The sequence below is a fragment of the Chelonia mydas genome, chromosome 8 (assembly GCF_015237465.2).
Source record: "Chelonia mydas isolate rCheMyd1 chromosome 8, rCheMyd1.pri.v2, whole genome shotgun sequence".
Lineage (NCBI taxonomy): Eukaryota > Metazoa > Chordata > Testudines > Cheloniidae > Chelonia > Chelonia mydas.
Window position 1 is genome coordinate 58,641,405 of NC_057854.1, and position 72,089 is coordinate 58,713,493.

The window sequence follows — 72,089 nt, forward strand, 5'->3', positions numbered from 1 at the left end:
TGCATCCTAGAATACTCAGGGAGCTGACTGAGGAGATATCAGAGCCATTAATGATTATCTTTGTAAAGTCATGAAAGATGGAAGAGGTTCCAGAGGACTGGAAAAGGGCAAATAGCGTGTCCATCTATAAAAAGGGGAATAAGGACAACCTGGGAAATTACAGACCAGTCAGCTCAATGTCAGTATCCGAAAAGATAATGGAGCAAATAATTAAGCAATCAATTTGCAGACAACTATAAGATAATGTGATAAGTAACAGTCAGCATGGATTTGTCAAGAACAAATCATATCAAACCAACCTAATAGCTTTCTTTGACAGGGTAACAAGCCTTGTGGATGGGGACATGTGGTATATCTTGACTTTAGTAAGGCTTTTGGTTCATTCTCTCTCCCTCTCAAAATATATATACAAATATATAAAAGAATGGGTGAGGGAGAAAAAAATTTCTCCTTGACCTCCGAGGATAGGATAGAAAGCAATGGGCTTAAATTGCAGCAAGGGAGGTTTAGATTGGACATGAGGAAAAACTTCCTAACTGTCAGGGTAGGTAAGCACTGGAATAAATTGACTAGCGAGGTTGTGGAATCTCCATCATTGGGAATTTTAAAGAGCAGGTTGGACAAACACCTCTCAGGGATGGTCTAGCTAATACTTAGTCCTGCCATGAATGCAGGGGACTGAACTAGATGACCTCTCGAGGTCCCTTCCAGTTCTATGATTCTATTAAAGGAGGAGAAATACCAAAGGACAGAGGCTGAAACTGTTACAGTTCAGAGTGAGTGATGGTTATATATTTTTGGGTCCTTGGGGCAGTCAGTCAAGAGTCAGGGGTCATCAGGGTTGCTGGTTGTCATCAGGCCCTCTCCATTCCAGTCTGTATTCAAAGAAAATAGGAGCTTTTGGGTTTCTGGGCCAGGCTCACTTAGTGTCTCTCATTGGGCTTCTCTGCACTTCTTCCGTGCCTAGCCAATGCTGCTGCTCCAAAATCCCCAAACAGGCCTGCACTCAGCTGTGATGTATGGCAGTCACAGCCTGTTCTATACATGGCTGTGCATCTGTTTCTGCTTCCAGCTTCTCTCCAGCTTCCTGCTCACCTGGTCAGAGGAAAGCGGTGTGAAGTGGGGTGAGGGCTGATGAGAGTTGTAGTCCTCTGCTTAGCAGATCCAACACACTACTTTCTCATCACTAAATGAGAACCCAGAGTTCAAATTTTGTCAGTGCTCGCACATATTTTAATCTAGATACATTGCAGTAAAAATGTATAAATAAATCAAGTGTGGCTACACCTATGTGAACTTCAATAAAATCTACCCTGTGGACAATGCTTTAAACACATCAGAGTTGACATAGAGACCTACCAATAGTCATTTAAAATAAATTTATCAGTTAGCAGCCTTCTAATGACAAAGATGAAAGGCATAAAATAATATTTAAAAGATAACTTACAGCAACACATTAACAATAATAGCTCACTAATGCGAAGGAAACAAATTCATACTGTATTGCAGAAGACTTAGTAGCTACAACAAAGCATTGTATTCCTTATATATGTAAAAATAATCAAGAGCAAATACATCCCAGGGTGGCCTGAGAGAGCATCTGGGCTTCTATCAATCAAATGTGTCTACTTTCCTTAATATGGAATGTTTCCTATCTGAGAAAACTAAAGAAACAGTGAAGCCTCTGATAATGGGTAGCACAGCATTGCTATTATAGATGAAAAATGAATGCTGATTCATCTATTCATCATAAGAAACAGGTTCACAAATCAAGAAAGTGATCATAAAGATCATATGACCACTTTGACTTTGGAGGGTTTCATAATTGGTCACAGACTTTACAAAAAAAAAAGTATTCTATTCGCTATGCAGTCGTACAGCTAGTGAAAGATTATGAAACTAAACTGCAGAGTACAGAAATAAGAAAATTAAACTTTTTTATGGCTTTGGCAGCAAAGGCTTCTATCAACAATTAAATGAATTTGGATATTGTTCCCCGGTCACATTCATGATACCGTCTCCATACCACAACCATCGTCCACCCAATTGCTCTTGACCACACACTAGCACCTTTATAAGACTGGGATACAAGTGGGAATAATGGGGGTGTGTGGAAAATTGACACATCTTCTTTCATGCCCCATGAAGGTTATCTAGAACATATAATAAGTCTTAAGGTTCTGCGGAGCCCTCTCTGCATGGTGGTGCTGACTGTTAGAGGCCTGACATTGCGCCTCCAGTGTAGATGGCTCTAACCTACTAAGAATCTTCTAGAATCCGCAGAATACTGGATGGACCCTGCAGCCTGCTCTGAATGGGACTCAGGGGAACATTGTAGAATTTCTCTCTTAGAGCCCCTCTCATAGCTTTTCTTACCCTCTAGGTCAGTGTATGTCTTATCTCCCCCCAACCCCTGCTCAGTTCACAGGCTGTTACAATTGACTCCTTTTAGCTCTGCAGCTCCCTAGTTTAAATCCCCAATGTTGGCCAGGATGGAAATTGTCATGTTTTCATCCACATAAGAGTTAATCTGGCCCTAAGAAAATGAAAATGAGCTCTTTTCCATCCATGACAAAGTCTGTATTTGACATTCATCAGATTACTGGAATGGATATCCCCCAAATTGTTTACACAAAATCCAGTATTAAAGGATTCTTTTCCATTTTTTTTCTAGTTGAGAGGGAGAGAGAGTCTGCTGTAGGTGCTTTTCTTCCTTTTTTAGCTATAAAAGTTGCTAGAATCCAGTACGTTGTCTCAATGTAACATCCTTCATGTTTACATTTTGTTTGGTTTTCTTTTTTGTGAGTGTGCTCATGAAGATGTCTGATTAACAGTATTGTTGAAACTCAGGCACAGTATAAAATTCTCCATTCTCTGCTGCCTAAACACCTTGACTGTGACCTGCAACACACCAGTGAGTTCAGTCTTTGATTCTTATGGTTTTTTCCCCATAAACCAACAGGAAAATGTGTATTTTTTTCAGTCTTGATTACATATCTCAGATGAAGAAAAATGACAAAACAGCAACATAATTAGGCTTGGAGGGAGAACATAGTGACTCATTCTTTTAGCAATTCAGTCTGTGAACTGAAACACACAATGGCCGTGGCATCTCAAGCAGTCTACATTTAAAGGTATAGTACACAGAAAACAGAACATTTCCTCATAATTACATATGATTTTGGTTGGTAGGGAGTTCAGGAAGCTAAAGCTATTTGTAAACATCATTCAATTTGTATTATATTGATAACATATTCAAGCACGGTCTTCCAATAAACATAGTTATTCTATCATAGAGGAAAACATCCTAATTTTTTTGATAAACTTGCAAGAAGTATTAGATTTAATTTATCTTCTAAGAGTATATAAAACACAATAGACCTACTCTAAAAATCGTAGTCATTTTTTTTTCAAAATTATCATTGGTTATATTTATTACAATAGTGCCTACAGGCCAGCCAAGAATGGGGCCCCATTGCATTGATATCTGTAGATTTCATTTAAACAAGCTAGTAATACTGTTGTCCATTAGCTCGGCTGGCAGTAAGCTTGCCTCTGACACAGAAGACCATTAATTCAATTCCTCCTTAGGAAGTCTGCTTGTGCACATTTCTGAAAGTATTACCAAGCAATAGTGTGTGAGTGCTGCAATGCTAAAGGCATTGCTATGACTTAGATAAGCCAATAAATTGAGGCACCACCTTCGATGACTGTAAAAATATACATTTGAAATATTTCCTGGCATTTATCAAAAGACAGGCTAAATGAAATAGTCTCCTTGTCCTGCCACACATTTTCTCTTAATGGAACAGTCCAAGTCCATGTTTTTACCTTATTCTGAGCATAAGAGCTGCCACATTCATCTACAAGGCCAAGGTCTGACTCATTATTGCAAAGAACTTTGGGATGCCTTGTGTGTGAGAGCTACTGTATAAATCTTTCCTTTCTATTTGTTAAATCAACCAGAAGACTCCATCCCAATATTCTTGACTCTTGTCTAAGCAGAGGCAACATAAATGCTTGAAGTCTGGTCAAAATTTTCCACCCATTTGAAATGGTCTTTCAGAAAACAATTCATTGATAATGATGTGAATGTAATGTAAGGGCTGTCAATGGATATTGATGGCACTCGTCAAATACTACTATTTATCATTTGTATTACAGTATTTCCTAGAAATCTGAACCAAGTTGGGGCTAGATGTAATGCACACACACATACACATAATCAAACACAGGTCCCCACCTCAAGTAGCAACATGAATTTGAAAATCAGTCACATCCAGATTCAAAGAATGCTCTAACACAGTGCTTAAGTGCATACTATTTTTTTCTGGACATACTTTGCTTATCTTGTAATTTTTTTCATCCTTACTCATAATCCTAAACTCAAGAGTGCTTGGGATTCTATTTGAACAAGAAGTAATTTGATGACATTTGCTCTGAGAGAATTAAGTCTTTTATTACAAAAGCAGATTCTGAAAAATCAGTGGTGCAGGACAACTAGCTGTTTTGCAAGCTCTGTTATCTAAGTAATGAGCTTGTATTGATTTAAGTGACTTAAAATACCTTTTCACTGCAAACATAAACAATATCTTTTCTTAGAAACCTCTTAGATATAAAATCAAATGAACACATAGAGATGGCTTCTGATTTATATTAATATTTAAGATCCTCCCTTTAGCAGTCTCAAGACTACATGTGATACACCAATGCAATAGATACATCTTGTTAAGTGAACTCTGCTAAAACAGAATTTTTCTCGTAGTTTGACAGCAGAAAAGTCAAGCATCTGGGATTTTTCAGAAACAGGGTTTGCAGTTTTACCATGTTCTCATTTGTGCCTGAAAAGCCTCATGCTCCATTTTGGGGAAAAAGGACTGTTACTGTAAGATATAGCATTGGGAGTTTTCTACACATATTGACCCACAGGTAGACTAAATAGACCCACAGTCTATGAGAATAGTGGGATTCATATTATTGATTGGATCTACATAGTCTGTATATATTCCTGCATACATACGAGCTTATACATGTATTATGAAGTGTTTTGCAAGTGCGAGTGGTCAACATGCCCGTCTTTGTTTTGGTCCTGTTTTCATGCCTTTGTTTGTTTGTTTTGATTCTTCCATTTAGCAGGTGTTAGAACCATGCCTAAAGCTGTGGGAAGTCTTGTTGACTCATTGTGAAAAGTGCAGATCATTAACTCCACCCTTAATAAAAGTGTGTGTGTGTGGTGGCTTTCTAATAAGAAGGAGCTAGGTCAGAGGGATGTTAGAATCGGGAAAATATAGGGACAGCCAAGCTCCCTGAAGAGTAGGCTGAGGTTTGTGTGCATTTTTTTGTAGTAATGAAGTCAAACTGAATCTGACTGCAGAAATGAGGCCTAACTGTCTACAGAGGGAGAACTGTGAAGCTGACTATCTGCAAAGGACTGTAAAATGCATGAAGTACACAAATGGGGGAAAAAAGGAAGAGATTTTTTTCTCTTATCTTTCTGAAGTGTAGTAATTCTTTTTTGGTGGGTAATAATAATGGAGGGAAGCATGAAGTTGCCATTGAATCTAACAGAACACAATTTGCCACTGACAATTTAATATTCCAAGTTAATAAATTGGCTTCTCATTTGTGAATTTTTGAGGAGAGGGCTTGCGGGACGGTTCCTGGGTTTTGATGTTTTGTTTTTGTTCGTTCTTTGCCAAAAAATCTTGGTCCACAAAATGGAATAAACTGCACTTGATACTTCCAAATTTGCCAAAGGATGACCCATGGTCCTTCTATTTGTTTTTCTTGCCTTCCCCAAAATGGTACTCACTTCACAACTGTGTTTCCATATTTAAAAGCCTGATGGAGGTCCAGTCTGATCACAATGCCTTCTTAGAATGATCCCTTTTGCCTATGTTTTCCACAGTGATGGCCTTTTGCAAGAGAAATTGATGTTCTTACCCAGTATCTGCACAATTTCTATGCCTTTAGGTTCACAAAATTCTAACTGCTGTCTCTCTGTGGTGTATTTAGCTCTCAGCCTGTTTTTTGTTTTAGCCTTTATGTACCATTGCCATTATTTGCATATACACTTTGCACTCTATACCCCAGACACAGTTTGCAGCTGGTGTTTCGTTAATTAAATCTAGATATATCTATTGCTTTTTCCATGCATCTTCAAGGAAATATATCTTTCTGTGGTAACACCAGAAGAACTTGTTTCCAAGAATATATGGTCTCATGCTTTGCTCATTGTCTTCCCCTAACAGCTTTCATTGCATAGTTAATTGCACAAATGTTTCAAAGATTTCTTTAGTTTCTTTTCCCTGGCATATGTGTCTAGCAAAAACCAGGTCTGCTCTTAGCATAACATATGCTCTCTACTTATCAAAATATTTATTTTTTCATTACTTTTGCATTCTACTGGCTGATTTTTCATGTGCTATAGATGTCTCATAAATTCATACTATTAATTTAGCTGCACTTTCCTTCAGATTTTGCTTTGTATGGACCAGAAAATAGTGACATAAGCTTTGTCTGTACATCCTCTCCTTTCCTGTTCCTGGAGACATGACAGACTCTGGGTGAAGGGAAGCTATTAATAGCTGTATCGTGGTAGAGGACAGTAGATTCCATCTGTTTCTGAAACCATGGAATATTTTGTATCTTTGTTTAAGCATGTTAGAAAGACACCATTTGTTACTAGAACTCTAGCTTCCATCTGCTCATTCTTACTCCAAAACATAAGTATGGGTGATACAAAAAGCAAAGAATGTTTCAGGAGACCAGAAGGTAAACAATGAGTGAGATTAATGAAAATAACAGTAGCTCATTCTGTTACACCATTATAACAGATATTTTAAAGTTATTTGAGATCCTAATGTGTATACCTGTCATTCTATTCAATATTAAGAGTGCTCTCTGCATCAACCACTGCATATTAATGAGCGAATCAAACTAAATACCGTTAGTGGGACAGAAACATTTATGACTATCTCCCATAAAGGATGTCAATGAGTTAAAAGGATATATTTTACTGGATAAGCCGGAAAGGGTTAGGAACTCTACATTGATTGCACAGAGGAAATTACATCTGCTAAAAATGACCATTTAGAGAGTATAATGCCGAAAAGCCTAGTTTCAATCCCACTGAAGTTGTAGCACAAACTGACAAAATCAGAAAATCCAAAGGTAAGGTCACCACTCTGTCCTTAACTCAAACTACTTTGATAAAAAGAAAATTGCAGGAGTCTCATGACCTTAATGTGTTTCCTCTTAATTTAAGTGCATTTGGGGAGTTTGTATAAGTCAACATACTATGCATGAGCAATTGTACATCTACTCTAATATAAAAGCTAAACCATTTACAATGAAAATGACTGAGACGGCATCAGATGGAAGCATTCATATCAGAATTCTTGGGTCTGATTCTCCTCACACATGAATTGCACAACAGGGGGCACTTCAATGGAGTCACTCTAGATTTGCACCAGTGTAGGTGAAAAGAGAGTTAGGGTCTTAGATTTTCAGTACTACTTAACCACAAGCAGAAGGAAAGGGGCATAATGTACATATTTAATGCTTTAAGATAGTCATGGGGGATTGGTTCAAAGTTGCCATCAAAGTTCGTTAAAGTTGTGGTTTTGGTGACATCCGTGTGTCAGCTTGATGCTCCCCTGGGGTCTTGTATCAGGCTTCCCCTAAACCTGTTTTCTGAGGAGATTGAAAACCTGCATCTGGTCACCCTCAGAAGGAGTACCAGCCCTCGGTGCAGACTCACACATAAGCTCCAGCACCTTCTTCTAAGGCATGCAGCCTACCTTCCAAAGCAGCGCAGCAGCACAGAAGAGATGCCATAGATGTCACTTAACTCTCGAAGGCTGGGGGGCTGGCCAGTACAAATTCGAGTGGTGGTGTGACTATTACAACACCCGTCACTCAAATTTGGCCTGGCTATCTTTCCATAATTCAGTGGCCAGGCCAAATCTGAGTGACTGGTGTCTCAACCTGGTGCATAGCATCACAACACCAGCAACTATTAAAAAGTTGAAGTGTTTATTTAAAAGTTGCAGTTTCCACAACAAAAGAGTGGCCTGTGATTTCCTTACAGCCTTATGAATATTCCATTTATTCAGTTTTTATCAAGAAGTTGTTTAACTAATTATTTAATTAAAAGGCTTACCACAATAGTAGTTGAGTTCATCAATCATATAGGAGCACATGCTGATACACTTACTTAAATTTAACAGCACATTACTCTACAGGTAGTCCCATTGACTTCAATTAAACTACTCATAAAGGAAGGTTCTACTCAGTGAGCGTATAAGGGGATCAGAATCTGGTGCATAATCTGGAGTTTGTAGATTAATTGTTGCATAAGGGATAATGCTGCTCTAGGACCTGGGGGAGCTTATGTTTCTGTCTCCCAGGCCTCCACCCAACATTACCCCATATACTTGAGCAGAATTTTAGCTGTCTTTTAAAATTTAAAACAAAAAAAAAAACCCTTCTGGCTCTGAGGCCATGCAAAAGTGACCAATGGAAACCAATCCCACCTCAGCAGTACGAATGGGTTCATGTATTCATTGGAAATCTGGTAATGTGTCTAATCAGTGTTGGTGAATGAATGTCAGTGGGGCATGCACACTAGGGGGTATTGTGGAGGAAGCAGCAGGACCTAGACAAATTGGAGGATTGGGCCAAAAGAAATCTGATGAGGTTCAATAAGGATAAGTGCAGGGTCCTGCACTTAGGACGGAAGAATCCAATGCACCGCTACAGACTAGGGACCGAATGGCTAGGCAGCAGTTCTGCGGAAAAGGACCTAGGGGTGACAGTAGACGAGAAGCTGGATATGAGTCAGCAGTGTGCCCTTGTTGCCAAGAAGGCCAATGGCATTTTGGGATGTATAAGTAGGGGCATAGCGAGCAGATCGAGGGACGTGATCGTTCCCCTCTATTCGACACTGGTGAGGCCTCATCTGGAGTACTGTGTCCAGTTTTGGGCCCCACACTACAAGAAGGATGTGGATAAATTGGAAAGAGTCCAGCGAAGGGCAACAAAAATGATTAGGGGTCTAGAGCACATGACTTATGAGGAGAGGCTGAGGGAGCTGGGATTGTTTAGTCTGCAGAAGAGAAGAATGAGGGGGGATTTGATAGCTGCTTTCAACTACCTGAAAGGGGGTTCCAAAGAGGATGGCTCTAGACTGTTCTCAATGGTAGCAGATGACAGAACGAGGAGTAATGGTCTCAAGTTGCAATGGGGGAGGTTTAGATTGGATATTAGAAAAAACTTTTTCACTAAGAGGGTGGTGAAACACTGGAATGCATTACCTAGGGAGGTGGTAGAATCTCCTTCCTTAGAGGTTTTTAAGGTCAGGCTTGACAAAGCCCTGGCTGGGATGATTTAACTGGGACTTGGTCCTGCTTTGAGCAGGGGGTTGGACTAGATGACCTTCTGGGGTCCCTTCCAACCCTGATATTCTATGATTCTATGATTCTAAGCAAGGAAAGCCTCATGTTAACCAAAGTGTGTGGCACCGTAGAGCTCTGCCACTTGTACTATTCTTCCTCTGTGCCTGGGTTTGCCGTCCTCTGTGCTAGTTCTCTGCTAGGAGAGAGGATGGATCGGTTCCATCTCCGATTTGCTGTGAAATCAGAACGTTAGAAGTTGAAGGTCTCTCTAAAATAATTCAAAAAGATAACCTCCATAGACTTTCAATCATGTCTCTAGCTAGAGTAATGACTGTTGGGAGAAAGGGGTGTGATTAAGGGCTAGGAAGAACTGACCAAGGGCCAAAGTAGTCTGGCAGTCTGTGGCGGCTGCTGCCAGACCAAGCACTAATCAGTTTGTTTTAATAGTAGTGATAAGCATGCCCTGATAAAAATGCTGCCTGGGGAGATGGTCTGTTTTTCTTTATGGACACTTTTTATTTTTATTATTTTCCAGGAAATTGGTATTTTAATCAAGCTGCTGGTTTTTTGTTTTTTTTTCTGAAAGAAAAATCTCAGTGACACTTGGTTAGGGGAGGATCAGTTACATGTTAGGTGAGATTATGAATTTGGGATGCAGCTCTGAACACCTGTTACTGTGTTATCTGCATCACCCTGGAGTATTGCCTGGAGGCACTACAACATATCTGAGTTCCAATCCCTCCCCTGCTTCCTCCTTGCTTGGAGTGCAGTAGGATGGAAGAAGAGAGATTTAGTAATTTGCCACTTTCTTTACACTATCAGCAAACTAAGGCAGACTCATGCTGGCTCAGTAGGGGAGATGGAGCCAAGGCTTAATCCATTCCCTACCTGTCCCTGCCCACTTCTTCTGGGTTAGAGGAGTAAGTGGTTACATGGTATTTGCATTATGGTTTTTGTTTGCTTTCTGTACAAAGCTTTTACATGGCTCTGTTCTCTATAACCATGATTCCATTCCACAGAGGCTGCAAAATTGTGTACAAGTGAACTCCAGTGAAAAAAGGCCAGTTTGAAGCTCCAGGAAATGGCAATAAACTTGACATGAATGCAGAATTTCTGCCCAATTTCAGCGTGAATGTGAAGAATGCATGAACTGACTTGTATATAAGAACTACTATGGCAAGAATATGACACTTTTTTGTTTTGTTCTAGCATGATTTTAAAAAAAATCCTTGAATCTGCACAGTACATCTGGGCCTGGATTTCTATGCCAGATAAGGCAAGGGTATTAATGTCATTAGGGCTGATATCCATCATAAAAATATCTGCTAGATAATCTATTGAATTAAATAACATTGGCAGGTTTTTGCTAGCAGTTTCTTGCTCTTTGCTGAACGAAATCTCTAGGCAAGACACGAAAATTTGCCCTGTCTTTTTGGTAAAACGACTAAAGTCACTACCAAATTCTAAGAACATTGTAATGTTTTAAATATCTGTCTAATTACTATTTCTCTGAAGTTTTATAGAATTTCTTATCTGAACCTTATCAGATGATATGACAATACTTGACCTGAACTGGAAAAGAAAAAGCAACGTATGCACAGCAAAAGGGATAGTGTGCTCCAGTTTTGGTTTCCTTCCTATTTTTTCAACTGGCAGTAGTCAGAAGCATGGATACTCACCCACATCTACCTACCACCGTCTGAGTCCCGACCAGACATTTGCATCCCATTTATGAGCTAAGGTATTTTTGAAATTGTCAGGTATATCTGAATCTAAAAAATACTGGGATCTGTGCATATACCCTGCTATATTCTAGTGTGTTGGTGCCATTGTTTTGTCTTACGAATTTTCAGAAAATTCATTAAAACAAAGGTCAGGCAGAACAATAGGTCAAATGTATCAGATGGGATGATAGGTAGAATAGGCTCTTAATTGCTACATCATGAAAAAACAAATAGTAACTCCCCGTAAGAATGAAGAAAGAGCATTTACCATTCTGTTTCATTTAATTGGTCCAAGTCTAGTAGGCTTTCTCCTTACAGTGAGGAAAACTAATGCTTCTGAGGTATTAGGAAATAAAGCAATCTCATCATGCAGCTATCCAGTTGTGCAAAGCTATCCTTGCATGTGAAAAATTCCTTGAACCCTCCAATGATTATTTTATAAGCTGATGCATGGTTTAATTCAGACTCAGTTCTAAGGCTTGGGTGAAGGTTCACATACAGTCTCATTGTATACATTTATATAACATATTTAATTATAAAGCATAAATTTCCATTGCTGGGTTGTGTACAGGTGAGTCCTGGTGGCCTGTGATATGCAGGAAGTCAGTGAATCACTTTACCCACCACAAAAGTGCAGACACGTCTGAGATGACTGTAAATTACTCATAATGGCACTAAACAACATTTTAAGTCATGAAGTGAAGAAAAATATAGTAATTGGAGACTGTAGTAGAATTTAGGCAGGAAGAATGTAATTGTCAGAACTGAAATTTGGGCAGGCCCCACTGGCTTAATATTCCTGACCAAATAAAAAGGGATCTGTAATGACTGCAAGTGATGAGGGCTTCAGTTTTACACATGATCTGAAAGACAGTAGGAGAGTAAGGGCAGGTCTATACCGTGGTAGTGTAGACATAGCCTAACTCTTAACACCATGTTGGGACATGAGGTGATTCTGAGGGATGTACTGCCTATGGAATCATCAATACCGCTTCCTGCAGACACTGAGTGATCCTTGGAAGTTCCCTATCCAAGCACTGAACCAGCTTGACCCTGATGAGTGTGTGGCTGCAGAGTAAAATATGAACTGATTTTTCCCATTCCCAGTTTGAATCTAGCAGCCATTTACTACACCATTCTCCAGTGTGTTTAATTCTTTCTCCAGACAAATGAAATGTACTGAGCTCTTTTGCAAATCTGTCAGTATGTTTCTAGCCCAATATGACACGGGGAGTTTTTAGGTGAGCTGGAATTGAACCTAATCTCCTGAATTCCAGACCAATACTTTAAACACAAACCCATCTTTCTTGTTCTTTTGTTCTGCTCCTTTTTTCTTTTTTTCTTTTTGATGCAATTTTCAAAATTTAATTGCTTCTGTTTTTTTTGCAGGCACAGCTTGCACTTTCAGTTGAAGTACCAGTGCATAGCTCAGTGGTTGCATCTCTACCTTCTGAGTGTACAGATCAGGTAGATCCCAGACTTACCATAGCAGTTCACTTTTATGGACAAACAATCTTCAACTGCAAAACAGGAGTCTGGGCCTCATGGGGATAAATAGATTACTTTACTCTCTGACTGTCAATGCAGCATCATTATGGACTAATAAATTCATTAAACATATTAGGAATTACCAAATGGTGATATCAGAAATATTCAAGATATTTCTCCCCATTCTTTGGAAAGAAACAATTGTGGGAGATGTGTGGACTGTATTGTCAAATATTGACTTTCATATATTGCATGTAATTAATCTGATTTAGAATTTCAAAAGACTTGCAAGGATTTAGATACATATTCCGTTAAAAGGAATGGAAGTTCCTATCCTGCCAAACCCAAACATGAGTCTGCCCTCAGAATATTGAGATTTGCTTAAAACGCATGATATCTTAATACAAATGTTGATTCTTTTTATTCCTCTTCTGATTTTTGAGCTTTTAGCAGTCATATTTTCAAGTTTTTTCTCCAGGAACTGGAGGGTTAGAAATTCACTTTCTCTTCCTAGCCCCCTCTAACTCCCCGCCCCCAATGAAAGGTGAGATTTTTCACATAATCAAAAGATTCCAGTTGCTGGAGTTTTAAGAAAAGCAACAAATCACAAGACTGCATCTAGCTATTTGCTTTGGAAATAACCTAACACAACTTTTAAAAGGATACTGTTAAAAATCCTATTTACTTGCAGATGGTAATAAAACACTAGATTATTAAAATGAAATAATTTAAAAATATAATTTACCTTTCCTTAACATGATTACTTTTCACATTTCCATCAGCTTAGCCAACACTTGTCAGTTTTCCTTTCATTTGTAGTCCGTCTGTTTTGATTCACTAACAGAAGGCTACAGTCTTTGGTTTTGTTAATACTGAGGGGAAAAGGTTAGGGTTTTTTTTATATATTGTTTCCTTTTCAATTAAAAAAGTCATAGGAACATTTCTATCAGTCTTAGGTTTTGTTAAGGTTTGGTGGGTTAAGTTTAATATTTTATATTGCTTGTACTCTTTTTTTTTCCAAATAGAACTCTCTATAAACATTATATAAATAGTTATAAAATAGTTGTAAGTCCAGGCCCTGCACTGGTGTAAATTGGCATAGATCCATCAATGTCAGTTTCTCACAAGTACACCTTTTCAAATGAAAACAACATTCCTGTAGTCTAGGGGAAAAAAGCAACCACAAATAATGGGCTAATGCTGCATGAAGCTAGGATGAGGCAAAAGTTAGACTGGAAAGGTTGATGAGGGAGTTTCTATTACTTTATCCCAATTCAGCAATCAGGATTACTGTCCCTGTGCAGGGATGGAGGCACTGGGGTCAAAGGCACTTGTGGCTCAGGCACCTCCTACATTGGGTGCCATCAACCTGCCCTGCATGGCTCATCACCGAAAGGGCTGCTGACTACACTAAAGAGTAAGAAGGCAGAAGAAGTGTCCTACTGGCCTAGCCAGTGCAGGACAAGTTGATGGCAGCCAATGTAGCAGGTGCCTGAGACACAAAGTAGTGTGTGGGAAAGGGTGTACTGTAGGCATAGCATAACACCATGCTGACTTTGTCAGCACTCTTGTGCCTAAGTAGCAAATTTCTGCAGATTCACTAATCTGTTGCACCCCAATTGTACACATTAACTGGAGTGAGTGAGTGCTGAGTGGCTGATTATCTCTGATGTCAAAATGTTACTGGCAAGTTGTTTTTTAAATTGAGGGTGAGATGTAGCTAAAAGTAAAATCTTAAGTGCTGTGAACATATGTGGGCAACAATAGAGAAACTATAACTGAAAACATGAGACCTTTCAGTAAAAGTAGATGCCAGACATACTTGTTTCTGCTCCCCTAGATCTAAAAAAGCGTACTGCTAACATGCAATTAGTATTCCCTATAGGTAGTAAAAGAAATCTTCCCCTCTGCCCTCTACAATATGTGTACTGAAATTCATTTTGACTTTTAATCATTTTCTTGTTTAAAAAAAAAACAAATTAGGAAAAATAGAAGTTCCCTAGACCTTTTCAAGTGATTCATTAAAAACAAAAAAGCATGTTTGCCAAGATGCCTTAAAATTGTCAGATTCCCAAGTGTAGCGTACACTTTTTAAAATGTTTACAGATACTGACAGTTTTCCAATCCTGGATAAATGCCTAATCTGTTTGTGAAACAGACTGCCCCAGTTTTCATTATTGCTGACATCAGTGGTTAAAGTGCATGCAAGATTCATCATTTTCCCCCTGTGGTATAAAAATCACTTTCTTTGAAAAATAATGTATGGAAATTACTTTCCAGTCACAACTTCCCTTGAACAGAACCCTGTTGAAGGCTTTCCCCTTTATGCAGACCACCAAATTGGTGCTTAGAAAATGGGATATTATGGATTGCTTGGTCTTTATGTAGCCTTTTCTAAATGCATTCAGTCTATGGGAGCTCTGTGTGAGGGCAAAAGGATAACATTGTGTTGGAATCTCCTGCAGTGAGATTGGGTGCCACAGAACGGAGAGCCTAGAGAGCAGATAGTGAGGAGCCTATCTGTGCAGCCACCATGATGTCCTGTATCCATGCTCCAGGGAAGGACTGGGCTCCACTCTTCTGCTCCTAGTCATGCAGAGATGAAGAGACAACAAGGTATGGCTTGGGAGAAAAGGAGCAGAGCAACACTTACATGCCTCCAATTAGAATGCTGTTGAGCTCAGCCAATTTTTCTATGGATGAGGTTTTGCTTAATGGGCTAGATTTCAGATGTCTGCACTGTAGATGACTTCTCCTTTCCTTATGTCCCCTACTTCCCATCAGTGGTGATGGCTCCAAAAGAGCATTCATCTCTCTGGCAACTTGGTGTTTCTAGGTTTTCTTCATCTCCAGAACATACCTAGATCCTATTCCCTTGTTTTCATTCTCTCAAACCCCTTTTCACTCTGACCCAACAGCCCTGGACTCCATCTCCCTTCATATTGCCATTATTCTGCTCCCCTCTCCCAGGCTAAGGACCTTTCACCAATCTTAACCTGCTTCAGCAACCACCAGCTTAATGTTGCCTTCTTCCCCAAGTCAGATTCCCACCCTGTTTTCCACTTCCTGATCACATTCTTCATTTGGTTACACTTCAGATGCCTGTGATACCATGCCTCATGCTCTCTAATCTTCCATATGCCAGTAAATATGGGCAGAGCCTTACTCTCTTACTGCAGAGCCCTTAGGCTTCATTCACATCTTCCACATAAATAGAACTTTGCATTCAGCTCTCCCGGTATAGCCTTTATCCTGTCTGCTCATGGTTTGAGCTACTAAAACCTTCACTAATCTCTTTTATTGCTATGCATTGTGAAGCTATTTGAACTGTTTTCCTTTTTAAAGGGGGGGGGAACCTCTTATATAACTGAATATTTTTCAGCAATACATTTTTAAACCTTTTTTTTTTACTTATGCGTGTTGTAATGCCCGCTCCACTTCTTGACGAGCTGTCCACTGACAATTTAGCAATGAGTATAAAGCCATATCTTCCATTTTAGCTCTTGAGATGCCATTTGCAGTCTCAATGGTTTTTGGCTTTTTCTTTCCCCTTTTACACAACCAGTCTCCCTTCCTCCTTCTCCCTCCACTCACATAAAATACATAAGTTCTTCTTCGAGTACTGTCGAGTAGAGAATGCTCCACTGCAAGTGCACCTGTGCCTGTGATCGGAGGTTTTTTTTTTTTTTGTAGCAATGCTTGTTCAGCCGTATGTGCACCCCACGCATCCTTGTGTTTCATGCTGAGGCTATGTGTGGGCAAACCACCCTCAGTTCCTTCCCAACAGCCTCTGGCCAGAGACAGATCCCATGTGCCTGTTTGCTATAGTATTCTGTAATTTGTTAGGTAGCATTTAGTTAGTTATCTTATAATGTGTGTAAATAACTATTGTTGTTGGAACAATTTTCCCCTTTTTTTCTTTGCCTTTAACTGAAAAAAAGAAAAGGTATTACTAGATACAGTTAAATAATAGTTAAGAGCTTTCCCCCTTTTTAGGGGTCTTTTTTGTTATATTACTCAAGTCCTGGGATTGCTGGGATATAAGGTACCAAAGTCCTCAGTAGAGGTAGCCTTGACAGCTGCCTATAAGCCAGAGGAGGTAAGGAGTAAATCTCCAAGAAAATCCGTCACTGATGCAGAAGACGACTATGGGGACCTCAAGTCCTAAGGGGAGTTCTGTGCAGACTCTGAGTGATGTCGGTACCACAAAGGCAAGAGGAGTCAGCTGTCTAAGACAGACTTGGTACTGAGTTTGGGTATCTGTACCCAGAGCAGCAGAGACACTGGTGAAGAAAGTTCTAAGCCAGTCCCTGAGAAGGAGGAGTGGAGGTCAATTTTAGACCTTGGCTCTCCAAACAGATTTGTAAAACAGCAGAAATTCAGGATGGTGACCCTTGCAGCAATAGTTCCCTCATTAGATGTAGGAGATTGGGTTGCAACTCTTCACCTATAAAAAACATATTTTCATATCACTATTCACCTTTCACACAAGAGGTTTCTTTGTTTTCTTATCCACAACAAGCCTTACCAGTACAGGGTGCTCCATTTTTGCCTATCTTCTGTCCCAAGGATATTCAGATTTTAATGATAGTTTCAACCCACCTACGTATTCTAGGTGTAATCGGTTTCATGTGTGTGGCTGATTGGTTGATCAGAGGCAAATTGTATCAGAAGTGAAGCAGTGAAGATAATGTGTTCTTTGTTTCACAGCCTGGAACTTCAAATCAATCTCAGAAGGTCCATTTTGACTCCACTTCTGTGTCTACATTTCATAGGGGCTCCCCAGGATGTAGTGACAGGCAGAGCATGCCTATCATCCAGCAGACTTCTCACATTAATGAATCTCATCTCAAGGATTCAGGGAAGTCCTCAAATTGCAATAAAAGATTGGCTTCAACTGCTGGCACACATGTCCTCATGCGTCTTTGTAGTGTAGGATGCCAAATTACATCTCTGAGGTCTATAGGGTTGGCCTTGAATGGTTTACAAACCAAGCAAGCACAGCGTAGGCAGCTTACTGTTGGTCTCCCAGTGAGCTCTATACCCACTCAACTGGTAGAAGGACCTGACCAAGACTTGTGCAGGTGTTCCATTCTTTCAGAATCCCCCTACCATAGTGATAATATCAGACACTTCACTTCACTCACTGCTTGGGGAGGCGCACATATGTAACCTCACATGGTGCAAGGAAATGGTCATTCCAAGAGCTGCTTCTCCACATCAATCTTTTGAAATTGAAAGGAATCAAAAACACTTGTCTACCCTTTCTACATCTAATCAGACCAAAGTCAGTAAAATTAATGACCGACGTGACATGCATGTATTATATCAACCATCAGGAAGAAACACGTTCCCCATCTCTCTATGCCAAGGCAATAAAACTCTGGAATTGGTGCATAGCCAACCAGATAGTGATGGCAGATCTCCCCCAACCCCATTGATGGTATTCATCAGAAAGTATGTGTTTGCACTCATTCCAGACTTTTACCTAAGTTGTCCTCAGAATTTCATATTCATGAAACCATTCATCTTCTGTTTTTCCCCCTCCAGAACCACATCAAACTGCTCAAGGTCATATTCCATACCATAGATGTCAGGAGGCCATTAGTCTTGTATCTACAGAGGACCAAACCATTTAGAAGATCTCCTAGATTACTAGTTTCTGTCTGCAGTGGAAAAAAGTGCTTGGCAATTTCAAAACAAAGATGATCAAAGTGAATATCTGAATCGGAGGTTTTTAAGAGCAGGTTAGACAATCATCTGTCGGGGTGGTCTAGAATAGGTAATACTTAGTCCTGACTGGAGTGCAGGGGACTGGACTAGAAGATCTCTCATGATCCCTTCCAGTCCTATGATTCTATGTATTAAGATCTGTTATGATGGAACCTGTGTTCAACCCCCTTCAAGGGTGGTAGCACATTCTATAGCCTTAGTGTAGGACATACCAGTATCAGACATCTGTAGATTGACATCTTGGTCCTCTGTTCATACTTTATCTAATCATTGTGCTTTAGTGCCTGTGGCTAGATCAGCTGTGGCTGTGGGCAACACAGTTCTCTCTTCTGCACTGGACTCTGCTCTGAACCTCCCAGCTTCTTAGGGGTGTATTGCTTGGGAGTTACCTGAAGTGGAGCATGTACTGGGATGCTGCTTGTGTAGTAACTGGAGTTCACCTTGTGTAGTAGCTGGAGTTCTTTTTAGATGTGTCCCCCTATGGATGCTCCATTATCTACCCTCCTTTCCCTCTGTTTCAGAGTCTCCCTTGCAGGAGGAGGTGGAGGAGGAACTCAGGGTGGTTCACCCATGCAGCCCCATATAGCCTTGGTGTAGAGCACCAGGATGTGTGGAGTGCCTGCATGGGGTATACAAGCAATGCTACCAAAAATCTCTGGTCAAAGGCATAGGGTGCAGCTGCACCTGAGATGGAGTGCCCACACGGGGACACATCTCAAAGAACTCCACTTAATGAACAAGGTAAGAAACCTGTCCTCCTTTCCTCTTGTTTGTTGTTGGATGTCAATACATAACAAAACATATGATTTCTGTTTTTATTTATACAAATGATATATTTTCTGTTTTTATACTGCAGCTTTTTTCAGTAGAGACTTAAACATGAATGCTCTCAGAAAGCTTATGAACAGAGCTGACTTTCTCATTTTATAAAGAGGATATAAAAAGGGTCAACGTTCCTGTAGGAGAATTCTTTTCTGTTGACTTATGACAAACATCCTATCTGGATGCTGCTTGTTGAATGCATCCAGTGAGCTTAAAAAGGCATTTGCTTTGTTAGCATGTATTTTCTTTTTTTATTATTCATATAAATGTATGTACAAAGTAACCTTCAATGTTGTGGTGACTTTTTATAATCCATATCTGAAAGCCATGCATGGCACTGAATATTTTCTTATTACTAATGTAAAGCACTTAGTATCATGCAATTGCTGGATAACTTCATTGGTTACTAACTATGCATTTATTGTATGAATGTTTGGGCACTGTAAAATTTAAATTATAACTTTGCATGCTATAACTGAGCATTACTGAATGTTTTGTTGTTACTGCAATCCAGTGTGGATACTGCATTATGGTCTCACAGTAGCGAGCCTATAATTAAAGTTGTGTCCGAATTTTCAGTTTTACAGTCTGTATTTCAGTGTCACAAAAAAGAATGTGTTCTGAAAAACAGGTAAGTATTCCATAGAGTATGTGAACCAAATTTCAACCACTAATTAATACGTGTGGAATGATGTCCAATATGTATTTTGTGCATTGTGATTTTTAGGAAATTTGGTAAAAAATAGAATGTCAAAAAAGAATAGAATGTCAAAAAAGCCTAATTTACCATAAAGCCCACAATTGCTTCCACCTGTGGCTGCCTGAGCAGTAATGTTGTGACATCAGAGATAATCAGCAACTCAGCACTCCCTCCTTCTAGTTAATTTGTACACTCAGAGGCAGTAGAATAGTGAAGGGTAAATTCCGTCTACACACTTCTCATTTGGGGAATGTTCCTTGACTTTAGCAAAGCTTTTGACACGGTCTCCCACAGTATTCTTGCCAGCAAGTTAAAGAAGTATGGGCTGGATGAATGCACTATAAGTGGGTAGAAAGTTGGCTAGATTGTCGGGCTCAACGGGTAGTGATCAATGGTTCAAAATCCAGTTCGCAGCCAGTATCAAGCGGAGTACCCCAAGGGTCGGTCCTGGGGCCAGTTTTGTTCAATATCTTCATAAATGATCTGGAGGATGGTGTGGATTGCACCCTCAGCAAGTTTGCAGACGACACTAAACTGGGAGGAGTGGTAGATACGCTGGAGGGTAGGGATAGGATACAGAGGGACCTAGACAAATTGGAGGATTGGGCCAAAAGAAATCTGATGCGGTTCAACAAGGACAAGTGCAGAGTCCTGCACTTAGGATGGAAGAATCCCATGCACCGCTACAGACTAGGGACCGAATGGCTAGGCAGCAGTTCTGCAGAAAAGGACCTAGGGGTTACAGTGGATGAGAAGCTAGATATGAGTCAACAGTGTGCCCTTGTTGCCAAGAAGGCCAATGGCATTTTGGGATGTATAAGTAGGGGCATTGCCAGCAGATCGAGGGACATGATCGTTCCCCTCTATTCGACATTGGTGAGGCCTCATCTGGAGTACTGTGTCCAGTTTTGGGCCCCACGCTACAAGAAGGATGTGGAAAAATTGGAGAGAGTCCAGCGGAGGGCAACAAAAATGATTAGGGGACTGGAACACATGACTTATGAGGAGAGGCTGAGGGAACTGGGATTGTTTAGTCTACAGAAGAGAAGAATGAGGGGGGATTTGGTAGCTGCTTTCAACTACCTGAAAGGGGGTTCCAAAGAGGAGAGACCTAGACTATTCTCAGTGGTAGCGGATGACAGGACAAAGAGTAATGGTCTCAAGTTGCAGTGGGGGAGATTTAGGTTGGATATCAGGAAAAACTTTTTCACTAGGAGGGTGGTGAAACACTGGAATGCGTTACCTAGGGAGGTGGTGGAATCTCCTTCCTTAGGAGTTTTTAAGGTCAGGCTTGACAAAGCCCTGGCTGGGATGATTTAATTGGGGATCGGTCCTGCTTTGAGCAGGGGGTTGGACTAGATGACCTCCTGAGGTCCCTTCCAACCTTGCTATTCTATGAATATGGAGTGCAGTTTAGGAGTCTGTCCAGTTTATTTTGTTCACCATTGCTCTACTGTTGGGGGGCAGTCACTATTGCCCTGATTATCATGGCAATGGCTGTCTTTGGTAACTGATATCTTAAAAGACCATGACATAATTACAAAAAAGGGTCTTGAGATGACCTGTAATGAAAGGAGACTGGGTTGGGATAAGCCCCCTACTGTCGTCCTGTGGGTTTGCACTGGGATAAGTTACACTTTCTTTTCAAAGGGTAATTGCTACATGAAAATAAGATACATTGTAGCTCCCCTTCCTGGATATGGTTTATATGTTTCTTACAAATTGTGGGCTGTGGATTTCTGGATGCTTACCTTTATTTTAAAAAAGCTGGGAAATTATAGGTATGAATCCCAACTGAATTTTCAGTTTCACAATTTAAAAACAAAAAAGGTGATTTAGAAACTGCAATAAAAGTGAAGTTGCATAAAATGTTTTGTTTGAATACAGTTTAATTACTTGCAATATATTAGTCAACATGGCACTGAGTGGTGAAATATAAAGGATAACAATGGCAATAAAATACACCAAAGCCAACAAATTTGTAAGTGCTTTATTATTTAAATAGCACACATACATATGTAATTTTTTTCTATTAAAAAAAAACACCCTAAAGAAATTCATAAACCAACAAAAATCATTTAACCTTCGTTAAGGTTGCGCTCATCAATAAATTAAACCATAAAAATTAGGTCATACAAAGTTAAGGATTGAAAAGGATTAAAAGAGTATGATAAAGCATGTGCACAAGGTGGCCAAATTATGACGCATGGGCATGTTTTTTTCTGTCATTTCCTAATTTTAGAATACTTGACTTTGCAACCTTTTAATCATTATCTTTAAATAATGAAAAATAGGAAATTCAGTTGATTGATGATCACAAACACTGATTAGCTAAACATTAAACCAATTCTTTAGTCTGTGAAAATAGCTATAATGTATAAGTTCTGTGGGTGTATTTGAATATGCCAGTTGCCATGATGTCTAGGCTATGCTGGGTTTGTTTTCCAAGACTTCACTTACAAAGTGTTGTATCCTTGAGTCCTATTAAACTACCTAGGCAATGAAATCTGTGCTAAAAGGACAGATGGAGTTTCCCTGGTTTAGTTGCATCTGCAGGTGTCAAAAGGTGATGTAAATAGATCAATTCCACCTGCTCCCCACAGCACAAGACATTGTTTTGGGGGCTTAATGGGGCCAAAGCAGTCATATCTAGAGTGCACTGTGATGTGGTGACCTTAATTAGTGTAATTACCCTGGGCGGGGGGAGGGTGTTACATGTTAGTAATAGTTCAGGTGACTCTTTAGCTGGTCTAACTTGTATTGCAGGATGGTCCCAGAATCTGGGAAGGATGAGTGATGTTTGAAAACCACTTTTGCCTTCCCTCCCACTCTGCACAATTGCACTGTGTAAGAACAGCCTGATATTTCTAGTACTATTGTTGTGGGGAAAATGTTTGTTTCCCTACAGGGCTGTGTGAATGTTCAGGTGTTGTACCTACATTGATATGCTATTAATGCTCAAATATTGATGGAATGTGTCTCCACTCTTGGGTCCAGTTGGCTCTCCAGTATTTTCCAGTGGTAGTTCAATGCTTCATATAATCTGAAAGGGATGGACTATGATCTAAGTGGGTCTCCTAAGAAAACTTTTTGTTTAGTGAGTTTTGGGATGGGGATAGATCCAGAAGGCTCCTTAAAAGCGTAGACATGAGCTTACAAGAGAATCTCCAGCTTGGGAGTTGGATATTGTTATGCACATACAAACTGATGAAAAAGTGTTGTAGGTACTATCATGTGCCATGTAGCAATACCTTGCTTGCAGCCACGAAACAATGATTTCTAGAAGATGCATGGTTGTATGACAAGCATTGCTAATAACATCTTGGAGCATATTTTGTTTATCTCCCAGTTACATGAAAGATCATGTATATCACTACTATGCTTCAGTACTGAAAATAAAGTGATCCGTTCAAGATTGCTTTAACTTATTAGGATATATTAAGAGAATGAAGTGTATTTTTGCCTTCGACAAAAACTTCCTCAATACTTTATTTGCTGGTATTCTCATATTTCTCACTGATATTCTCATATTTCTGAGAATGAATTATCCTAACTGTTTATATAAAAACCCAGAGTTCCTTAAAAAATCCAGATCACAATGGATCGCTGCCAGCATCCTGTTAAATTGAGGCATTTAAAGTTTGTGTAGGCTGTTATGAATTGACCTAGCATACAATGTGTGCGTCCATATAACTGTGGGGTGAAACTGCCTGCAAATCTCAAAATTACCGGGATGCTGTAGGATTTGATCTTGGTAATTCAGTAAGGATATGCCTACGCAACTGCCAGGAGCAAGTCTTGCCGCCTGGATTGAAAGGATTGTGGGGTGAGGGGTAGAGTGTAGATGTTAAAATAGCTAATAATAGCTGTGTAGATGTTGCTTTGACATTCAGGCTTGGCTGGAGCTCTGGCTCTGAAGCTCCCCTCTCTTCCTCCAGTTTTCAGAGCCTGAGCTGCAGCCCCAGCTATGGGGTCTCAAGCCCCGTACTGCTATTTTTAGCACACTAGCCCCAGCCCTGCTGGCATAAGTTGTCAACCTGGGCTGTGAGACTTGCTCCCAGCAGTAGTGAAGGCCATACCCACTGTTGTTCTCTTCCTTCTCAGTCAGTACTGAACCAGTGTCCCAGTATGATGTTAAGGGGCATTGAACTACATCTTTTGACTGAGATGACACCAAATCTTGATCACTTGAGGTCATTAATTTCTACTAGTACTTCTTGCTACTAAGAGTTTTTAACTCTGATGTCCAGACTATTTCCAGCCTAACTATAGAGCCTGCTATCAAGATCAGCATTTGCCAGCAGTCACTGCATGGTAGTATTTGAAATCACTACAAATGTTCCTCCAATTTAAAATAAGAAAAATCTTTGGTCGCTGTGTGGCAAATGTTGGCTATTTAATAGCTGTTTTTGTAGTTGCATTCTGCTTAAATAAGTTTTCCTTATAGTTTGTTACACACAGTATTTCTTACTTCCCCTACTAAATTAACATGTAATGTTGAGGGCTAGTTTACACTGGGAATTTACATCAGCATAACTAGATTCCTCAGGGGTTTGAAAAATCTACAACCCAGAGCGATGTAATTAAGCTGATCTAAGCCTCAGTGTAGACAGTGCTAGGTCAATGGAAGACCTCTTGGGGAGGTGGATTAACTACAGCGATGGGAGACCCCATCCTGTCAGCATAGGTAGTGACTGCATTGAAGTATTACATTGGTGTAGCTGTGGCATTGCAGGTGTACTGCTGTAGCACTTCAAATGTAGACAAGCGCTGAATGTTTCTCCCAAGAGATGAGTGTATTTCAGGGAGGGAAAGTCATTCCTCATACAAGTTTGCAAAGTTTTTAAGAGACTTAGGGGCACTCTGGGTTGAAAGATAGTACGTAAAAATTTTTTTTGAAAAGTGTTATAACTTATTTGCAACCTATACTTCTGTTCTGAATTTAGCTTAAGAAAACCCTCTTCTTCTGCATCCCTGTAGTTGGATATCAAAATCACAATATTAATTGCAATTTACCAGATCTGGTTTTTTTTTGTTTTGTTTTTTTGGTTTTTTTGGTACTATGCAGTATTTTAGTTTGGGTTTTATATCCAGTGCACCATTTTATATTCCTTTTGTTGACAGCTGCACCATAACATAGTGGTGTTTGCAACACAGAGTGAAACACAATCTGTTATATGTAATGTTTAAACCTCTGACTGAACTGAAATACATGGTTTAGTGATATAATAAAAAAATATGTATGAGCTTGGCATTTCAAAAAAGACAATAAAATATTATTGCAGAAATAGGTTGGCTGAACACTTCTTGCAGACTCTTTGATTATTCTAAAAAGCAAGGACTATTTGCTGATATTCAGCTCATGAACTTTACTAGGAAGGGAATGATGGCCAGAGGGTGATGTGTCCATGTCAGAATAAGGATGTAATCTTGAAAGAACAAAAAAGTATAAGAAGCAGGAAATAAAATACAAAATTTGCTTCATGCTGAGTTTTTAAATCAGTCTTAAACACAAAATAGCACCATAAAATCAAATTTTAATTTTCTTTAAATTGCATCAGCTTGCCAGAATGTTGAACTATACATCAGATGTGCTGAAATTAGTTATGGCAGAGAGTAAGATGTAAAGCAAGTGATCTGGAAATATCAGTGATTGAGAGAGCAGCTTTAAACACTGAGAAGTAGGAAACATGTATGGATGTAATGAAATAATTCACAGGGCATTTATTCCGTGAAGTTATCAGAATATGAAACAAAGCCATTAGGAACTTGCTCAAGCAGAGGATTACCACCTGATCTTTTCAGACTCCTCTAACTCTCATTAATAGCATTAACCATTTACTCTGCTGATCTTTTTGCATAGTTTAGTTTGTTTTTATCCGTACTGAAAGTGTCCTTGTTAAAAACAATATTACAACAAAACAAAAACATAGGAGAATAAGCAATAGGGGGAAAAATGAATATTTTCCTGTCAAGGGACTGGATGCTATCAGCTTACTCTACTGGAAGCTAGAGACATGAGAACTGGAAGGGTGTGCAATAGGGCCTGTGACTAAGGGTTAGGAGAACTGGATTCTGTTCCCAGAACTGCCATGGACTTGCTGTGTGAACTTAGATAAATCCGTTAACTTCTCAAGCTGTTTGCACTGCATTCAAAAGGTGTGACTGGAAGTATGTGTGGGCATACCCAAGATAGCTTTGATCTAGCTAGCTCAAGTAACAATAGTGTAGATGTGACAGCATAGGCTGGCTGCCCGAGTACAATCCTATCTGAGATCCTGGGCACATACAGAGAAACTAGTATGTGCGGCCACCCATGTAGCTGCAGCTACGCAGTTATTTGAGCTATCTCTATGTATATTTCAATCACACCACTGATTGCAGTGTAGACACATCCTTAGTGTGGCAATCTGTAAAATGGTGATAATCTAGTCTATTTATATAGACCACCTCTCTGTATAGCTGAGCACCTCAAATCAAAAATGGATTGCTTCTCACAGTATGAATGTGAGGTAGGGTGGTATTGTCCTTGTTTCACAGTTGGGACAATGAAGACACAGGGAAATTAAATGACTTGCTCAAAGTTCAAAAAGAAGACTGGTTGAGCTGGGAATTGAATTCAGATCTCCCGAGTCCCCTGCTTGTGCCATGTGCACTACAACATCCTTTCTTTCACTGTGGGGAAAACACGTGAATAAGTAAAATGAGTTGCCCAGTCTCACACAGTAGAACAGTAGTCACACTGGGAACAGAACTACTTTTTCCTGACTTCCAATTCAGTGATCTAGTGGACAGTGCACTGAACATTCAGATGCCATCTTGCTGAGTATTAGGTATAAAAATCTGAATAAAAAAGACTCATAGCCTTTAAGGTCAGAAGGGACCATCATGATCATCTAGTCTGACCTACTGCACATCGCAGGCCATAGAACCTCACCCTCCTACTCCTGTAATAGATGTCTAATCTTTGGCTGAGCTACTGAAGTCTTCCAATCATGGTTTAAAGACTTTAAGTTACAGAAAATCCACCACTTACACTAGTGACGCATGCCCCATGCTGCAGAGGAAGGTGAAAAAAACCCAGGGGCTCTGCCAATCTGATCAGGGAGAAGATTCCTTCCTGACTCCAAATATGGCAATCAATTAGACCCTCAGTATATGGGCAAGACCCACCAGGCAGATATCTGGGAAGTAATTCTCTGTAGTAACTCGGAGCCCTCCCAATCAGTGTCCCTTTTGAAGCTCAGTCTTGAAGCCAGTTAGGTCTTTTGGCCTCAATGCTCCCATTGGAAGGCTGTTCCAGAACTTCACTCCTATGATAGATAGAAACCTTCACCTAATTTCAAGCCTAAACTTATTGATGGCCAGTTGATATCCATGTTTTCTTGCATCCACATTGGCGCTAAACTTAAGTAACTCTTCTCCCTCCCGGTACTTATCCCCCTGATGTATTTATAGAGAGTAATCATATCTCCCCTCAGCCTTCTCTAGCTTAGGCTAAACAAACCAAGCTCCTTAAGTTTCCTCTCAGTAGGCTTTCCATTCCTTGGATCATCCTAGTAGTCCTTCTCTGCACCTGTTCATTTGAAGAGTGCATCCCTGCCAATATGGTCTACTAGCCAGCCATTTATTTTATGAGGTTTATAATTCTATTTTCTTTTATTTACTTATTTTAGTTAATCCAACTCTTAGTGGGAGAAAAGTAGCCATTAATTAGACTTGGAAGCTCAAAATGGACTGCAGCAAGATGCTGAAGATGGACTGTGTTGGAGCTAACTATTAATTTCAACAATCTGATTTAACACATTTTTAACTAAGTTTAACAAAAGAAAATACAGCTTCTCAATTTTTTACTTGTTTTTTACGATGGCAGAATTTTGGACAACTTAATGAATTTAATATGTAAACTAGTACTACCAAGTAAGAGAATATACTAAAAGAACAAATCACTTGTTTTAAATCAATACAGAAAAAAAGCTTAGGATATTACATCATTAAACAACTAATCACACTGCAACCATCACCTGTGTGAACAGTATTTGAATACTTTAACCCACCATTTCTTTAGGTCTGAGGAATTTGGATTAATTTCCATGTGAGTAAAGGTTTTGAGTTAGTGCCTAGATACAGTGTTTTATTCAAGTTCTTCTGTGTGAAGCACAGCATTACTATGCTATTACTTCCTATTCATATAGCATTAATGACATTTCTCAGACTGCTAACCAATGTGGTTTAAACTTTGCACATGCTTTGTAGAAGAGAGTAACATACTACCAAAGAGCTTTGCTCTTTGCACCATTATGGTCACCAGTATCTGAGGGGTAGTGCCTGAGGGTGTCAAGCAAGGGAGAATCTCCTCATTTAAACCAGGTAGGAAAGGAGCCAGTATTCAGGGATCTGTCCAGGCACTGATGTGGTTGTGGACTCCCCAGCACTGGGGCTATGAAAAACCTTTGAGAAGAGTTTAATCCAAGATGCAGGTACCCACCAAAAATGGAATTAAACAAATAATGAAACCTATGTTTTTGTTTCACTCTCTCACAGGACCAAATTCTTTGAGTTGCCAAGTGTGCCAAAGGTGTGAACTTTCAGTGACTTCAAAAGAACAGTGAAAATACAATTAAAAGGACCCTCTTATTATTTTGACAATAGTGCTGAAGTTGAAAAGGGTTGCACTACTTTATTATATTGGGTGGCTATTTTTCTGCCCTTTTTATGAAGTGCCCACATATTTGGAAGCACCTCAATCTTCTGCTGGTAATTCTTCACATCTGATATGGGTACAGTAAGTAATAGCTTTTTAGTTGGCTAAATTCTTTTACAGAACCTGGGATCTAATCTAATTTTGGGAAAAGTTGAGACTTAAGTTGTCTTAGTTTTTTTTCCAAAGTATATAGTTGTACTAGAGCTCTTTTAATAACATATTAACTCTTCGCCTGTAAGTTGAGACTCAAACTTTCATATTGTTTGACTCCCCTGTGGCTTTTGGCTCTATGCTCTTTTCATATCAGGTTACTCATAAAATAATATGGTCCTCTGACCCTAAGGACCAAACACATTTTAGATATTAAAGCTATGAAATCTTGCTTCAGACTGCCCTACTTTGATTTTTGAAAGAACTATTATTTCTGTGCTGATGAAACATCATCTTCCTTCATGCCTTTCTAGCACTGTTTTAATTTGAAACAAAACACCAACAATATATTATACATTTTGTAGAATAAGAAATACTAATTGATTTTCCTTTCCCACAAACAAGGAAACAAAGCTTTGTTTTATTTTTCTATTTTATTTCGAGGCTAGCCATCTGAATAAAGCATAGCAGGAATCACAGGTCATATTTCAAAACTTTTCTCAAACCACCTTTTTGACATCTTGTTTTTGTTTCAGCTTTAACAAAGTTTTCCCCTTAAAATTCACCAGTTTGTCATCTTATTGTTGTACACCATGGTTAACTGTTAGATATCTAAAACATAAACTATTGTGGTTTTAATTTACACATGCTTATAATGGGTATCCAAAACAGGTACACATGATGACTAGGAATTTGGTCATCTACTCAGTAGGTAACCCCCCAAACTAATAATTTTCCTGCTAAATAGTGTATCCTATGCTCATCATCAGGGTTTGGGCAGCTTCTTACATATTTATGAGGACAGCGCATACATTACAAAATCATACTTATACAGAAAAAAATCAAGGTCAAGAGTTTTTTGTTGTCATTCTTCAAAACAGATAATTACTTATTGTATTTTTGACCACAACAGACTTAATATAGACTTTAGCAGACACTATAGCTAATGGCTAATAAGGGGGAAAGGAAAAAAATTCTACTGAAAACTGCTCTAATGTGCCAAGCATCAGACTAAATACAACACAAGGCAGAACTCTATTGAAAATTATTTTGCTAAAATTGATATTGTTTCTGGCTCAGGGTCTAACAGGCAGCATTCTTGGCTTTAGCCAGAGTTTTAGTCTTGCTTTCATCAGCAAATTCATACACATCACTTTTTAAAACAAAATTTGAGTCTTTTGTTTATGCACTTGAATTGCTATTACCTCTTTTGAAAATACTCAGTCCTACACGTGGGCCAAATTAGTTTGTTAATCTTTAGATACTTGGTGTCTTAAAAGGGATGGTTAGCACCAAAAGGGAAACTACCTAATTTAAGCTCCTTGTTGGCTTGAATAAGCAAATGGGATATTTTGTGTCAGTGCCTCAATCTGAACCACTCCAAGAATTCTATGATCAACAAGGATGCCACAGGTTTTTGGGATGAAACTTCATAGAATATCAGGGTTGGAAGGGACCTCAGGAGGTCATCTAGTCCAACCCCCTGCTCAAAGCAGGACCAATCCCCAATTTTTGCCCCAGATCCCTAAATGGCCCCCTCAAGGATTGAACTCACAACCCTGGGTTTAGCAGGCCAATGCTCAAACCACTGAGCAACTTGTCCTGGTTAAGGTAAGGCATTCTCCAAGAAGGACGTCTGGTCTCAGAACTCCCTAGCACAGGACAGCAATGTCTTCCTTCATTCAGAGCACAATACAAGATGCATATGTTTGCCTAAACTGTCCCAGAAGTGATGCCCTTCTGACTGGCATATCCTATTCCCCCTCAAAGAAATACGACTCATGAAATCCTGCCCCTCCACATTCTTTGTTCAGCCCTTGGTCTTTCCAAGGAGGTACCATGCTTCAGTGGGTCACAGCTGAGAATACCAGATTCTGGACAAACTGCTGAGAAATAGGGCAGACACACCACAAATTAGTGGTTACTCTATCAGTAAATTATACCAAGCCAGTAGCAAAAGTAAACTTCCATCTCACCACACCAGTTTGTAAAAAGCCAAAGATGCAGTCTCCTTAGGCATTGCAGCCCTTGTCTCACCACCCAGACATTGGACACGCTGGGTGGTTACTTTCAAACCAATTTAATCAAATTTAGGCTTCTTCTAATTCCATGAGATCAGCCACTTAGCCAGGTCAATATATAACTCAGATCTTATCCAATAATCATACTGATGCCAATCCTTTAGTAACTAAAATCTAAAGGTTTAATAATAAAATGCAAGAAGAGAGTTGTTAATAGTTAATAGATGATATACCTACAAATAATTGCAAAACCCTTATATCAGGTTTGCAACAGTAACAGAATAAACCGCAGGCTTGTAAAGTCTCTCTGGTATCCTCCAAAAAATTGGAAGGTTCTCAGTTTATCGTTCAAAATGCTCCTTTTTATTATAAATCCATAATCCAGACAATCAGGGCAGGGAAGAGGCAAGATGGAGATGTTTCAGGGGTCTTTTATATCCTCTGCCATGTGCCTGGAATTTTACTGTCTCAAACACAGCTCACAGCCCATGTGCACGGAAAGTTACTGTCCAAGATGGAGTCTCGGTTCACCTGAGCATATCATATATACTTGAATCCTTTGACTCTCAGGGGTAGCCTATGCCCATGTTCTTGTTGAGGCATCCACAGGAAGGCTTACTGGGTGGGATGAGTTTCTTCTATGGCCGGCCCACTGTTAGAGTGAGGTATCTGTAATGGGCCATCAACACATAGCTGTCTAGCCTTGATTAAATCTTATCTGGTGGGTGTTACCCACAGGAACATATGTGTATGATGCCACTACATAGCCAATATTCATAACTTCCATACAAAAATGATACTTGCATATAAACAGAATAGCCATACTTGGCAAATCATAACTTTTCCATCAATACCTTACATGACATACTTTGTACAACTTTCGTTGCAAGTGTGTAACGTTGGCAATATCAGTGATATAAATGGTCGTATTCAATCACAAAGCATCACACAGAGCCATTTGCATTTTTTGCCCAGCTACCATAGTGTTTGGCACACTAAAAATATATGGGTAGATGACGGACAAATCTGCAGAACAGATGTGATCATTTACAAAAATGACTGCAAAATGATGGCGAATTTGCAAAATGTGATCAAAGTGGGAAGAGACCTGCACTGCAAATAATTTTCCAAAGTGAAACTCATTTTTCATTGTTGTGTGAAGGTAGGTTGAAATTTCCATACTTGACAATCACTTCAAACAGAGTAGACACTGTCTTTCTACTTAATTAAATGGAATGCCAGCACTTTACCTGTGTTTTACTTGTGCTAGGTGTCATGGTTAAGTTGCATAACTTTTCAGTAGCATGTTCTCCCTCTCCCTCTCCCTTTCCTCCTCCCTCCTCCCTCTGAGTGAAATAAAAATGCTTGAATAAATGCAAGAGTCAATATTGTGGTTGTCATTGCATATAGTATGGATGGATATCATTCAGGCTGATAAATCCAAAAGTTTAAAAATGAAAACATGAGTAAAAAAAAAAATCATGAGATTAGACCCAAAATAATGAGATTTGTTTTTAAAAGATTAAATGCTCTTTTTAATAGACTTCTGAACTCCATTCCCCCTCCCCAGTGTGTGTGATAGTTTAGTGTTGCCACTTTTATAATGAGAAATGATATTTTGGCCATTGCATTCCTACATCAGTTAATTTTCTGCCTCAGCTCCTAAATCAACTCTGCAACCCCTTGCATCCCAGCACTCATCTGCTGGTCCTGTAACTGTGGAGGTTCTTCGCTCCCTTCCAGGCCTGGGGTGGAGGGCAGCTCCTGGGGATCTTCACACATCTGTCCTCTCACACCTTGTATTGCAATATTGGAGAGGGAAGGAGCAGAGAGTAACCACCCCTCCAAGGAGGGAAGAAGGAGCATAGCTGCTCTTTATGGCTTGGCTTTTTCTTCTCCTTTCTCTTCTCCCCTTTCCACTGTTGTGAAAAGGGTATGCATGCTTCCTCTCCCACCTCCCCCACAAATCTTCTCTGACTCCTGAGGACAGAGACCTGATGCCTTCCTGGAACAGCGCTGATTGACTGTTCTTTCCCAGAAGGCAGGGAAGTGGGAGAGGTCACCATTTAAAAGAGGTTGATTTTTTTTTAAGGCTTCTCAGTAGAAATTATGTAGGCTGGAGGAGTCCTGGGGAGACTGGCTCCAGCAATGGCTAAAATGGCATTCGTTGGAAGAGTTGGCAATATATAGGGCCAGGTTCTCAGCCAGAGTAAATCAGTATCACTGTATGTAGCATAAGGAAAGCCCAGTGGGTAAGGCACTAGACTAGCAGTTGGGAGACCTGAGTTCAATTCCTTGGCCTGCTAGAGATTTCCTGTGTGTCTTGTGCAAGTCTTTTTGTGCCTGTAAAATGGGAATAAATAGGGAAGTACTATCTCACATCTGTGTGAGGATATGTTCTAGATTGTTAGGCTCTCATATGCTATGGTAAATAGGTAAATGGTAAATATGGTAAATAGGGAAGTACTATCTCACATCTGTGTGAGGATATGTTCTAGATTGTTAGGCTCTCATATGCTATGGTAATGGGTACCATATACCATGTGAACACCCAGCAGAGGAGCTGAGTATCTGTCCCATTATCTTAAAGAATTACCCCTTGTTCTCCCTATAAGGTCATCTGTCTTCATTATCCAGGGTGATAGGTCTTCTCACTCTCTGGACAGGGCCAGCAGCAGAATGTTCTCATTTATAAGTAGAGCTGGTTGAAACTCAAATTCCATTACACAGGACATTTTGACATTAAAATGTATTTACCTTATAATTTGTAACAAACTTTAAAAAAAAAAATCCCCACAAAATGAAAAGTCCATAAAAATGCCCTTTCAGAAACAAAACAAATAGTGTTTCTGAAACTAAATATGCTCCTCAGGACCCTGGTAGCTTCCGACAAACACTGATATGATTCTTGTTAGTTTCACGGCTGCCCACTTCTGGTTACCAGAACTGAAACTGGCAACTGCTGATTGACCCAGAATGTGACAGATGTGGTAATTTCCTGTATATCTTTGGGAGATCTTATTGAATTAACCATACGTATCTTTGGGGTCCATTGTGTTGTGGGCCAGGATTTCATGTAATCTCTCTAGTGCTTGGTTAGAAAGTGCTGTATGGTAACTTATAACTGCTGGCAATACACTGGTCATAGTCTCTGGAGAGAAAGCAAAGTACAGATGCTGGCCTTTTAGGCAGTCTTCTTTTCTAGGGATATCACAGTGTAAGCAGGGAACTGTGCAGCCTGGAAAACCCAGGTCAGGAGGGAGTGAGATGCAGCTCTCCACCCAAGAGCTGTGGTTGCTGGGAGCTGAGAGCCTAGAGTGTGTGCCCTTGTGGAATCATGAGGGGAGAGTACAAATGTAGTTGCCCTGGACTGTGACATACGCTTTCCAGACTTCGGGAGCAGCTGGCTCCCCAGACACTGGGAATCAGGAAGCTTAGGGAGCCAGGTGGCCCAGGAGTCTGGAAACCCTTGGATACTGGGGAAGTCTGCATGATGTGGTTGCCACAGGCCCATAGACCTTGGAAGGCTTGGGATCCTTAGCCCGAGCAGCTGTCTACCCAGGCTGCAGACACAAATAAGTGGGGGGAAGCACAATCAAAAAAGTTTAACTGTTCTAGATTGTAATAGTGTAATACTGTGTACATTGTAGCTTATCTGGAGATGTCCAGTGGTTTAAGGTGCTAGCCTAGAACTCTTGAATCCTGGGATGATTCCCTATCCTAGTACATATTTCCTGTGAGAACAAGTCCCTTAATCTTACTGTGTCTTAGTTCACATCTGTAAAATGGGGATAATAGTACTTCTCTACCATACAGAAGTTGAGGATAAATGTACTAAAGATTCTAAGGTGCTCAGATATATAATAATGGGGAGCTACAAGAAATAATTATTCTAAAACTGAATAAAATGTCAGAGCTTTATATTTCCAGCCCTCTGTCCCACCAGCCCTCTGTCCCTTTAAATTTGAGGATCAGCAGCACAGCTCTGGAGAATAGGAAAGGCATTCCTTGAGTTTTGAGTTCCTTATGACAATTCATGAGCATGTTTCCTTTGTGTTTATGAATGTACTGGTGTTCTGGATCACACAACATCCTAGACTGTAGGTGTTACATAGACTCCCTGTGTTTGGATTACATAAATATATCTGCAAGAAAGTACTGTTGCTGTTCTCTAAACTCTGAAATTACTCTCCTCTTTATCTGCTTAGGAGCCTGATCTTCAACTCTGACTCAGTCACAGTTTCCATTGGCACAAAAGAGTGGGTCCCCTATTGGATTACTTTTTAATTTTTTTTTCTACTCGTTAGCTAATATTTAAGTTATCTGGAGACTGCAGAAGTGTTTAAAGCAAGAAATATATTGCATTCTTCAAATCAAAAATACAGCCATTCCAAAACACTTTTGTGTAATAAACATAGCATTTTTCATAAGAATACAAATTTAGCGAAAGGTCGCAATATATTTTGAAGTGTTGCACAGACCTGTGAAACACTTAAAATGGTTTGTAGTTTGGTTTGCAAATTCTCATTTTTTTGTTAGTTTTGATTGTATTTTTCTGAATAGTGATTGTTACAATAACATCAAGATCCAAATTAAGAACATAAGAATGTCCATACTGGGTCAGACTAAAGGTCCATCCAGCCCAGTATCCTGTCTACCGACAGTGGCCAATGCCAGGTGCCCCAGAGGGAGTGAACCTAACAGGTAATGATCAAGTGATCTCTTTCCTGCCATCCAGCTCTATCCTCTGACAAACAGAGGCTAGGGACACCATTCCTTACCCATCCTGGCTAATAGCCATTAATGGACTTAACCTCCATGAATTTATCCAGTTCTCTTTTAAACCCTGTTATAGTTCTAGCCTTCACAACCTCCTCGGGCAAGGAGTTCCACAGGTTGACTGTGCACTGTGTGAAGAAGAACTTCCTTTTATTTGTTTTAAACCTCCTGCCCATTAATTTCATTTGGTGGCCCCTACTTCTTATATCATGGGAACAAGTAAATAACTTTTCCTTATTCACTTTCTCCATACCACTCATGACTTTATATACCTCTATCATATCCCCCCTTAGTCTCCTCTTTTCCAAGCTGAAAAGTCCTAGCCTCTTTAATCTCTCCTCATATGGGACCTGTTCCAAACCCCTCATCATTTTAGTTTCCCTTTTCTGAACCTTTTCTAATGCCAGTATATCTTTTTTGAGATGAGGGGACCACATCTGTACGCAGTATTCAAGATGCGGGCGTACCATGGATTTATATAAGGGCAATAAGATATTCTCTGTCTTATTCTCTATCCCTTTTTTAATTATTCCTAACATGCCGTTTGCTTTTTTGACTGCCACTGCACACTGCATGGACGTCTTCAGAGAACTATCCATGATGACTCTAAGATCTTTCTCCCAATTAGCTAAATTAGCCCCTCTATCATATTGTATGTATACTTGGCGTTATTTTTTCCAATGTGCATGACCTTACATTTATCCACATTAAATTTCATTTGTCATTTTGTTGCCCAATCACTTAGTTTTCTGAGATCTTTTTGAAGTTCTTCACAGTCTGCTTTGGTCTTAACTATCTTGAGAAGTTTAGTATCATCTGCAAACTTGCCACCTCACTGTTTACCCCTTTCTCCAGATCATTTATGAATAAGTTGAATAGGTTTGGTCCTAGGACTGACCCTTGGGGAACACCACTAGTTACCCCTCTCCATTCTGAAAATTTACCATTTATTCCTACCCTTTGTTCCCTGTCTTTTAACCAGTTCTCAATCCATGAAAGGATCTTTCCTCTTATCCCATGACAACTTAATTTATGTAAGTGCCTTTGGTGAGGGACCTTGTCAAAGGCTTTCTGGAAATCTAAGTACACTATGTCCACTGGATCCCCCTTGTCCACATGTTTGTTGACCCCCCTCAAAGAACTCTAATAGATTAGTGAGACATGATCTCCCTTTACAGAAACCATGTTGACTTTTGCGCAATAATTTATGTTCTTCTATGTGTCTGACAATTTTATTCTTTACTGTTGTTCCAACTAATTTGCCTGGTACTGACGTTAGACTTACTGGTCTGTAATTGCCAGGATCACCTCTAGAGCCCTTCTTAAATATTGGCGTTACATTAGCTATCTTCCAGTCATTGGGTACAGTAGCTGATTTAAATTGTTCCCTTAGTGATTCAAACTGGATATGCATTGAAGCTAGTGAGAGTTCTGTGTGTGCATGTTTGATGGCTGGTATTTGGTTCTAAGATTTTAATGGAGAAATTAAATGAAGAAGAGGGATTTTTATGTTTGTCATCTTCACCAATACAGAATATGGTTTACTTTATTTTGTTATGAATACAATTTTATTAACATCTGGGACATTTTTGTGCCCTTATGGGAGAAGAACAGCAAACTGGGCAGCTGAGAGAGCTTCTATTTCTCATACAGCAAGCATCAGACTGAATGAAAATACGGCAGGTATGCCAAGTATCACATTCACCACGTAGTATGTTTTGAGACCTGACAAGATAAGTATTTAAAGAATGAAGAACCTATGCCATCTTGTTAATTATCAAATGAACATTAATCATAAGGAGTCCTGTTATAGACTGGCAATATTACTTTCCTTTTTATTAAGATTACATTGAGTGATAGTTCCTTTAACAAAATATACAGTAAGAATTAATTACACTTTTTAAAGAGCCAATACCTAATGTTCAAAGGAACTTCATTTTGTACATCCTTTTTTGTGAGGAAGGAAGAACTAATATATCTGATTCTTCTTAATTAATGAACCATGGAGGAAAATGTATCTGAGCTTCGGCTAGTTGCCCAAAGGATCCTGGGGTGTGGCACTGAGAAGGTATGTCCAGGTGTTTTTACAACCAAATAACTCATTGTGTTTATTATGGAGGCATGGTAGTATCCAGTAGGTTGATAACATGAATTGTATACATTCTGATTCAGAAGATGGTAATTCTGTGGCAATAAATCGGTGAAAAATGATTGTATCCTAGCTGAAAGATCCAATCTTGATGACTAGCTCAAGGAAAGGTCCCACAAGATTCAGAACATCTTACTTCATCAGACCACCCTTGCCAAACAGGCCAAAGTTTTTCTCGGTACTCTCAACCATGATGGCAGAACCACTAAAGCAGATTAAGAGCTACAAACAGCTGTTGCATTTTTCAGGTAATAATCCATGCTATGACATTGCTAATATAATATGGAATCCTGCAGTTTGTTCTGACCCAGGTGCCCTTGGCAAAATCCCACTGAAATTAGTGGAGCTTCCTGGGCAACCAGTTGGAAGACGAAAGCCATAGTAATTGACTTCACAAATCATGCTTCCAAATGGCAGTATTTAAAATTTTGTGAGTGGTATATCCTATTTGATTTCTTTGTGGTAACTTTGGTATTGGGGGACTTTGTCAGGCAACATGAATGTGCCATATGTTTCCTGTGTATCATTTGATTATTATAGGATGGTGATAGCAGATACAAGTACTGTGACACTGTTATTCTAAACCATTATCTTCATCTGTTCATAGGTTTCCAAAAATTTACAGAATGCGCCACTGAATTTGATCAACAGGGTTGGAGGGAGGGAAGGGAAGACTGCATATATGAAGCAGGGCCTCATTTACTTAGACACCTACAGATACAGACAGGTGTCTAATTGGATTTACTAGAGCACCTATGTGAGTTAGGTGCCTAACTCGCCTTGAAAATCATAACATCTTTAGGGGTCTAAATACCTTTGTAAATCTGATCCACAGTCCTAAATGTTTGATTATAGTAAATATAGTGATGTTAATTTCTCTTGCTGATGCTGGTAATTCACCTTACTATCTTCTTATCATTGATCTCAAAGCTGTATTTTATTATTGTAGTAAATTATTAAAAAGATATTAAGAGTCCAACAGGACTTTCTGTCTCTGGCTAGCCATTGCAATCTATTTATATGAAGTAGCCAGAATGTTTCCTTTGAGCTACAGGTGATGCCCAACCTTTTGTTGTTTTTTTATATTAATTCCTATCTCCAATAAGTCATTCATGTGAGAGATGTTATGAAATTTGGAATTAAATATTTGTTTGGCTTTGTGAACATAAAGATCTTAATCCATTCTCTGTTAGAATTTAAATGAGAGGATTTGTCACTAGGCGGCCAAGTAATGCTGGAATTGACTCCTGGTAACATGGCCCAAAATCATGAGGTTTTTGAACATGCCTAAAGATGTGGAAAAATACCACTCTATGCAAGACATAGGATATAGAGATAATATTATTCTTGTGTATGTAGGACCTGATCCTAGGTAACTCTTGTTACTGCAGCATTGTAGGGCAGGCTGTGTCTGGATTTGCTTCAGTGTACAAACAGGGTATGCCACAAAGAGCTCCCCACTTACCATTACTCTGGAGAGTTAGAGCCACAATTCCATGTTAGAGCTGCCATTAGTGTTAGCATCCCATGAGTAGTAGGAGAAGGCCTGGGGCCTGGTCCATCCTTGCTCCTCATTAGCCAGGTAGCTGGGTCACAGAAGCACATTCCAAACCTCAAGGCTAAATAGTATCATTGGGCACAGTAACGCACTGAGAACATAGTGGAATCATGCTGTCTAAGGCAGAGCACAGTTTATGGCATACAGATTATGCTGTGTGGATAGCCAGCTCCACTTGCCAAAACATAATGGGGTCCTGCCTTCTGTCCCTTTGTGCATTGTGTGTCTCCGATCACGGGAGTGAGAAGGGAAAAGTCCTCTGAGCACAGAGCTAAACCGCAGCTAAACCTGTAGGTCCCCCAAGATCTATGTCGCTCTCGAGGCAAGGGCCATTCAGTGGTGCCTATTTTCTCCCTGCTACTCCTACAAGAAACAGCCAAGCTTCCAGGGACCCCACTGATCATGGCTGCATCTCCTCAGCAGTGGGTCCATAATATGAAGGGGGAGCAAAGGTAAGATAATGCAGTGGAATAATTTGTACATGGAATTTCCAGCAGGCATGGATGTGGGAGCGGTGGGGCAGTGGGCGGGGTTGGGCAGAGCACAACCAGCCTCCTCACCCTAAACTTCTGTTCCCCTCCCACTCTGCAGTCTCATGGAGGTTTAGAGGAGGGGATGGCACAGAGCCATCTCTCTTCATGTCTGTTTCCCAGACAGATCCAAAATTTGTCTTCCCAGCATTAGTGGATGTGGAGAGCTGCATAGTGCTCTGTGACATCCCAGGGTACAGTCTAGACCAGCGGGGGGGGCTGTGTCACCCCTGCCCTGAAACCTCCCATACCTTACAATGCCTTGCTGAAGTAGCTCCCATCTGGGCTGCTCACAAACAGCCTTCCAGCATGCAAGCCACACCCTGAGTATCTGGGTGTGCAACTGCAGCCTGCCAGCCATGCTTGGGTTACACTCTGGCTCTCACCAACCTTGCTTACACTGCAAGATGACCCCAGCACACTCCCAATCTCGTATTTTCAACAGAATGTAAGTCCTCTATTGCCCAGTTCTCTCCTGGGCCATATTAATATTTTAAGTCTGTTATTCTTTAAAGGGAATAATATGACAGTTTATCATCTCAAATAGTCTTTCAAATGCTTTAGTTTAAATGTAATAGATTAAATAAAACAGTAAGAAAAGTTTATTAACAACGAAAAGATATCATTTAAGTGAGTACAGGCAATGAGGCATAAAAGTCAGAAATGGTTACAAAAAATAGATAAAATATTTACTAATGCCTAAGTTAACAAACTATATTAGACTTGAGCAAAGTTTCTCACCACATGCTCCAGCAGATTACTGACAAAACGCTCACGTCAGGACCCTTCCCTCAGAGTCTAATGAATACTTCCTTTGTCTCTTTTAAGTGTAGTCAGTATAATGGGCAGAGAAAGAGAGTTGTCTTAGGGTGTTTGCCCTCCTTTTTATAATTTCAGCAGGGCCGGATTAACCTTATTTTGGGCCCAGATCCAAACATATTTGTGGGCCCCCATGGAGACAATGGCGCATGACACAAGAAGGGTCAGTCCCCAGAGTGAGGGGCCAGTCAAGGGCAATGGGGCATGGCATGGCAGGGGTGGCCCCGCTCCTCCCAGCCCAGTGCGAGGGTACTATGTAGAAACCAGCAGTTGCCAGATGCACACTGACCTCACGGGGCGGGCCCATGCTGCGCCACACATCCCCCTCCACCCCCGCCCAACACAAACACCCCCCGACTCCCTATGGCCAGAGCCCTCCTGGACCGCTATGCCCAGTGCCTCCCCCAGATACCGCCACAAATGCACAGTGCCCTGCACAACACCATCCCTGCCCAGCACCCCCCTGCCCACAGCCCCACCACAGCTGCCTTGCAACCCACACAGAGCCCCCACACCCTAGTGACTCAACACACACATCTTCCTCACCCCCTCACAACCCAGCACCACCCCAGACCCCAGAAACCCCCTCCCCCATGCCCTGCCTCCCGGCCACACTCACCAGCACTCCTGGGAGGTGACCGTGTCTGCCGGGCTGAGCCAGCAGCGCAGCCAGGGCTGGTCCCGGGGCAGGGAATCACTCCAGCCCCTTGGGAGTAGCGCAATCTGCCAGGCCAGGGCCTGCCCCAGCTGGGCTCCCTCAGAATCCACTTGCCTGTAGGGGCCCAGCCAAGCCCCCACACACACCATCCCCCCCAGACCTGACTAAAACTGGCAGGCTTCTGCACCAGTCCCAGGTGGCTCAGCTCTGGGGAGAGAGGTGAGGCCCCACAGGTGGTGGGAAGCATAGACTGCCCGGAGCTGGAAGTGCACTGGGGTCTGGCCAGGGACCAGAGAGGAGCCCCTCGGCCAGCTGGTGGGCAGGCCGAGAGGAGTAAGTGGTTGGTGGCTGGGGGGAGCCAGCGGCTGGTGGGATGTCTGGGCGCAGTGGAAGTGGAGCAGGCTGGGGCCCCTTCTGAGCATGGCACCACTAGCACCATTGTAAACCCCGGACTGAGTTTCAATAGGTCTCTTTGAAAAACATTTCCAGCTGGGCACTAGAAGACAGAGTCTATAGGGAAGGATGACCCCTGCTGGCTTTTTCTCACCTGTTTGAGCTTTCTTTGTTTCCCTCCTCACTTGATGACTCCGTTTACTGTTTAAATGCAAATTAAGCAGAGCACACATTCTTTTGTTTAGGATCCGCATGTTTGCAAATTTCTTTTTAGGCAGGACTGTGGGATTTGGGACAGGTGTTGTTAACACCATATGGGGCATCTTAAAACTTCACATACAATGTTGACCCACATATTTTATCAGGACAATACTGACCAGCAAATTAGGTTTTCAAATGATACCTTACAAACATGTTTTATAATAGTGTGTAAGGTGTGCATAAAGAGGTGTGTTCTGTCACAGGCTCTGAACAACGACTTGGAAGATCTGGCCCAGTTTAATTATGCTGTTTATGGGCTCAATCATATATTTTCACAGATCCATGGATGGAGTGATGTGGAGCTACTGTATTCCTTTTGTCCCAGATGTTTACATCTCTAAACAGGGAATTGTGCGTCAAACTGACTGAAAACACCTTATGTGCTGCAAAAATACATTTCCTCCAGTGATGTTTTAATCAGAACTAAACAGGAAGTGCCAAATCCTGCTCCCAGTGAAGTAGAAGGGAAAGGTCCAGTGGACTTCAATGGCTGCAAGATTTGTTTCCGAAATTGGTTTACAACTTTGTTCTGGAATCAAATTCTACTTGTGTTCCATGGGGTTTTCAATTATTTCACAAGCTGGCATCCACCAGCAGCTGGATCGGGAGGAGATCATTTTAACTAAAATAAAAAACAGACCAATACATTTTTTGTGAGGAGAGCTTATGATTGCTCTGTTGAGATTTTAAAAAGTCCTGTGCATTTGTTTTAAATTATATATATAAACTTGGAAGCTTATATTTCTATTTTATTTCTGGAGTCTTAATTGAATATTTTATATCCCATTATATCAGCTGCTCACACCTGGCCTTTCTTGCAGACTGAGTCTTGGGTCCAGTGTGATGGGAGAAAAATACCTCCATTAGAAATAGCCTTTAACTCTGCCTTTCACCTTTAACTTTCCCCAGTTTCCCATATTCCCAAAGGCTTTCCCAAACTACCCCCAGTTTCTCCTTGTTTCCTGTTTGCATAATGCACCCCTTGCACACCAGACACCTCTTTGGCTGGGGACATGATGATAGAAAATCACCCTTCTCCTGGATGCTCCCCAAAAATCCTTGATTACCCAGTGACCACTAATTTGGCCCACAAGTGGATAAACAGTTCATGATGAAGGGTATTAACTCCCAGTGAGCATTCAGGACACAAGGATCTGTAAGATATTTTCATATATTTTTTTCAAAATAGCTGATATTCAGAAGAGAATTTGAGCTAGATTTTCAGCTGGAGAAAATTAAAATTGTTCCATTGAAGCTTTTAGAGCTATGCTTGTTTACACCAACTGAAGATCTGGCCCTTTGCAAGCAATACATTAGATGAGAGCCAAAATGCAGGCCTAAGGTGCCAAGAATATGGAATAATATGAAATGTAATGCTACTGATTAGTTGAGATGTATGAATGTAATGTAATATACCTATTAAAACAGCATGTTGCCTTATTTCAAATGTTCATTGATATGTTTATTGTAAATTACAGGAAGTAATGACAGGTTTCAGAGTAACAGCCGTGTTAGTCTGTATTCGCAAAAAGAAAAGGAGTACTTGTGGCACCTTAGCGACTAACCAATTTATTTGAGCATAAGCTTTCGTGAGCTACAGCTCACTTCATCGGATGCATACTGTGGAAAGTGTAGAAGATCTTTTTATATACACACAAAGCATGAAAAAATACCTCCTCCCACCCCACTTAGCTTAGATTAAGCTATTATCAGCAGGAGAGTGGGGTGGGAGGAGGTATTTTTTCATGCTTTGTGTGTATATAAAAAGATCTTCTACACTTTCCACAGTATGCATCCGATGAAGTGAGCTGTAGCTCACGAAAGCTTATGCTCAAATAAATTGGTTAGTCTCTAAGGTGCCACAAGTACTCCTTTTCTTCTTACAGGAAGTAATGGTAGTCCTTCAAGCTAAAATCCATCGCAGGATCTGTTTACAGGCTGCTTGCTATTCACTAGAATCTATTTTATGCCTGAAGCAGGAGTGTAGGATCCAATGGTGTTTATTTAAATAATGAGTTATAAAGCTACAGTGGACTTGTATGAAAGTAGAAGCCCTATGTGAGTAGTTAATAAGATGCTAATTGGGTGACTGGGTGAGAATAAAAGGAAGCAGGCAAACTGGCCAGGAAGGGTGTATTGTGACTAATGCTGAGCTTTGTGATTGGCAATTAGGATAAATTGAACTCTCTTTGCTGTGCTCTTTATTACTTGGCTACTGGCTCTTTCTCTCTCTCTCTCTCTCACTCTCTCTCTCTCCCCCTGACAGGTCATGTCATCATGCTATATCTGTCTATTTCCCCATTATGAAAGATCACAATCTCAACCACATCCGCTGTGAAATTTGAAAACTGTTCTTTTTCAGCAGCTTCCAATTATTTTAAAGGAAAAGTCAACTATATATATTGCAAGGAATGGTTACCTCTGATGTTGTGGCTTTCCTTTTAGTATAGTAGCTGGATGATTATCAGAAAGAGGAATGAAAATTCCAACACTGTTGTAGCTACTGTCCAATGACACCCATATACTGTATCAAAATATTTGCAATCCCGTTGTAGTGCTCCATAGGATATCACTAGAGTAAGCATTGAATTACTTTAGATAAAGGACAAACACTGATTTACCCACAGATCTCCTTTTATTTATCAGCAGGTATATCTGTGATTTAGTTGTCTGACATGTGTTGATTGCTTCAGCTTCCAGAAGGCCATTGTTGTATCTAAAGCCACTTCTGTATAATAAGGCCTATGCCATCTTAATCCTTATCTCAAGCACTGCCAAGTGTGCTTTTCAAAGTCTAAGAGAATTCAGTAAAAGCCTCTTCTAACTCCTAGAAATGAATTTTACAATTCTATGCTTTACTTAGTAAACTAGTGGAAAAATTGACTATGTAACTGCAAGTCATCTTTTTCCCTAGGTTTGTGCTCTCAAAAGGCTTTACTAAGTTAGGCATTTGGGGACAAAAAAAAGCCTTTAGTTATTATACTTTTTTCATCTCTGTAAAACCCATATGTTGTTCAAACATTGGATCTTTCTTTGCAGAAATTGATTAAATAGATGAAAAGAAATACCCAGAAGCAGAAAAATAAAGTATACTTTAATAGTAATCAAATCGTTTTAAGTGTATGGAAAGTTTCTAAGTGGCCATTATCCATGTTGTGAAGAACCTGGATCAGTATGGGGTGCGCAGAAGGAAGTGGCTAGCTGTTTCCTAGTGGGGTAAGTATTGGCTTAATTAAAAAAGAAAAGTAAATATGCTATATAGACTCGATCTTGTGCATATAAGTGTTTAAAACTAGAACACCTTAAGATGGCATTTTACAATAAGGATGCAGGGCAGAGATATGGCCCGGTGAGAATAACTCAGGAACTGCCTCAAAAGAGGTTATTATTAGCAGTCTAAGGACGAGAAAGTGGTTGTGGGTTTTTTTGTTTGTTTGTTTTTTTGTAAATTCAGAATATAGTTAATATCAAATAAGTTAGATGCAGTAACCACACTTTTGTCATATTTTATAAGAAAATACATGAACAAGTTATTTCAGTTCACTGAGTTGGTAATGGAACTGGGATTCATGTAGAAGACTCAACTCTACAAAAGATCTCAGAACCTTTTGGGAGATAATTTTGTTGGTGTTGACAGTCCTACTCTGAGAATTTCAAAGCTTCTTATGCTACCAGGATACCCTTCCCATCAATTTCTCTTAGGCAGCTTTGAAAATCCCACCCTTGCTTTCCAGTCAATTATGAACATTAACATGCAATGCACATCCATATGCACCACTGAAGATGAGCTTTGGCGTATGCACACATACCTTGAGGAGTAGCTGACTTCCTGAGATGTATGCTGAGGGGTTACATCTGTCAGAGAATGGGGTCAATACTTTGAGGCTAGGAGGACTATCTGTTCCCGATCACAGCCTATACAGTGACAGTAGCAATGGACAGGAAAGTGATAGGTCAAGAGGGGCAAAACTGGTTCAGAAAATTGTGAAAGCCTCTAATAATACCAAACTATCCATTGACTGAGGGAGCATTTGATGATCTGTGACTGAGATTATTTAGCACTACCTACAGGAATGGACCTTGAAGGCAATAGTTTGACACAGATTTTTCTTGCATCAGAAGACAGTAGTTTGAGTTCTGTTTCCATAAATCATTCTGTTTTAAATGGCATTGCCAGAAACCATTGCATAGACGTGGTTTAGAGTTCTGATTATCATTATAATGGAGCCCATCTCTCTCACACTACTAGTGTTACCAATGGTAAAAACATTTATTTTTCTTGTAGTTTACCTCAGGAATATCCTGCCTCCAACACAGAAGCAGCCAAAGTATTCCAGGGTCTTGTTAGGACCTCATATATAAGAAACAAATGCATTAATGATTTTTCTTTAGCTAGAGCTAAATTATTCTTCTTAGTGTATGAGCAATGTACCTCAGGTGGCACGTGACCAGGATTCATCACTGAATTTGGTCTGCTGGTTGGACTATTAGCTTGCCCTGGCCGGGCAGGGTACTGACGGGAGGAGTGTGATGTGAACGCTGATCCATGCCGCACAAGCTAAATTCATACAATGTAGAGATTCCTGATTATGATAGTCCAATTTGAGGATTTTGAATATTTCCTTCATTTATTTGTATTCATTACTTTATCTATAGTTTAACTTCTCTCAAAGTAGGGAAAATGCAAAAACTCACTGAAGAATAACCCATAATTATAGTCTTTATTATAGTACACTTTAGTTAATTTGTTTCAAATTTTAGGTAGTGTAGTGGCAGGGAACAGGAGACAAAGAGACACCAGATAAAGAGGGAAATTTAAAATGGGATCAATAACCAACTAGAGAAATGGACAAAGACATACAGGTAAACAAAAAAAAAATATATATATATATATTTTAAACTTGTCTTACAATTTAACATTACCATTTACTTCTGTGGAATGTGGGTAGATCAACAATCATCATTTAAACAGAAATATGCTTGTGCAGACCTCAGATGAAATCCTGGTCCCATAGAAATCCATGAGACTTTTGTCACCAACCTCAGTGGGGAGGATTTCACCCCTCATTTTTAGGAAATATTTTTTTCCCCTAGTTTGCCAGCTAAAGTAATTATTACACACTTTTCATTTGCTGCACTGCATTATCTTCCAAGAATCTTCTCTTTGCAGGCCGTATCTGTTCGTGTTTTAATCCCATCATATCTACAATGTACAAATTAGGAAGAGCATATCTCGGCAGATTCAGAAGGTGGGCTAAGATAAGGACACACTAGTTCAGACATTGATTCTGAGCCTTAGCCAAACTATCCAGATTTCTTGCATCTGCTAACCTAGGTTGTAGTTTTAGACAAAAAACCTTGGGTTTTCTTTTTAAAGCAATACAAAATATTTTTATTTAAATAGGTTTTTAAAAGGTAATCAGATCTATTTTATTTTCCATATTCTAGTCTTTTACTTCCTCCCCGTTGTATAGCAACATGCTGCTAGTGTGGATGTTTTGTATTTACTTGTTTAGTGGCATAATTGCTAGTGGTGTTTCAGTTGTTACATAATAGAAAAAAATCTCAAAGAACTTCCATACTTAAAATATTCATCTCTGCTGAAAAGGACCAGTTCAGGTGCTCATGAACATCCTTACTGCAAAAACAACACAAAGTCACGCACAACATTGATAAGCAAATAGCCCGTGCTATATTTGCAACCAACACATCATTTTCTGATATATTGAACTTGCACAAGCCAAGTAAGCTGGAAAGCTTCAACTAGTCTGTACTCCATCCAGGCTGTCAGTTAGAAGTCAATGGGACTTGTGCTCTTCGGAGCCTAAATATAGACTAATATTAAAAAGTTCACAATAACTTTGTTTAAAATATTGAAACTCTTAAGTAACTTCATTGTTAATGCTTAATTTTACTTTGCATAAAATCTATTTTGCTTCAACTAAAAAGTTTTTAATAAAAATAAACTGAGACCCTGATTTTGCAGATATTTCTGCACATGATTAGCTGTAAGCACACGACTGCTATTGAAGTCAGCAAGAGTACTCATGTTAGTAAAGTTATGTACTTTCTTAAGTGCTCACAGGATTACAGGCTACATATTGAAATTTTTTTTTTTACCTATAGCAGTTTTGTAAAAATTCAAATAAGATATCCTAGCAGGTTTTTGTTTTTTGTTCATTATAAACTTTAATCTAAAGTTTGCAATGGCACAAATTAAAGCATCAAACTAATTTAAATCAATGATATTTGTTTTTAAAGCAAGTCATTTAAACGATTCTGCCCTGCTAGGCTGGAAACAAGAACAACTTTTGTTTTTATTGTACTGTGTTTAATCCATTCTGCTTAGGCAAACTATGCCCAGGAAGTGGAATGGAAAAAGCCCACACCAAAATAAAATAAAATAAAATTCATTCTCCAGAAAGATTAGATTTGTGTTGATTCTTATTTTATGCAACCCGATTTACATCTCTAATCTGAAGAAATGTGCTGCAAATTTAGCTGTTTGAGAGAGAGTTTGGTTGAAAATTAACTCAGTGGGATCTAGATTTAAAGTGCCATTAAGTTCAAATCTTACTTTAATCAGGGGAACTTACAAATTGCCATACTAGATGGACAAATAGTCCATCTAGGGCAGGCTGTTGTTCTGTCTCTAGCAGTCATCTTCAAAGGAGACGGATAATTATGCAATAAAACATCTCTGAGGAAGCTTTATCCCATCCCTCTGCAATTAGTGGTTGGCTTATGTCCTAAAATATGAAGATTAATATTCTGTATAAATTTTTATCCTTGGTCAGGCTATTATTGCTCTGGTCTTCTTCAGCACTATCTGACTGACAATCCATGCATTAACACTGGAAACTTGTTCTGTTGCCCACTGTTATTTTCAATGTGTTGTACAGCAGCATATTTAACAGCGAGGGTGTGAGGAGGAATTTCATGGTGAAAACAATGTAGATGAAGAAAATAAAATAGTTGGAAGAAACTGATACACTTGGTTTTCTCTCTTGATTAAAAGATCAGCTGTGGTCTCATACAAAAACAGAAGAGAACACATTTTAAAATAATACACTTTTCTCTGTTGTTGAAATGAATTATCTGCTACAACAGTAAATGACAAATTATTTCTATTGATGATTACTCAGTCAGGATTTTGTTAAGTCAGGTGCTCTCAACTATATCCAACAAAGGACTTGCCAGAGTTTTGAGGGCCACCTGAAATTAGCATGATACTGAGCTGTTTGTGACCATGATGGACAATACAGATCCCAAGACGCAAAACTCCATTTTCATCCGTGTGCAGCATTAGATCTTGGAGCCTGTAGGCTGAATTTCAATACTATTGATGAAGGTAGTTAAATGCCACAATTTGGAGATGCATTTGGCCCATTACACTTCAGTTACACCAGTCCTAGGCAGCACATGTTATTTCTAGATGCTGGAGGAGGAACACAAATGCAGTGTGAGGCTTGCAACTTTCATTAGGCCATGTACTTAATGTGTTCATTTGTAACTTATAGTTCATAGATTTCTGCTCAAAATCAGGACAGAACTCTTAATGATGTATACTGTATATTTTATTGTTGGGATGACATATTGTACTCTGTAACAGTAAAATAATGAAGTCATTAAACACTTGCTGCCAGTCACTTAGTAGGGAACAAGCTGCTGGAGAGTCTGTTTTACTGTAATGAAATTTATTGAATTCATGAGTTTACAGTTATGTGAGGAAATGAAATTTGCTATACTCATAAGGAGGATTTATAGGTATCCTGAAACACTAACTGGAAAATATTATAGGACTGACAATCATGACACATACTTCGATCTCTCTCCAAAGGAAGCAGTTGCACAGAGTATCTAAAAAATATCTGATGTAGATTGTGGTGACGCTTCTTGCTCAGGTTTTTCAGAGGGCAGTGGAATACTGTGAAAGTATTTCAGTTAGGCCTTGAAAGTCAATTTGCGTATCCTTATTATAAATATTTAAGCAGTTCATATTGGTGAACTGACCAAACTATAATCTAGTTATGCAAATCCAAAGAAAAAATTTCCTGCCTGTATAGAGTGTGCTTCTAAGCTGGTGATCAATGCCTTCTTCAATATCTGTGCCCTTGAAAGTACCACCACTAAAAGTGACCTACTTCTAGGAATAACCTCAACACTGATTGGCAGAAACAATTTATAGCGGTACATACTGTGACACTTTTGGGGGTGGTACTTTCAAGCATGATGTGCACAAATGAAGCTCTGTTTGCAGTAATTTAGTCTGAGGACATTGTCAGGGCCCAGACTACTTGCTATTGACTTAAATGGGAGTTGGATCAGGCCTGTGGAGAATGTTCATAGGCAAAAGGTTGACTCAGGCACAATGGTTCTCAGATTAAGGAACATGGATCATCGCAAAAATGATTAAAGACCTAGCAAACATGACCTATGAGGGAAGATTGAAAAAATTGGGGTTGTTTAGTATGGAGAAGAGAAGACTGATAGTGGACATAACAATTGTCAAGTACATAAAAAGGTTGTTACAAGGAGGAGGGAGAAAAAATGTTCTCCTTGACCTCTGAGGCTAGAACAAGAAGCAATGGGCTTAAATTGCAGCAAGGGCACTTGAGGTTGGATATTAGGAAAAAATTCCTAACTGTCAGAGTAGTTAAGTACTAAATAAATTGCCTAAGGAGGTTGTGAAATCTCCATCACTGAAGATTTTTAAGAGCCAGTTAGACAAACACATGTCAGATAGTACTTGCTCCTGCCAGGGGACTGGACTAGATGACCTCTCGAGGTCCCTTCCAGCCCTATGATTCCATCACTGATGGTCCTAAGAACAGAATGCTTTGACAATCAAACAGTAAGCTATTGGGGGCCTGACACAGAAAAGTGGGCCATGGAAGGACTGATGTCTTATGAAATGTTCAATATTGTAACAAAGTTGGAGAAAATGTGAATAGTTGGAGAGTTACTATTCACTCAATTTCATGGAGCACTCTGTCAAATGCTTGAATATCATTCAGATATATTCTGTACTCTGTTTCTCTGACACTCATCTTTTTCAATGTTATCAGTAATATCCTGAATGGCAAAAATTGGAAAATCGGGCATATATCTAATTTAAAAATAAACAAATATGTGAACTAAGTCATAAAGTAGGCACACATGCTTTTTCAGTGGAGTTCTTCAGCTGACAGATTGTTTCAAGAGCTTTCTAAAGATGGTAAAATTGATGTACATGAGGTTTTCATTTTCCTCTTTATTATGCAAACAGTGGACATTTCTGAGTGCTGAGATCTTTTGGAAATTTGGCCACTCCATTTCAGCACCTAACCTGGAGCTGTTGACTGTTCAGTTTTTTTGAAAATTTTGGCTAGTATGCTTTGAAGAGCAACTTGTTGAAAAAATCACAATGTATACTGCACAGGCAGCTCTGTAATGCACTGTCTTTAAAGTAGTCTGGAATCTTTTGTGATTAAAGCAAGCATAGAAATCTTTAGTGATTAAAGCAGGTAATGAAAGTTTAATATTTGTAGTTTTAAAATCCGTTCCCGTGTAAGTAGGTAAAATATTACTGTACCCATAGTAAACATTGTTTGACTTTTAGACCAAATGTTTTTGTTTGCCCTCAGTTTCATCAATTTCTTCTCACATCTATCCTTGACCAGTGTTATGTTTTGCTTATATAGGCAGAAAGCTTTGCAAACCTGGGAAAAGCTGAAAAGTGTTTTTGTTAGGGCTCTCTCGGCCTTTTGTATCACCTATGCTGCAGAAGACAGCCATATTTTTGTAATTGAATCTTGCCCTCTGGTGGAATTCAGGGTGTGAATATATCTGAATAGTAAATAATGTACTTTAATCGTCTGGGTAACCCAGGTACATTCATTGCATTTACTATAGCTTATCTATTTAACCCTAACATTTTGCATGCACATTTGACAAGCCACATTTTTAGCAGTACATATGACAATGCATTGTATAATTTTTACTTTAAAAATCTTCATAGACTCATCTCTAACACTTAGCCAATTAGCTACTTACCATCATCATCAAAGCAGTTTTGGTGGTGTTTTTTGTAACTTACAACTGCATAGTATTGGTTTAGTGTCGGAAAAATTGTCTAAGTGATTTACCTATAAAATCAGCCTGTGCTCTAGCATAGCAAAATCCTGTCACCGTGTCATACAATTTATCCAGTCGAGCAGCAAATGCTAAAAGAGACGCTTAAAAATAAAATCCCTGCAGCAAGGGATTTGTAAGATTCAAAAGGAAATTTGCATTACTATACATTGTTCCCTTTTATTTCCTGCAGAGGGATATTATGGAACAATTACATTCCTCTGAGCTCACCACTTCAGTTACAATCAGTGCAAAAGTCCTCCTCATAGCTGCATAAATAAACCACTTTACAAAGGACTTTTACAATGACTGATGCCTATTGCCTTTAACAAATGGCACGTTTTTTATTCCAGGCTAAGACTGACGCTTTTCAATGAAGTCCAAGTCAGGAAATATTGGCTCCTGAACAGCTTTGTCCAAGATGCTCACATCTGATTCACTCACATCTGGTTTAATTTTGGTGATGTAAAGCACGCAGGGAATAAAACACTATTGGTAGATTTTTAAAATTGTGCAAGCTGTTTGTTTACAAAAACTAGGTTTTGGATTTGAAAGCAGAGGCTTGTTATATACAGATATAGACTGGGCTCAGAACAGCACATGCATGACTAGTATGTGCCACACTGACATTCTACTCATGTTATATTCACAATGTACAAACAGCAAAATTAAATGAAAACATACACATATTTTTGCTTTAAAGTTGAAAATTAACACTACTTTGTCTTAGAATCCAAAATGATAATACACAAGAACCCAAAACAGAGAGAGAAAAAGCAGACTCCTCTGTAAAATGGAGAGGCACGACTCACCCCACCATAATTTAGGCTGTTTGGCTGTCTGAATTAACATTGATCTTGTGCTTCCCTACAGAGCCCCCAGGCTGCAAACAGGACCAGGAAAACCCCATAGAATTTAAAGTGATCACAATTTTAACACAGTTTTCAGTACATCACCACAGTAGACTTACTGCTGGAGGTTTTACAGATTTCAAAAGTGGAAGGAAAGTGGGTGGAGCTAGACAGCATAACCATATAAGTGCAATTTAAAAAAAAAGAATTTATGGAGGCATCTTAGAATCATAGACTTTTAGGTCAGAAGGGGTCATTATGATAGTCTAGTCTGACCTCCTGCACCACACAGGCCACAGAATCTCATCCACCCACTCCTATAACAAACCCCTAACCTATGTCTGAGCTATTGAAGTCCTCAAATCGTGGTTTAAAGACTTCAAGGTGCAGAGAATCCTCCAGCAAGTGACCCGTGCCCCATGCTGCAGAGGAAGGCAAATGTAGACAAATGAAAACATTAACTAAGAAGAATCACTTCACAGAAGTGTGTAAGCATCAGCCAAAATGCCTGTAATTAACTTTTGTTGTCATGGTACCTGCAGATGTCTGGATTACAGAAAGCTCAGAAGGCTTGCATGCAAATACCTTTTTGGTCCTTGCTTAGGAAATATTCCAGGCAAATATATGAAGATGTAGGGCACTTTAGGGGACCAGATCATTAACCCCCCTCCCCATTCATACTGCTTTGCATTGCTCTTTTCACTGGGTAAAAACTTACTAAAGACTTCAGAGGGTGCCAGACCCCAGCGTGCCTCATACTCAAGTCTTTACCTCTAAGTTGTAGTTTAAACTGGTCCCCACAAAACTGGGAGGTGGAGGAACCCCTACGATCAAAGCCTAGAAGGGGACCACCAGATTATCTAGTCTGACTTCCTGTATGTTGCAGGCTACCCAGCACTAATACACTAAACCCAACAATCAAACTTAGACCAAAGTATTACAGAGCCCCCCAGGAGACTAAGTATTATGTGCCATAGGGAGAGAATACAAGTGACTGAGGTGCACCAGTAGTGGCAGGGAAATAATTATTTGAAATATACCTAGATAATCCTAGCAACACAGAGCCACATGCTACAGAGGAAGGTTAAAAAACCTCCAAGATAACTGCCAATCTGACCAACGGAACAATTCCTTCCTTCAGGGTGAGCAGCTAGACCCTGGGTATGTGAGCAAGAACCAGCCAGCCAAGCACCTGAGATACAGAATGCTCAGTGCCATCTCAGAGCTGTGGCCTATCTCTGGTTGTGGCTATCTCTGGTGCTTCAAAGGGAGGAGACCAGCCTCCCTTCCCCCGAACATATTTGGGGGAAATCCCTTCCTGACTCCTGCAGTTGGCCATTTGAAGCTCTGAAGCGTGGGCTTTTAGAAACATAAGATATAAACTGTAAGTGAGCCTGTGACCATGGTTACTGGAGGGACAATATTGAGACTGCTCAAACAGGGCAAACTGCAAAGAATAGGATGGACACAATCCCCCCAAACTGGTGGTTTATTCTATGATTAGATTTCACCAAGCCAGTAACCACACAGCTTCTGTAATACCTTCCTAGTTACCAAGAAGAAAATGGGAAAATACAAACATATGTAGATCTTAAAAATACTAAATGAAGCAGTAATGAGAAAAAATATATCCTCCTAACATAGTAAGACTTTGTCCCTAAAGTCACAGGAGCTATTGTATTAGTCAAAGAGTGTGCTAAACTTACTACATTATTTACACCATTTGGGAGATTTTGTTTTCAAAGATTGCCAGTGCTCTTGTAGTTTTCCAAGTTCCAGGAGAGGCAAAGCTGCTTTTGTCGTGAGCCAGCCACTCCCAGTCCCTATTCAAGCCCAAATTTTAATAGTGTTAAATTTGCAAATGAATTTTAGTTCTGCAGTTCCTCTTTGAAGTCTAAAGAAAAGGAGTACTTGTGGCACCTTAGAGACTAACCAATTTATTTGAGCATAAGCTTTCGTGAGCTACAGCTCACTTCATCGGATACATACTGTGGAAAATACAGAAAATGTTCTTATACATACAAACCATGAAAAAATGGGTGTTTACCACTACAAAAGGTTTTCTCTCCCCCCACAAACCCACTCTCCTGTTGGTAATAGCTTATCTAAAGTGATCACTCTCCTTACTATGTGTATGATAATCAAGGTGGGCCATTTCCAGCACAATTGAAGTCTATTGAAGTCTATTTCTGAAGTTTTTTTGTTCAAGTATGGCTACTTTTAAATCTGTTATAGAATGTCCAGGAAGATTGAAATGTTCTCCTACTGGCTTTTGTATGTTACCATTCCTGATGTCCGATTTGTGTCCATTTATTCTTTGCCTCTCCTGGAATTGACACTTCCTCATCAATTATTGGGAGTGGACTACATCCACCCTGATTGAACTGGCCCTGTCAACACTGGCTCTCCACTTGTGAGGTAATTCCCTTCTCTTCATATATCAGTATAATAATGCCTGCATCGGTAATTTTCACTCCATGTATCTGAAGAAGCGGTGTTTTTACCCACAAAAGCTTATACCCAAATAAATCTGTTAGTCTTTAAGGTGACACCAGACTCCTTGTTGTATAAATGGGACTGTAATTTTTTATAGCAACATTTTAGCATATCTGTCACCAGTGAAAGAATATGACAAAAACCTTCAATGAAGTTCTGAGCTTAATCATTGAGTCCAGAGTCAAACTAGCTAAAGAAAAATGTTTTCTGCCTACAGCAAATTGTTTATTATCTGTCCCATCTTAGAAGGCCTGTGTTTAAAAAAACCTGATATTTTCATTTTACAGTGTGGAATTCTTTGTAATGAAATTCCATTGTTTAAGCTTAGATTTCTTCTGAAGTTTTGTCCTGTATTGTAACCCAGATCAATTTCATCAAGTTATTTCCTTAACATTATGATACTATCTTCCTATAAGCTAAATATTTTAGCCTGGGAGTATTTAGCTTCCTGGGGAGGCTGTATTTCAATCAGCTATATTTTCTGTGAAGTTAACATTTTTCCATTCTACTAAGGTTCACTGATGTCGAGTCTGGTGAATGGCTGTTGGGAAATTGCCCTCAGAGCTTTATTTGCAGCCACAACAATCTTTTAATAATGAATTGTTGCATTGTGAAAGTCACACTCAGTGTGTCGATTCTTTTCCTAAGTGGCACTGTTGAAGCATAACATACATTTAGTTACCTGCCTGACAAGTTGTCTATTTAACAGGGAAAAAATGATCTGACTGTGATTGATGGCATAGCTGCCCCTTCTCAGTGATGGGGAAAATAAGCTGAGTCAAAATAGATCTGGCTACACTATGGCACTTCTGTCCTTACTGCTTTTTCCTCATTTCTCTTCATTTGGATAAGAAGGCTTTGCTCTAAGCACACTTATTCCCATAGTCTCAAATCTACCAACCACTGTGCTTATTGCTTTCTTCTTTTTCACTTTGAAATTAAGTTAAAGACATATTACTCTGCCCTGGTCTACATTAAAGAAAACCTTTTTTAATGTTTTCTCTTTTGTGCACTCCAGGTCAAGGACAACAGTGTTGATAATTTGAGCTCCAGGTGGGGAATGCTTAGAGTGTTCATAGAATCATAGAATATCAGGGTTGGAAGGGACCTCAGGAGGTCATCTAGTCCAACCCCCTGCTCAAAGCAGGACCAATCCCCAACTAAATCATCCCAGCCAGGGCTTTGTCAAGCCTGACCTTAAAAACCTCTAAGGATGGAGATTCCACCACCTCCCTAGGTAACCCAGTCCAGTGCTTCACCGCCGTCCTAGTGAAAAAGTTTTTCCTAATATCCAACCTAAACCTCCCCCACTGCAATTTGAGACCATTACTCCTTGTTCTGTGGTGTTTACCTTGACACTCTATGTTCCCCTCTAAACACTAACATTCTGATTTGGGCCCTTTTCGGCCCCTATGCTGCTGAGGTACTGTGGTGTTCTGGCTTAGAACTTGAATTGCAGATTGCTCACATGCAATGGGGATACTACAGGATAGTTCTAAGGCTGGCATGCTGGCTCAAGAGAGAAATGTTTTTGACCGCTGCTCCCTCTTTGTTTTAGGACCCTGTCATTTCTGATAAGGTATGGAGGAGGTCTTGTACCTGGGAGGCTAGTGGGAAAATGTCTATAGTTGTCATTAGCTTGTCATTAATTGAAGGGTTCTGCAAATAAAGAAGCTTGCTGCTGATCATATCCAGGTGTCGCTATGACAATGGAAAGAACTGACTTGTGGAGATTAGAGGGATATAATTCATACAGTCACAAAGGGTATAAATAAGATATTTTAAAAGGCACTTTCCCAGTGCAAGAGGGAAAATTATACCGAAAACTCATATCTCAAAACTTAGTCGGCTGTTGACCTCAAATCATTTACATTCAAACACAATGCTCAGAAGACTTGAAATTTACACTAGCCTTGCTGGAAAGGGACTCTTTCAGCACAAAAGAAATATGAGAGATGAAAAGGGGAAGTGAGAATTACTCCATAAGGGCAAGAAACAAGGCATTAAAAACTCATGATCTGTCATGTTTTTCACATACTCTGTAGCCTAAGAAAAGGAAAAAATGGCAAGTTGCAATCTGCAGAATAACGAAGGCCCTAATCCAACTAGTTTATTCATTGTCTTCAGGTGGGAGTTAGATCAAGGCTAAAAGGTATAAGTACTGTAAACTGTTTCAGAGCTGGAGCTGCAATACAGGTATACACTATTATACAATTGATCACTATGTATGAGTTTTGGGTTTGAGTCTATTTTCCCCACTGTACCTGTTTTCGTGTTCCTTCTTTCAGTGTTTCTATATATATATATATATATATATATATTAGGGATCCCTTCAGGTGCAAAGTGTACATTTGCCAAATAGGGTTCAAGTCACACTCAGCTTTCACTGGTTACACACTAAATAAACAAATAAATAAACCTTCTGTTCCCACCAGGAGCAGATGTGGGTGAGACATGATGTGCTATTAATGGCTTACTTATTTTTTGTGCTATCTTTAGAAAAGGTAGTCTGCTTTGCCTAAAGGAGATGTGGTCAAGGCCAAATCCATGGGTGCTTCCCTACAAAAGAAGCATGATGAAGGGAGCTGGTTAATACTGCCTAATTTGGCTTTTAATTTATACCTCTTCCATCCTCTGCATGGGCCCACAGAAGATATCAGTGTTAGCATGGGGTTATGACTCACTGTGGGTACTCTGCGTAATTACAGGATTGACTGTAGTAAATTGAGACTCATTTGTTACTAGACTGTGATGCTGCTACTATGCATTTATTGGATCTTGTATCTCTCAAGATGTGGGGTTGGTGTCGAGATCAATGCAATGGATGGGCTGTTTCCAAGTGAGTCAGATATGTTATGGGTATGTTTCTTCATTTTAGTATATTGATAGTTTTTGCAGGAATATTTTAACAAGATGCTCCCACAATAAGTTCTCTCCTTAGCCTGCAATAAAGACTGTGTACTCAAGATGTATGCATTCTAAGAGAAGAGAAAGGCAAGGGACTCGGGGAAACAAATTAAGAGATTGCCATTAAAATTCACAGGAGAGGCAACACCACTTGGCAAACCAATTAATACAAAGAGCCACTTTGAAAATGTTTATAGTTCGTTTGTTTTTCCTGAAAAATTACCTGTGTGAGTATAGGCTGTGTGGGACAGTATTGCATCTCAATAGTGAGAAATAATTAAAGGATGATTGGTTTTGGAATTGAGGAGCTACCCTGCTGGTTAAATATTTTTGAAAATACATGGCTCTCTTTGCAATGAAATGCATTCCAAAAGCAAACATTTTGTTCTTTATTAGATTATGAACCTCAGGCATAACATTTTCTCCTCAGGCATAACATTCTCAGGGATGATTAGTAACACAGCTGTATCTTGAGAAATAACAAACTTCATCAGAGGGTGAAAAATCACCTAAGTTGCTTTCTCATTTTGATGGCAGAATATGAAGAAAAGGTTCTCCAGCACATCGCTGGCATTCTGAAAATGAAAATACCCAGGAACCATGTGTCAAGCAACATGTGAATTACTAATGGGAACACCATTCCAGAGCTGACTGGTGTTCTGAAGATACAGTGAAATGGATACTGTGGCTCAGTCCCCCTCATGGCTCAGAGGCTTAGACCCACTTTGTACATCCCCAGGAGGTACCAGGAGACTCACTGCTCCTAATAATTTCAAGCCGTTCTATTCTCTGGAACTGTTTCTGAAGAAAATGATTTTCTGAACAGCTTGGAACAAACTCTCAGAACTGTTCATATATTTTCTCACATGTTAAGGGGTTTTCAGAAAGTGAAGGTAGAGACATGTTTCAATGTTGTGTTTTTCCACAATAAAAACACATCTGCATTTCCCTTCCTTGTTCAAACACATATTGGGCTTGAATAGTGGTCAGATTTTGCTGCCAAAGCAAAAGGAAGGTTTGTGAGGGGGCAGGAAGGGTGGGGGGAGGGAAGTATAGGTGTTTTGGGATGAAAGAGGGGAAAAGATGGAGGTTAGGGATGGTGGAACAGATCAGAATACTTAATCAGGGAGTAAATTAAATTATTTTATTTACTTAATACAACATACACTGGTACTAAGGAGGTTAAAAAAAACAAGGTAAAAAATATTTTAAGGTTAACTAAATATCTGTATCTTGCCTCACCTTTTGCTTTGTGCCACTCTTCCCTCCCACTGGGGGGGGGGCTTCCTTATGTTTAACTGTAGGATTTCCTAATGCTAATGACTTTTCACCATACAGTGTCAAAAAGCCTACATCCATTATGACCATCTCTTTGGAGCTTTTAAAATGTAAATAGATGAGACACCCCATGTCTTGGAAACAGAGGTCCACCTCTCTCACAATTTCAATTTTAAACCCCAAACCACTGTATTTTGATACAAAGCAAGAATCTTTTGTTTTCATATGATGTTTATAAGGAGATAAGGATCTCCTAAGGGATCCAAGACCGAGGTATACAGTCTCACTATTCAACAAACTCTAGATATATTTAGCCTTGAACCATCTAATCCAAATATTGTCATCTGTAACCACATATTTCTTTCAACTCCCTTTGTTTTAACTATTCCTCCATCTCACTGTAACCCACACACCTTCTGGGTGTGATGTTCTGTCCCATCTAGTGGCACCGAGACCACTTAGAGAGAGACATTGAGTCTGATCTATAGCTTGAGCTAACAGCAAGTTGGCTTTTAGCTCATGGGGTAGAGGCTTATGCACTAAGCTCCAGATGACCCAGGTTCAATCCCACCAATGACCGGGGTCTGTCGGTGTTACATCATCACTTGTTCTTGGCCTGTTGAGAAGGGTCAGAGACCTGTGGGATTCTTGGTTCAATAGCAAAATGAAGTGAGAAAGGGAAATAAAGTGGATAGAAAGATGTAGAAGGGACAGGGAGGAACTTTTGATTCCAAACTAAAAATGATCTCATCCATTCATGTCAGAACCTTATCCATTTTCTCTTTCCCCTTCACATAACAGATAGAGAGCCTGATTTGCCTTTATCTTCTGTCTGTTGAGTTGTAAGGGTCCCCATATTTCTTTGCCAAGATGGCTCACAGAATTTTCTTTTGTATTCACCCATATGAGTAACAAACTCTGTCCTCTGATAAAAAACACTTTAATATCCTTCCCAATACAATTAGGGTTGTACTATGCTGCAAAATCGGCCTGTTGCAGTTCTTTATAAAATTAAAAAATACTCAATATCCTGTTTAATATTGTGAGCAACTTACTTAGTATTTAATGTACAAATGATGGACTCTTTTCTCAAGATAAGCCGCAATGGCCTAAGATCACAGTGAAGTTTTGTTGACAAGGGAATAACTTTATTTCATCACTAGAAGTCCGTTTCAATCATCTGATTGTTAGCCAAAACTTGAAGAACCAATCCTCTGCTGTCTTTCTCCTTCCAATGTTTTTTTTTGATAAACTGTCACCTTTATGTCAACATTTAGCATTAGCACCATTTGGATCAAACTTTTTTACAGTATGACTTAAAGTATTTCTCACTAATTTAAGAGAGATCTTGGTTCTTTCAAACACTGGAATATCTGCCAACTCACAGATTAAGTGAATGCTCTAATGTCCACAGAACTAATTAGAACAGAAGAGGGCTTATAGATTTTCATAGTCAAGGCATCTCATTCTCAAAGTGCATTGCAAAGTAATTGGTTAGGTATGATGAGTGCAATGATGGTGTCAGCAAATGGAGCAGCCATTATGCATTCAAAAATAGCTCTCACACAACCTTGGACATTACAGCTACTTGCACTGAGAAAGGGAAAGATGGCCTAGGCCCCACAGTTATCTGGGTGTTTTTTCCCAAATAGTGTAGTGCTCTTTAGCATCTATCTGAATAGCCACTTTAGCAAAGCAAAAGGGAATTTGGGCTTAACAGACAAACGGTAATATGAAGCTTGTAATGGTCACAGCATTCTTTCCTAACACAGCACTGCAATTCAGCTTTGAGTTCTGAGTTCAATATTTCATTTATTCCAGTTTTTAAAATTTCGTATTTACTCATGGGAAGCAGTGTGACCAGCTTGACAGAGCACTAGATGGGGACTCAGGAAACATGGCTTCTGTTTCCATCTCTGCCACTGGCCTGCTCGGTGACCATGGGCAAGTTGTTTCACTGCTCTGTGCCTCAGTTTTCTCTTAAGTGAATCAGGAATAATGACAGTGACCTGCTTTCTAAAGTGCCTTGAAATCTACTGAAGAAAAGCTCTATATGAGACGTAGGTATTTTTATTAGTATTATATACTGTATTTAATGCATGTTAGCAGTTATTCCTTTATTATTATTTTTTAAACACCAATCCCCGCTTCCACTTCCAGTTACTGGCAATGTTAATGCCTCTACCTTATTTTTCAAAGTCTAAAGTATGTCAGATGTTTTGGTGATGAATACAGTAGAAATGTAAATATTGACTTGGGGGGGGTAGATATAGGCATTAACATAAATATGTACGTTCTAAGTATCATGACTGGAAATAACACGAAAGGTAACACATCTCACGGATGGGGATGCTTTCCATTGCAACATATACATTGTGAAATGACTCATAAAATATGACATTATGAACTAGTAAAAAAAAGTAACAAGTAAAAGCTAGTAATAAAATAAAATTCAGGGATGCGGTATAATTCATATGTACAAGATTTGTAATGTAGAAAATCCAGCCCCTGCTAAGAAAAGATTTTATATGTACTTGTGCCTCTTCTACTTCAAGAAAATAAAAACCATGTACCAGCTTTTCCCCCATGGAACTTAAATAGTTGTGCCATTTGCAACATCTGTTAAGCAAAGACAGAAAGGAGGTGAGGGGGAGAGGGGATATTTTAGGAATGCCATGCAAATACTATGAATCAACACTGATGGTGGCTTGGAGACGCTTGGCATGAATCATATTTGTGCTTCAGTCTATCAACAGAAAAGAATAATTTAAATTTAATCAACCTGTTCTTTCTAATCCAATCTTCCCAAGTACCCAATCACCCCAACCTCCCCGTTTCTCCTTATATAAAAGCCAAAGGTGGCCGGAAAAAAGAGCCTGTTTCTCCATGTAATATGGGCAGAACTACATTTTAGTATTAGCAGCTTATATTTGAACCTTAGCATTTAATGATGAATGGAAAATAGGTTATTAAAATCAAGGTGAAAATATTTTTATGCTGCATGCTCCAAAGGGCAGAGGTTATTTTAAATTCCTAATTTCAGGTCTCCCAAATTGCTGTGCTTCCAAAGTACCTTAATTTCATGACAATGCGAGATCCCAAAAGATGAAAAATAACACCAGTATTTTTCCCCAGAGCCCGACTAGCCATTAAAAATCTCCCTTCCCCGAACCATACTGGTCCTACTTTATTGTTCCTGCAATGTTCATGTCACTGGAGGCATCACCATATCCAGGAGGTCTTGGCAGTCAGGTGCTACCCATGCAGTGATATCCAGAGTCCTGACATAACTGTTTTTAAATAAATATTTTTATTTAAAAGAAAAAAACCTGAGTGCATAATATTTATAGCTAAAAAGCCACACACATGCATCTCTATGCCAGAATGTTCATTTTAGCTATGTTGACCATATTCTATACTATACCAAAAGTTTGAATTCATCCCATCACTTCAGAGCTAGTTTAATTGTATTGTATTGATTTAACTAATCTCTAGCATTACCAATCATTTTGTTCCTCCATAACATTTTTCTGCTGCCCCTTAGGCATGATGCTGCAAGCCCTGGTGACACTGCAAGGTGGTTAACTCCAGCAAGAGTGTTGGGAACCTATACATGGGAGCAAACCCCTGCCATGCCTGCTCCCTTACTCTTAAAAGTGAAGAGTCAGGGTGGAGTCCAGGAAGATGGGGTTATGTGGGATCCTCAGTGTGCAAACGAGGCAGTAGTTCCTTCTTTCAGCTTACACCCACTGCTAGACAGGAGTAAACTGGAAACCACATAAGTTTATTCAATGCAGTTCACTGTCCTGCTCATCCCTTTTTACTTTGCTCTTAGAATGCCAAGTTCCACACTCGAGCTGTGCCAGATAAAACCTCTAAATTATTTAAAGCAGCTTTTCTCAAAATGGGGTCTGCGGGCCCTGCTGATCAACTCCTCCCCCTCCCTCCCAGCACCTCCTGCACACCGTGGAACAGCTATTCGGCTCTGGCTCCTTGTCATCCTCTCACATACCTATCAAGCAATATAAATAACATATGGTACGCTAAAGTAAAAAGAAATTGCTCGGCTAAGCTAGTACCATCACTAAAACAAATATTACAAATGTGATGCTAGCCAACTGAAGTTGTCATCCCTTATTAGTGAGGTTTGTAGCATTTTGCCATATGACTGTAATGTGGAACCTTCAGATGTCGTGTGTTTTTTTTTTTTAAAGTTTACATCTATATTTTTGATGACAACTGGGAATAAAAAATGTACCATGGGAGAAAAAATCAAGTCTATTTAAAAAAAACTGTGTGCGTATTGATAGCAATGTACTTTGAATCTCTTTTCAAAACATAGGCACTTCTCATCTATGATATGTTGTCATAAATATAAAGGGAAGGGTAAACACCTTTAAATCCCTCCTGGCCAGAGGAAAAACCCTTTCACATGTAAAGGGTTAAGAAGCTAAGATAACCTCGTTGGCACCTGACCAAAATGACCAATGAGGAGACAAGATACTTTCAAAGCTGGAGGGGGGGATAAGCAAAGGGTTCTCTCTGTTTGTGTGATGCTTTTGCTGGGACCAGACCAGGAATGCAGGTCAGAACTCCTGTAAAAGGTCAGTAAGCAATCTAGTTAGATTCTGTTTTGTTTAAATGACTGATAAAATAAGTTGTGCTGAATGGAATGTATATTCCTGTTTTTGTATCTTTTTGTAACTTAAGGTTTTGCCTAGAGGGATTCTCTATGTTTTGAGTCTGATTACCCTGTAAGGTATTTACCATCCTGATTTTACAGAGGTGATTCTTTTACTTTTTCTTTAATTAAAATTCTTCTTTTAAGAACCTGATTGCTTGTCATTATTCTTAAGATCCAAGGGTTTGGGTCTGTGTTCACCTGTGCAAATTGCTGAGGATTTTTATCAAGCCTTCCCCAGGAAAAGGTGTGTAGTACTTGGGGGGATATTTTGCGGGATGAGATTTTTCCAAGTGGGCACTTCCCCTTTTCTTTGTGTATCACTTTGGCGGTGGCAGTGTTTAGCCTAAGCTGGTAAGAATAAGCTTAGGGGGTCGTTCATGCAGGTCCCCACAGCTGTACCCTAGAGTTCAGAGTGGGGAAGGAACTTTGACATATGTATACTGTACAAGTGATTAGATATTGTTTCCATCTGTTACAAATATTTACTGTAATTTTAACAGATCTCCTAAATTGTTGTGTGACATCTGCAACATTTCATAGCTCATAGGCAGTTGGAAAACTCACTCAATCACCACAAACTCTCTTTGAAGAATAATCCAAAAGTCTAATTCAATGGTAAGCATTTTATGGACAATGACTGTTCTTTCATAATATGTATGTATGGTGATTGCACAATGGGATCCAAATGCCTGACGGGGCATCTAGACACTGCCTGAAATACGAAGAATAATAAATAGTAATAGTCATGGCTATTTCTCATCCAATTTGTCTAATCTTTGCTCTGATACTACTTCAAAACTACGGCTTCTATTCTGATGCTTTGCTGAAGTGGGATCTTTAGAAGCCATCACTAAAGTGCGACTGGGTCTTAAATGACATCTTGAAAAACGGAGAAATCTCTTTTCTCCACTCTTCCTCATTTCCATGTATGGAATTCCATATCTAATAATATCCTCATAAAGCTACGGTAAATTGCCATTTTTTCCATGTCCTCAAGCAGTAAAGGTTGCAAACTCCCTGACAAAAAGAAGCTACAAATTAGACCTTTTTAAATCATAGGTCCAGTTAATTTGTATCCAAGACTTTTAAAAGAACTGGCTGAGGACCTTGCTGGACAGTTAATGTTGATTTTCAATAAATCTTGGAGCACTGGGCAAGTTCCAGAAGACTGGAAAACAGCTAATGTGGGGCAATTTTTGAAAAGCGTAAATGGGATGACCCAAATAATTATAGGTCTTTAAGCCTGACATCAATCCCGGGTGATATAATGGAGCCTGATGTACAACTTGACTAGTAAAGAATGAAAGGAAGGTAATGTAACTAATCTAAATTAACACGGGTTTACAGAAAATAGATCCTGTCAACCTAACTTGATATCTCCTTTTGAAGAGATCACAAGTTTGATTGATAAAGGTTATACTGTTGATGTAATATACGTAGACTTTAAGGTGTTTTCTTTTTTAACTTTATTTTTTTTATTTTTATATAAATGCACAATGAAACAAAACATTAATAGGTGCACAAGGTGGAAATAGCATATAAATAACAAAATTCAATGTTCATTATTTTCAAAACCTGGGGGGTGAGGGGAATCAAAACTGAAACCATGGAGGTCATGCAAGGTATCGATTGTTAAAGTGACTAAATAGATAAATAAGTGAGAACATAACTTATTCTTAGACTTCTCTAAGTTGTTTGAGTTGGTACTGCATGACATTTTGATTTAAAAACCCTAGAACAATGTAAAATTAACACTGATTAAATGGATTAATACCTGGCTAAATGATATAATTCAAAATGTAATTGTAAATGGGGAACCACCGTAAGCAATTGTGTTTGCAGTGGGGTCTATCAGGGATCACTTCTTGTCCCTATGCTATTTAACATTTTTATCAATGTCTTGGAAGAAAACATAAAATCATAATTGATAAAGTTTGTAGATGACACAAAAATTGGGGAAGTGGTAAATAATGAAAAGGTCAGGTCAATGATTCATAGTGATGTGGATTGTTTGGTAAACGGCACAAGCAAACAGTATGCATTTTGAGATGGCCAAATGTATATGTCTAGGAACAAATCATGTAGGACATATTTACAGGATGGGGAACTCTATTCTGGAAACCAGTTAATCTGAAAAAGATTTGGGGGTAAAGAGCTGGAAGTTGATAACTTGGGGAGGATTCAGAGAAGAGTGAGGAGAATGATGAAAGGATTAGAAATATGGTTTGTTGTGAAGAATCAAAGAGCTCAATCTATTTAATTTAACAAAGGGATGACTTGATTACAGTTTATAAGTATCTACACAGGGAACAAATATATAATACTGTACTCTTCAAACTAACAGAGAAGATTTATAACATAATCCAATGACTGGAAGTTGAAGCTAGACAAAGTCAGACTTGAAACAAGGTTTAAATTTTTGATAGGGTAAAAGCAATTTACCAAGGGTTGTGGTAGACTATGATTTTAAATCAAGATTGGATTTTTTTTCTAAAAGATATGTTCTAGGAATTGTTTTGGGGAAGTTCTATTTGCATTATACAGGAGTTCATACTAGATGCTCTGTGGTCCCTTCTGGCCTTGGAATCTATCAGTCTATGGCTTCTCTCCTTAGTACCCCAGTTATTTATACTATCATTCCCTTTGTAATATGTTTGAGCTCTGTCTTTTGCTGATGGTTAGTAATAGATAGGAACTGTACTTGGCCTGGACAACCTCATCTTACATTGCTAGAGCCTCATTCCCATGAAGTACCCAGTTCAATCTTGGTTTTCCAAATTCACTGTACTTCTGCTCTTGGTGTCGATGCTCAGCAAGTGAGAAGATTTTCAGGGATGTGGCTATGAATGGAATCAATGAGAGGAGGTGGTGGAAATCTATCCTGACTGAATAAGCTTGATAGAATTTTTATTTTGTTTGTTTTTTTGTGTTTTAAATAAAATCTTTTGAAGAATGAACATTGTTATTACACACCTCTGAAACAAATGTTGTAGCTGCCTTGATCCCAGGATATTAGAGAGACAACGTGGATGAGGTATATCTTTTATTGGACCAATTGTTAGTGAGAGAGACAAGCTTTCAAGCTACACAAAGCTCTTCTTCAGACCTATAAAACGTTGTTGGCCTTTGTGTATGAAAAGCATAATGAGGTAAAGACATGTCATCTCGAAGGCCTTGTCTCCTTAATGACTTAAACCATTTTCCCACTGACCTGACAAAGAGCTCTCTTTAAGCTTGAAAGCTTGTCTCTCTCACCAACAGAAGTTGGTCCAATAAAAGATATTACCTCACCCACCTTGCAACTCTGAAATAATGCAGACAAATAACTTTCGGTAATGATTCATCAAATCCAAAGCAAAATTGTGTGGGGCAAATGGTTTAACTCATTAAGAAGCTAAGGCCTTTGACATGACATCTCTTGGTGTATGAAAAGCATAATGTGGTAAAGACCAACAGAAAGTTTTAATTCAGAATGACCGTTTTTGGCCCATGTTTTAAAACAGCAACAACAAAAACTATGTTAAAAGAATGGTAAGAATGCAAAATAGAAGCATGGAAAAATAAAGAAATCCCAAAATTGATTGATTGATTTGCTGCCACTTGAACTCTGTCCACTTATGCATATGCATTATGATCTCATATTTATCCTTTCTGCAGCATGACTGAGTAATTCAGTGCGGACACTGGAATTGTTCAAAAGGTTTAACTAAATTTTTAAAGTGCAAACCTATGTCTGCCATTTTCTTCCTTGAAATAGCTAAAACACCTGTGCTCTACTTTAAATCAATTCTGGACAATGAACAGATTGCCGGTTTCATCCCAAATTGTAAAAGTTTGATGAAGTTTGAACAGCATTTGTAAATAACTCTTCAGAATGAACATGCTTGTCCAGCCTTAACTATAAAGTTCACTGCACAGTGTGTCTATAATTAAAACTATACAAAAATGTAAAATCTCTGTGAATCAAGCACACAGTGCTGTCTTCTTTACAATGGGCTGCAATACTATGCTTTACCAAATGGCAGCCATATCTCCTCCACAGAATGGGGTTATAAATCTCCAAATCCCATTTTAATGGGATACTACTGAATAAATTCACTGCACAGAAAACAAGACCATACGTTATTTAGGGGCATACACCAGAAGAGTCCCCTTAAAACAATAGTGTAATGTCACACATAGGAAGGTTATTTTGCTTTTTCATTCTATGATTGAACTTGAGCTGAAGGGTGGACTAACCACTGTTTGATAACTATGGCAGCAGCAACAGATTCACGTGAATCTGATGTACCCATTGTGGTGTGTAGAAGAGACTTAACATATTCCACAAGCAAATATTTGTTTAATATAAGTGAGATTCAGGAAATCCTCATTTTCATCATCTGAAATTCCCCAATATATATTATGCAGGGTTGTTGTAGCCATGTTGGTCCCAGTATATTAAAGAGACAAAGTGAGTGAAGTAATATCTTTTATTGGAGCAAAAGATAATACATCACCCACCTTATCCCTCAATATATATTACAAAATAATATGTATATTAAATTAATTATTACAGCCTGTATAAATGGGTAATTCTGTGCTTATTTTTAGAAGCAGAGTGATATGCAAAAAAGACTCACAAGAGTCATGCTTGTAGTTCTGCTTCGTAAAAGTAAAACACTATAGAGAACTTGACTGCAGTGAAAGTGTCACCAAAGGTGAGCAACCTTCCCCCCCACCCCCCACCCCCACATTTTTTTAAATTCATTGGAAATGCCTGACCAAATTGTGAATATTACTGAAATCTCTGAGAAAGTTATTCAAGCAATATTGAACACAAGAAACAGCTGGTCTGCTCCTATAAACAAAGATTTATTTAAGGCACAAAAACAATCAAAACTGAAGATGCAGGGCTTGTATTATATATATGGCTGCTCTGGCTTTCATTTCCAATAGGCTACATGCTAGATTATTCCACTGAGCAAGCAGAATCTCTAATTTTACTTGATTGCACTACAGAGACTGCCCTCATTCATTATAATTAGTTTTGAAAAAGCAATTTCAGAATTATTTGTTGACAATGTGACTTGCTCAATGTAAATTTACTTCAGAATGAAAAATAAGATGTTGTTAATTTGAATCTCACACTATTCCTTGAATCTTGAGGTGTGTTAGAGCAGAGCTTGCTGCGCCTGAGGACAAAAAGGAGGGAAAGAGGGAGGGGGAGGATCTTTTTTCCTTTCCAGGAGTCTGCCCCAGCCAAGGATCCCCTCCAGGTGGGAGACAAGTTCAGCTGCTCATTTTCTGGACAGCTTTAAATCTGCTTTGTGCCACTGGAGTGGCACAAAAGGGATTTAGGGTCAAATCCTTAGGCATACTATCTTTTTACTTCTATAGGTTCAATACCATTATGTGAAAGAGCTTGTTAAAAATACAGCATGGTAAGTCAAATATTGGATCAGATGCTTTAGCTGTAATTAGTTACAGAAATGCTCTTATAGTGGCAAAATGTTTAGGGGGTATTAAATTGGGGTACAATTTGAGATTGTACCCCAATTTAATTGGTAATTTAACCAATAGAGAGATTAGTTCTGAGCCATAAATATAGTGGTTTGAGGTTTGGAAGGACAAGTGTACTTATAGTACCTGCTAAATAAATTCAAGACTATAAATAGGCTTGGCAGAATTTGATTTTTATTTTATCATTTTGATGGATAATATCAATGTTTATTTTAAGTTTTTTCTAAATGATTTAAATGTTCACAATTGCAGGAGAGGGGTGTCAGACAGTAATTTAATTAATGACAGTAGGCAGTGAGATTCAAAAAGGTAAAGCTCTATAACTATTAAAACAAAAATTTCCAACATCATATGTCAAATATACAAAGTAAATATCCTTAAATACAACTGAGTTTTCAAACAGCATTTTTCATTCTTTGCCTATATGTAATTTTTTATTATAAATGGAAATATTTTATTCATCGGTTTGAAATTGAAATTTACTCACATTTACCAATAAAAATTGAATCCTTCCAAGCATAATTACAGGCCATTGGTAGAGGTTTTTGAAGAGAGATTTGGCAATGATTATGATATGTGTTAGTTAAAGAAGATCTGGAAACCAACTAAAGAGGAGAAAAATATATCCTGAATAAGCAGAAGTCACTCATTAGTAGTTTTGGCTTAGCCAGTTATCCCTTCCCCTCTTCAAGATGGCTTATACAGGTTACAATTTGTTGGTATCCCCAATCTTTGCTGATTACACTTGGTTGTAACTATGGAAATAATCCTTCACAGAATAAAATTGAGCAGCTGCCGCCCCCCTCGATACACACACAAGAAACACTCTGATATATTGAATCTGCTGTGCAGTGTTCCCATGTTTATTTTAACTTTTTATTGGGTGAGTATGAAGGTAAGAATTCACATTCTTCTGGATGTGAATCTGGGCCCTTCTCAATGTGCAACATGTGGGTGTCAGCACCAATTCTGTTTTCTAATGACTGTATTTCCTTTGGAAATGGAAAATCTACCCATGCTTTTGCCTCATGCACTTGTGGAGAATAACAGGACTAATTTATTAAAAAAAAATCACTGACAATGTTCTAAATTGACAAACAATATCTCCAGATGTAAAATACTAATCTAAGTCCTAGAGACTTTTCAAACTTAAAAAAAAAAACCCTCCATCGCTGAGTAAGGTTTTTTATGTTTGGTGCAGTATTCATGTTACTGTATCAAGAGGTCTGATATAAGCTCGTACAATCTTCTTTAGGAACGACAGTCTATTACTTCAAATTTCCATTCTGTGGAAAACATCCCCAGTAGCAAAAATCTGTTCTTCTTCGACTTTCAAAAACCAGCATAAATAAGGCCAAGGGTAACAGACAAACCAGAAACCTTAGAGAAGTTGTAGAATATATTTGTGGATTTAAAATTATATCAGCCAGTAAGTTAATTGCCAGTTTTCCATTTATACATAAAGATGGAAATTCACTTGCATTAAGCTGGTAAAGTGAAGAACATGTCTTCTTCAGAATGCTGACCTGTACCAAGCACCTTTGCTATATTTGTCCTGATTCTTTGTTTGCTTACTCCAGCTTTACTCCACTCTAACTAATGGGATTATTTCTGACTTTCAATGACATTTGTGCTCCTGAGTTACCTCTGTGCATTTGAAAATCAACCCTTCCCCAGTGCATGTACCTGATGTGTTCTAGACAACATTTTTGTGAAAGAAAGGTGAAGTGCTGACAACTGAAAAGATCACAGGCCTTGCTGCTTAATTATATATGGACAGATATCCTTTGGAACATGATATTGTAAGCATTGCTACTATGAGGCATTTTTACCCTTATGAGAGATGCTGTAAGTACTTTGCAGACAAAGAAGCATGTGATGCTGAGCAAGAGGAAGGCAAAGACTGAATCAAATGCCATTCACTGTTCACTTTTCTGCTTTCCTTTCAGCTTGGAGTATTTGTTGGTAGTGGATATTATATTTGTGAATTGCAGTGTACATGTACTGTGACTTTAGGCAAAGAATATGAATTTTGGAGCACTGTCATCACTAAACTCTTTATTGTGAAAGAGCAATAGATGCTGATGGCAATTTTGGAATAGTGAATTCTGTTTTGCGGACTGTTAGGTTTCTATTTGGCTCTTCAGGAATTCAATTTAAATAGTCAAGGACATCCTTTTATTTACATATCATTGATTGCTTTGGCTGTAACATGGACATACATGCTGGAAAATTTAACAAGGAACAGGTAGCTCAACTGCAGCATGAGCCCCATGCCAAAATGAATATAAAGCACAAGACATAATCTAGTCCGTAGGGAAATAATACAAGAAGTGGAAATGAGGTTCATTTGGGCTTATATTGTCCCTGT

General features: G+C 39.2%; 1 long non-coding RNA gene across 1 annotated transcript; it reads left to right on the top strand.

Moving 5' to 3' along the window:
- The first annotated feature begins 11,047 nt into the window (after positions 1-11,047).
- On the top strand, positions 11,048-19,667 carry LOC122461403. The gene is made up of 3 exons (XR_006283266.1): positions 11,048-11,139; positions 18,865-19,084; positions 19,200-19,667. It is a non-coding gene; the product is annotated as an uncharacterized LOC122461403 (long non-coding RNA).
- The last annotated feature ends 52,422 nt before the right edge of the window (positions 19,668-72,089 follow it).